This window comes from Triturus cristatus, chromosome 4_1 (assembly GCF_964204655.1).
Source record: "Triturus cristatus chromosome 4_1, aTriCri1.1, whole genome shotgun sequence".
In the NCBI taxonomy this organism is placed as follows: Eukaryota; Metazoa; Chordata; class Amphibia; order Caudata; family Salamandridae; genus Triturus; species Triturus cristatus.
This window is the reverse complement of record NC_140585.1, coordinates 573,789,988-573,862,076: the sequence shown is the minus strand read 5'-3', so window position 1 is coordinate 573,862,076 and position 72,089 is coordinate 573,789,988. Positions and strand designations below refer to the sequence as shown.

General features: G+C 44.3%; 1 pseudogene; it reads left to right on the top strand.

Moving 5' to 3' along the window:
- The first annotated feature begins 26,435 nt into the window (after window positions 1–26,435).
- On the top strand, window positions 26,436–70,150 carry LOC146855242 (uncharacterized; annotated as a pseudogene).
- The last annotated feature ends 1,939 nt before the right edge of the window (window positions 70,151–72,089 follow it).

The following is a 72,089-nucleotide window of genomic DNA, read 5'->3' as shown; positions in this document are numbered from 1 at the left end:
CCCAGTGAAATAAGAATATAAAAGATTTTCTGTGTGTGAATCGCAATCAGGCCTTTTATAAAAGAAGAACCTCAGACATCAACTCTACAGTACATTTCTGAACCTGTGAATACTCTGCCAGGAAGAAGGACTGCTGTGTTGCTGAAAAGTCTAATTCAACATACACAGAGGAACTGGGGGTCAATCGTAAAAGCACATGGGAAGATATACACAGAAATTGAAGGATAATTATGATATCACCCAGGCATTCAGAGCAGAGCAAAGATTGCCATCAAATTGCTATACATAATAGAGCTAAGGTATCAAGCTCTGATCATCAATGTTATCATTTGGTCATCCGCCAAAAACAGAAGGTCAATCCCTTGATCATAGGGATTGCTTCTATGGCAAGCTCTAATGCTCATAAGCAATGCCTTACCAGAACCGGGCAGACATCAGAAGCAAGAAAGTGTACATGTTAGTGAAGAAATCTCATGTGATGCAGTGCGACAAAAAGAAAAGAATTTAAAAACATTGTGTGGTGAGACTAGTTGCTCTAGAAAATATAACCCTCCTCACACCTATTAAAAATAAAGCAGAGTCAGGGAAGGAGGCCTCCTTCCCTGACTCTGCAATATGAAGAGGTAACGACGGACAGAGCGGGGCCTCATTTAATCTGAGAAAGGTTCCAGGGAGGTGAGGTTTGATCCTTGATCACGTAGGGTGATGATTGCATCCAGTGATTGAAGGTTTCGCATCAAAGCGAGGTTGTATTGTTCAAATTAACTCCTTGCTCCCACCTAAATTGTTCTCTATGAATAGAGTTTTTGTAAATGCAGTAGCTAGAAAACTATAGGTCCTGATGAAAGCCGTGGGTAATTCCCAGTTAGGCTGAAACATGTCGACCCATTGTTAGCAGTCACTATGATTACTGCTATGATTTAATAGCAGTTACTTGGGATTACTGCATTATTTGTTCTGCTTTATTTTTAATAGGTGTGAGGAGGGTTATATTTTCTAGAGCAACTAGTCTCTCCACACAATCTTTTTAAATTCTTTTCTTTTTGTCGCACTGCATCACATGAGATTTCTTCACTAACAAGTACACTTTCTTGCTTCTGATGTCTGCCCGGTTCTGGTAAGGCATTGCGTATGAGCATTAGAACTTGCCATAGAAGCAATCCCTATGATCAAGGGATTGACCTTCTGTTTTTGGCGGATGACCAAATGATAACATTGATCATCAGAGCTTGATACCTTAGCTCTATTATGTATAGCAATTTGATGGCAATCCTTGCTCTACTCTGAATGCCTGGGTGATATCATAACTATCCTTCAATTTCTGTGTATATCTTCCCATGTGCTTTTACGATTGACCCCCAGTTCCTTTGTGTATGTTGAATTAGTTTGTAGAAGGGGAGTAGGACTTGGGCAGGTCATTAAATATAGTTTCCCTCAGACCCTGTTTTCCTACCGGTTTGTTGATGTTGCTGAAAAGACTGCCACTCTGCTGGATTGTGACTCTGAAGGAGCTATTGCTCTGCTGTGCTGTCTTGCTGCCTGCAGCCCTCTTACCTGGGGAGTAAGAACTGCACCTGCAACCCATCTTGAACCCAGGACACCATAGTGACTCAAAGCGCTAGTGGGCTTGATAATATGCTCTATGCAATTCCAATTGAAGCCCATGTTAAATGTGAAGGACGTCTAACATGGGCTTCAATTGGAATCGCATAGAGCATATTATCAAGCCCATTATCGCCGTTTTAGTGGCAGTTTTCTGCCGCTAAAGCGGCGATAATTTTATCGCCAGGCTTGATAATATGCCCCTTGGTAATTTCCATTAAACCAAGTAAATTAACCCCAAGATTCTTCCCAAAACATTTTCTTTACATTAGGTACTAAAAATATATTGTAAAATGTTAATATCTTCAATGTTGCACAGCTAGAATCTTACCGAGGTCAGTGCTTCCAAATACCAATGTGTTTGCTTGTATTCCAAATTCGCAATCATTCTGATTCCTATTAACACTTTTGTGAACTTAAGAATGATCAAATTGGTCAGTATCGACGTTGTTTTTAGAATACAAAAACAGAAAAATAGCAGGCCCCATGAGTATGTTAAACACTTTGAACTGAGAGCATGAGTTTTATGTTGCATTGAGAAAGGAATGTTAATAACATGTAGTGGCACAATGCCACAAAACAAGACAATTACACCTTTGAGGATCACAGTATTTTTGAACAAAAGCTAAAAATAAAAAAAAGATTTCTCGTGACCGACTTTGATGTGGGATTAATTAAAAAAAATGTCAGTAGTTTTCTGTGGTTAACAGAGATCTGATCTCCTGTCAATCCTCCTTATCACATGTTTAGTCAATTACAGAAGAAAGCACTTTGGTGCCGCAGCAATAAAGGGGCTCTCCTGGGTCAGGGCCAAAGGAAAACCGTCTCAGATCTTGACACTGAGTTGTGGCCATATGAAATAGAGATTAGAAAACGCCTAGGGTGTTAGTGAAAAGTTAAGCACGAGACCTCACCTATGGACATGTTTATTTTGCACTCAGCTTCAAAGCATTCAAGGGAGCGAAAGGACGCAACTCCAGTGCTTTAAAAAACACGCAGGAAAGAGGAGAAAACACATACCTTGGCAGCAACTAGTTTTAAAATAATGCGCGTATATGATTTGTTCAATATTAAAACTATATAGCGTTAGGATTTTTTTATTAGTACATTTGTCGAGTAAAACCTGCACTTCTATCATCACCCTCTGACAAACGGAAGTTAGGGGCATATTATTAAACCCCGCTTTGGCGGCAGAAAACTGCCGCTAAAACGGCGATAATGTGCTTGATAATATGCTCTATGGAATTCCAATTGAAGCCCATGTTAGATGTGAAAGACATCTAACATGGGCTTCAATTGGAATTCCATAGAGCATATTATCAAGCACATTATCGCCGTTTTAGCGGCAGTTTTCTGCTGCTAAAGCGGAGATAATTTTATCGCCTGGCTTGATAATATGCCCCTTAATTCTCCTGTAAATAGTCACAAATTTTTTCACAATCGTTAAGTTATTAGGGCTTTATCTCTGCTTTTTTGGCTTTAAAAACCAAAAAAGTGGAGATAAAACTATCGCCCTATCAACAAGAGGGTGCTGACATGCAAAATCGCATGTTAGCACCCTTTTTCCTTACGCCTCCCTTTGCATCTCTAATGAGATGCAAAGATGGCGTTCCTTCCGAAAATAACTGGAGAAATGTCGCTAACCGACAATTCTCCAATTATCAATCGGCATGCTAACAAGCATAGCGATAAGAAAAGTAGCGCTAACCACGATTATCGCTACTTTCCTTACGCCTGCTTTTAGTTTGACTTAGCCATGATATCCAATGGAAGGTGGATATCATGGTTAAGTATGCAGTGCCCTATCAACAACGTAGCGCCAAACGTTGTGCAATTATCACTGCAAACCCAGCGATAATTGCACATTTGGCAGCTAACTCGGGTATTTTTGTCGCTCAGGAGATAAGCGCCGCTCATAGCGCGCTATCTCCACGATAAAAACAAGCGATAGCCGGCGATAATTATCCTACCGCTAAGTGCGCTTAGCGATAATTATCGCCGGTTTTTGATGATATGCCCCTCAGTTTTGTATTTTATATTAACGATTTCCCAAATGATGCAACCTATTTCAAAGAAAATACCTCAGATGTGAATGCATTTAAAATCAAATATGAGTTTCCCCTAATTTCGATTTCGTAAGCTTTTTTTGAGCTGTCTAACTCGATCACAGATGAAAGGCTGTGTGTGTTTCAAATTCGAAAGAGTAAAGGGCATCAGAATCATACTCCATCTCTCTTTGTCTCTCGAGGCCTGACGCGTGCCCTGAACTTTGCAAATTTCAAACCTTGCAGATCCGTTCAATGGCAATCTCCCTTTTCTGAAGTGCTTAATTTGAGCTGGTAGGTCCTAATGGTTAGCTATGGAGCTCAATTTAGTGCATCAGTACTTTGAATAAAAAAATTGCTCGCTATCTAGCAAATGTTTTCCTGTTACTGCAGTCCTGTGTACATATTACTGACTGCTGCGTTGTAACTATATTTGATGAGCAAGACTAAATCAATTGATTTTCCAGGCCCAGGCCTTGCTAAGCTGCCACTTCCCCCAAGCTGGAGAGCTGCATCTCTCACTGGCCTCTGTATGGCTGCCCAGCATACTCTCTTGCCCTGCTTTGAAGACAGGCAGGCTCACCACATTTTACACTGCTTGCACCTCACATATATTGGTGCAAAATCTTGAACTGACCCTACTGCACAGTTTGCAGACACCAGCTACCCTGCCCCACCTGCACCTGACCCCTTTCCTCTCAGTTCTGAGGACTAAGACCTCACCAGAGCCCTGTGCCCAAGGCCTGGCATATGTCTCCTGTCTGCACCTTTGACAGCACGTAAACGAAACTCCTCTCTGCCTCCTTCTACTCATGGATAAGATAGACTGGGACCAGGCATGTTAGAGTCTGACTGCAATGACTCTCTGGGACCAGGCCACCAGCCACATCCCTGAAGGAAGCTAAAAAGCAAACAAATGCAGATGAGCACCAGGCCTGGCTTAAGTTGTCTTCATTAACAGTGGTAGCAAGAGAGGTAAGTGTGACTCAATTAACGCAGCAGCAAGTGCCGTGCAGCTGGCCAGCAGCTAATACATTTAAATATATATCTTGGAAACTACACATTTCTTGCTTGGCACAAGTCAATGTGTGTACCTGGGGTTGATGTGTGTAGCTGTGCATTTGTGCATAAATGCCTATATGTCTGGGAATATTGGTGCCAGGCCTTGGTATATTGGTGAAAATGCTAAGCATATTGAATGTATTAATAAAGTAAGAAACCTGTGTCAAAATGTTGGGCCTCAAATATTGGTGGTAAGTCCTGATATCTTTGCCACATATGTTAAAAACAATGAGCATTAATCGTCTCCCACCAATGGTAAGCTATGTGAACCATCTGTGCATTATGACTAGTGTCAGTATTCACAGTGGTCATCCATTGCCTCCCCTTAATGTTAGGCTGTATGAATCATCCGTACATTATGACTAGAATCAGGATTTATGGCCAGTCACTGTACTAAAAATAATATATTGCCCTTTGATTTATAGGTTGGATTAATTACACCAACTAAATTTGGTACAGACTTCCTTGATGATTTTTGGACATCTTGGGCAAGGGTATATTTCTACTATAAAAGTATCTTTTCTTTCTTACCAGTACACTCAGAACCTTTAAAAGTTTTTTAAAAGATATTTTTGTACAATCACTTAAATCCGACTCTCAGACTTTAGCACATTTTTCACTTCTGTGTTGGACCCATACTTTTAAAATACTATTTCTGCAAATTTCAGGTAATAGTCTTACAAACCCTGTCCTGAAGAGATTCACAGAGTGTTTCCCAATTTGGTTCATAACGCTAACAGCAGGACTGATTAGTTCTACATACCTTGATAAGTCTCTATGACCTACTGGAGTGGACTAATTTCAACTGAACTTATATTGAGTCTTAAGTACCCTTGTGTTGCACTTTTGACCGTTATCAACTCAAGCACTGCTGTTAACATTGCACTGTGCATTCAGCACTATTATTTAAATCTGTACATGTGTATGTTTTATATGCACCTAACTATAACCAACAAAGTTTGTGAAACAGCTTCTTAGCTTGAGGCTTGATTTTACAGCCTGTGCAAACTGCATTACCTTTTGTAGGTGTTTAGACACCTAAACACCTACAAGCACGCACCCCTCTGCCACCCCATCAAACAACACCCCCTGAAGGCCGCCTGGTTCACCATCAACCTCCAACAAGCCAGGCGCTCCTGCAGACGCCTCGAGAAACTCTGGAGAAACAGGAAAACTACTGAAGACCAGAACACCTACAGGAACGCCATGACTGAATACCACCAGCGCATAAGAGCCACCAAGCGGAACTTTATTAAGAATAAAATCCACACCAACGCTAGTTATGCAAAAGAACTCTTCAATGTCATAAAGCAGTTCACAAAACACCCCAGCGAAGCCAGGGACGTCACACCATCCCAGGACCTCTGCAACAAGCTCAGCTCCTACTTCCACCTTAAAATCAAGGCCCTCTATGACAACTTCAGCAAACAGACTCCAGACACCACCCTCCTCTTCACCACCAACAACCAGCCCACCATCACCACCTGGAAACCTGCTACCACCAAAAACACCGCCATGAACATGAAGAACACCCACTCAGGAGCCCACACAGACCCCTGTCCACCGCACATCTACCACAGAGCCGCCACCATAGCACCCAAACTAGGCTGGACCTTTAACCCCTCCCTCAAATCCGGCATCTTCCCCGATGACTGGAAGTGGGCAGAGGTCAAGCCCCTCCTCAAGAAACCCTCGGCCGACCCGACGGACCTGAAAAACTACCGGAACATCTCTCTCCTTCCCTTCGCAGCCAAAGTCACAGAAAGATTTGTCAACGCCCATCTGGCCACCTTCATTGAAGAGAACTTCACCCTCGAATCCTCCCAGTCTGGATTTTGCATCAACCACAGCACTGAGACAGCCCTCCTCGCCGCCACCGATGACATCCGCATGCTACTCAACCAGGGTCACACTGCGGCCCTCATCCTATTAGACCTCTCTGCAGCCTTCAACACCGTCTCACACCGCACTCTCGCAGCCCAACTCCACAACGCTGGTATATGAGGAACCACCCTTGACTGGATCCGCTCCTTTCTCTCCAGCAGAACTCAAAGGATCAGACTCCCACCTTACCTCTCTCCGAACCCACATAGATCAACTGTGGAGCACCCCAAGGATCTTCGCTCAGCCCCACGCTGTTCAACATCTACATGGTCTCCCTCACTGCCATCGTCAGACAGCATGGGCTCAGCATAGTATCCTACGCCCACGACACTCAGCTCATCCTCTCCCTCACGAAAAGACACCAGACTCTGTTTCGAGGAAGGAATGAAGGATGTCACAGCCTGGATGAACAACAGCTGCCTGAAGCTCAACTCAGAGAAGACAGAGGTCCTCGTCCTCGGACCCTCATCCACTGCCTGGGACAACACCTGGTGGCTTTCCGCCCTTGGAAACCCATCCACTCCAACAGACCACACCCAAAACCTTGGCATCATCCTAGACTCCTCCCTCACCATGAACCACCAGATCTTAGCCTTCGCCTCCACCTGCTTAAACTCCCTCCACATCCTCCGCAAGATCTTCAAGTGGATCCCCCCAAATGCAGAAAGACCGTCACCCATGCACTCATAACCAGCAGACTGGACTACGGCTTCACTCTCTATGCTGGAATCAACAGAACCCTGCAACACAAGCTCCAAACCATCCAGAACACCACAGCCAGACTCGTCCTCGAAACCCCACAACATGAGCACATGACCCAGCACCTATGAGACCTCCACTGGCTCCCTGTCAGGAAGAGTGTAACTTTCAAGCTACTCACCCACACCTACAAATCCCTCCACAACATCAGACCCAAATACCTCAATGAGAGAGTATTCTTCCTCGTACCCAAAAGGAACCTCTGTTCCGCCGACCTCACCGTGGCAGAGACCCCACGCATCTGCAGAACCAGAGCAGGCGGAAGAGCCTTCACGTACCTCGCAGCGAATACCTGAAACAAGCTCCCAGTCAACATCAGATGCTCCCCTACTCTGCACGCCTTCAGGAAGAGCCTCAAGACCTGGCTCTGCGACTGATCCGTAGCTGCATCCTCTCCCAGCACCTTGAGACCCTCACGGGTGAGTAGTGCACTTTTTAAAACCCTGATTGATTGATCGATTGATTAATTAGATAGAACATCTGAAACAGAAATATCGAGGACAAAAATAGTATGTTTCTATAGGTAAGCAAAGTTTTACTTTATATAACTTCACATATATGTACATTGAGGATGTATATATTTTCAAGGTGAGGAGATGTGAAGTTAAAAATAGTAAATCTATACTTAACTATTTGCACTTACCTTCTCAATATTTTGCTCCTCGATATTTTTGACATGATAGTATGTCTGCACAATATTTCTGTTTCTGATACTCTATCACTGATCCCCTTTTGTGTTGATTGCTTGTAAATAAAACTACTGCAAGATTTTCCTTGCATGCCAAAATGTAAAATGCTAATATCTTCAATGCTGCACAGCTAGAATCTGACCGAGATTTTTGCTTCCAAATATCAAAGTGTTTGGTTGAATTCCAAATTCTCAATCATTCTGATTGCTATTAACACATATTAATACTTAATAATGCTCTACAACATGATTAAATTGGTCAATATCAACGCTGTTTTTAGAATACGAAAACAGAAAAACAGTAGGGTCCACGAGTATTTTAGACACTTTGAACTGATACTACATGTATGTGGATAAGATACACAATGGTTCTCTGTAAGCATGACTGCTTGACAATCATTGTTGTAAGACCTGGCATTGTTGGCTTGATTTTCCCAATCTTATTGCTTCTGGCCTACTGTTTTTTGACTGTGTGCTGCATTTATTTTTTGCTGGTTTTAGGACTCTGGGCATTTTACCACTGCTGACTAGTGTTAAAGTGCAAGTGCTGCCTGTGTTAATTGTATTGGTAACTGGTTTATCCATGATTGGCATATTTGATTTACTAGTAAATCACGAATGTATGACGTTACAACGCATGCTGTTACAACGCATGCTGTTACAACGAAAGTTTTACAACGCGAGTGCATTGACAACGCAGGACATTACAACGCAAGTCTTTACATCGACTTGCACTAGATGGCGTGCTAACATTAAAAAAGTGTAATTTACTATTCCAACTCCAGTCCACGTAACAGTAGGGAAGGTGTTGGGATAGTAAACTACACTATTTTTAATGTTAGCACCGAGACGCCCACGGGTATTTGTTCGCGCTCTATAAATGCCAAAAATAAATAAATAAATAAATAAAATAAATAAATCTAGTGCAAGTCGATGTAAAGACTTGCGTTGTAATGTCTTGCGTTGTCAATGCACTCGCGTTGTAACAGTTTCATTGTAATGGTAGTGCGTTGTAAAAGTTGCGTTGTAAAGGTTGTTCCCCGTAAATCACTAGTAAATTTCACCAAGTGTGCCCAGGGCCTGTAAATCAAATGCTACGAGTAGGCCTGCAGCACTGATTGTGCCATTCACATGTATAGCCCTGCAAACATGTCTCAGACCTGCCACTGCAGTGCCTGTGTGTCTACCCACATGCCAGGCTCAAACCTTCCCTTTTACTACATGTAAGACACCCCTAAGGTAGGCCCAAGGTAGCCCCATGGGCTGGGTGCAGTGTATTTAAAAGGTAAGACATGTACTGGTTTGTTTTACCTGTCCTAATAGGGGAATACTGCTATTTTCGTTTTTCACTATTGCAAGGCCTATCTGTCCCATAGGATAGCATGGGATTGCCTTGAAATATCTTTTAAGTGCAATTTCCCATTGGGAGCAGATATAGATTTGGAGTTTGAGGTCTCTGAACTCATAAATTAAAAATACATCTTTTGGTGAAGTTGGTTTTTGAATTGCGTGTTTGAAAATGACACTTTTAGAAAGTGGACATGTTCTTGCTTAACCATTCTGTTCCTCCGCCTGACTGGAGATTCCAAATCTGGGTTGGCTGAGAGTTGAGATCTTGAGTATTCACTATAAGACAGTCACACAAAGGGTGCTGAGGTGTGCCTTGCATATCCTGATGTGGCATTATCAGGCTGATGGGCTGGAGTGGTGGAAGGAGCTGTCATCTGAATAGGGCTGTGTCTGTCCACACGCAAAGCTGTCTCCACCCACCTGTAGTGTGTCTGATGCCAGGTCAGGGAAAGGCAGGATCTTGCGCACTACAAAAACTTTCCTTTACGTTTACCTACTTCAAAGGCAGAAAGGGGTATAAGTATTAGACCTCTGACACCCCAACATCAGTAAACCTCTGGACTAAGGACCTTGTACCAGGAAGAAGAGCTGGATGCTGAAGGAGGGACTGACATTTTGCCTCTTGCTTTGTTGAGATGGCCTGCTGCTTGCTGCTTCTATCCTGGGAGTGAAAGGACTTTACTTTGTTTTCTGAATTCTGATTCCAAGGTTCTCCAAGGGCTTGTGCATGCTTGCCTCCTGTTAAGAAGTTTCAGGGCCATTAAAGACTTCACCTACCAGTGCCTGGGCTCTTCTGCTGAGTGCCCTAATTTTCCAAGTGATGCCAAGTTAATTTACTGGGGCCTTGGAAGTAGAATCTGGTGATCTCAGAAGAAAATCCACCCATCGACTCTCAACGCCATTTTCTCAATGCAGCTTCGCAGTGCAGCTGAGTAATCGACACATTACCTGCTTGTGGCTGTGAAACCGAAGCAGCGCCTGCATTGCTGCCGTTGCATAGACACAGAGCATCTGGGTTTTTGATGCATCGCCCCTTGTTGCTGTCTCTTCATTGACGTTGCCCCCCATTAAGTAACTGAGGCCTCATGTTCGGAGATCAAAGCATCCCTCCCCTTCCAGTAAGGAACCGATGCATCACCCCCCTTCCGGCAGTAAGGAACAGGCACATCACCTTCCCTGGGTAGCAGTATGAAACTGATGCATCACCTCCCCTGGTTGTATGGAAGCAACACATCACCTCCCCTGGGTGTAAGGCACATCGCTTAGCTTTTTCGGCACCTTACCTCCCATGCGCCTGCTTTCATCTTTGAATTCTGAGTCATCAAAGGTACTTTGTGCTAAAAGAAATGCAGCCATAGATTTTTATGAACTGAACTTACCTTTGTGTATGTTGGATTTGAGTCATTTTGGTCTTGTTTTATTCAGATAAATATTGGCTATTTTTCTAAACTGCTATGCACTCCTTTAGTACTGTTTTCACTGTGCTACTGTGTGTATGTGTACAAATGCTTTACATTGCCTGACTGCTTGTGTCAACCTACCAGAGGGGTGATCGGGGGTTATTTTAGCTGTTTGACTCCCTTAACCTGACTAGAGGGAGGGTCCCGACTTGAACAGGGTGCAAACCACTACCAACTGTCAGATCCCATTTCTAACAATTGTTCGCATATGTCTTTCAAGAAGTAAGTGAAAGTGCCAAATATTTTGGGTGGTGTTCATACAGGTAGGAGTGATGCTACTGGTGAGGAAGTAAACACAGACTTGCTACTGTACGTTTATATCTCTTTATGCACTGATATTTCTCATAGGACTGGGCCATCTAGCGGTATGCTGAGAAACCCAAGATAGCCGCCACTATTTCCTGGTATGATGAGAAGGGTGCAGCTCCAGTCAGCCAGTTGCGCTCATCTGTGTGAACTCCTGGGCTTGCGCCACTGTCGCCGCTATATGTGAGGGTAACGGTGATTTGAAAGAGAACATCGAGACAGAAGGAGAGCCTGACACCAAGATGTGCAAGAGAGAGCCCAGCAGGGGATCTGAAGTCTGGCACAATACAAAGGAGATCAAGTGGCAAGAAAGAAAGAGGACCAGACTGTTGACCTCAAGAGGAGGTCTTGTTGAGAAATAGTGAGGAGAGCAAGGAAGCCTTCCCGACTGCGTGACTATTCTGACCCGGCAGTCCCAAGGGAGAGGATGCCGAGGTCAACAACACTATGGTTCAGGAGATGAGCCATAGCCCAAGGCAAATTATCTATTGTATGTTTATTAAGTGGGGATAAGGGGACCATGGTGATGGGCCAATTTATGTGATACATAGTTGGGAGGAGGTGGGGACCCAGAGATCGCAACTATGTTCATGAGGAACATTGGAAACCGATTTGTATGTCACACACGATAAAAGGCAAAACTTCGCTGGTGAATAGGGGCAGGGTATATCCTGGTATTCCAGACAGGTAAAATACCTCTTTTTGTTTCCAGAGGGTCCGCTTTCACTGAAGGAAGAGTATAAAAGAAGAGGTCAACGGCCTTAGAAAGACAAAGATCTGAGAAGGAAAAGATGTGTGACGTAACTCCAGACTAACATATCCACAAATCTTTTGTATTTCCAGTCTTTTTTTTAAACAAATCCAATAGCAAATCCTATCCTGGTGTTTTTGATAAACATCTCCAAATTCCATACTGTCAAACTTTTATACTGTTTACGTTGTCATATGTTCGGTTAGCCTGCTAGACTCTACCTAGTTTTCCGTAATTAAATATTATAATTCGTAGACTATGCTACAGTGGCCTAATTTGAAACCCACTGCTCCGGAGAACTTGTCTACAGTAATTATTCTTCCTCATCAATATTATTAGTGTTAGTTCAAACTTTATCTTGTGGTTATCGGAGAGACAGAATGAGAGAGCTGGGTGGGAGGGATCAAAAGGAATGAGAAGGTAATGGGTCTCAATGTGTCTTCAAACTAGAAACCAAATATAACTTTTGAGGCAAAACAGTAAAAGGCTTACTTATGGAGATGCTGTGAGCTAGTGACTTAGAATTAAGCAATGCTAGGAAATAACACTTAAGTCTATGTCCCTAAAAAATTAAAAGCACTCATTACACACAAAACTAACTACTATGCACAAAATTACAAATATACACAGACTGGCAGGTGGTAAAGCCTATGTGGATAGACCCCTAAATGCGACCTAGAACCCCTATGATGGAGGCACCTTTAATGGTTTATATAACAGTTGGCCATAACCTCTGAATTACTGTACCCACATATCTGCCTCACACAAACATCTGGAATACATTAATAAAATGTAGAGCCTGCGGGGGATGTCAAGTATGACACCATACAAGCACCTGGCAGAATATAAGCCTTTCAATGCTAAAACATTTCAGCAATATGAAACCTTTTAAAATGGTATCAAATGTTTGTTTTTCAGGCCTTCAGTACTCTTTTATGTTGTAATAGCAAACAGCTTAAAACAGTGAAAATGTCAGGACAGCAACACCCTACATACTCAGGCATTAAACCACACTTCTGGGAGAACTAAAAATTCATGACAATTTCAGTGGATTTATTAATATTGATAACAACAACGGCAATGTTTATAAACTCAGGTCAATCCCCTAGATAAGCCCAGCAACACCACAATGGTCCAGGGAGACTAGCCCCAATAAGTACACATTGCCGAAAGGGTGTGCGCATTCCCAAAACATCATAAAGTCAGATGTCGCAAGAAGTTAGGAACACATAGCCAATCAGGACACACACAGTACATGCAGTGATTACACTCCCCTCATGCCAGATATCTAGAAACGTTACGCACAGGCCCACATTGAGCCTACACAAGGTCAAGGCCCACCTTCATTTGTTATCAGGGGCCTTTTTTACAACTTCACAGATAAGGCCTGCATTCTTTTATCAAACAAGGTTCACGAGAAGTATTTTTATGATACCCAAAAACTGCATAAAAACTCGCTCAGATTGATTGGACTTTGTGACCGTCCTGAGTCCTGTTTCTGCAAGTGTGCTCCCGGCTGAAGTGTTTAATTAAACTAACTGTTCCTGTTTTGCCAAATGCCTCTTGTCTTTTGTTTTTCAAAGGTAAATTCATATTTAAGCAACATTTTGGCGAGCCAGCCAGGAGAGATTGGTACCTCGGACACAACTGCAGCCGAAGAAAAGGGGCCCTGCCCAAATGAATTCACATCTGCGCAGAAATGAAGGTGAGCAGACACTGCAATTGACTGGAAATTCTGCTTAGTCTGTGGAGCAGATGTCCATCCTGCAGCCACCATCAGAGGTCAGGAGACCACATCTGGTTCTTAGTCCAGAGCATTTGGTGTCTGGCCAACTAGGAAGAAGCATAAACATTTTACCTGAGCTCCCTGCCACTGCCAAGAATCTGGCACGTTACCTATTTCATGTGGCCAATTTGAGTTGTCACAAAGTGGCCTTGGGGGCATTTCCGCTGAGGTCTCCTTTTTTCAAGAGTCAGCAGGCTTGTTAGGGTGAAATTGAGTATTGCTTAGACCACTGGGCATGATACAGATGGTACACTTGTCCCTTGGGTATGATACAGGGTTGAGGCCTCTCCCCTTAAACTGCTGGGCAGGATGCAGATGGTATGCATGGGCCATGGGTGTGATATAAGGCCAGCACCTCATTCTTATTTGTTTAGTCTAAAGGATTTTCTTAGTGCCTCCTGTTTCTTAACACTGGTGGTATTTGAAAGAAGTGAGAGGTGTTGTTTTCTTGGACTGCTGGGTGTGAACCAGATGGTACACTAAGCCTTTCACTGCACTTTCTTCTAGGTTGTGACCATTGCTGCATGTGAAAGGTTTGTATTGATGCATCTGTAAATACTGTTGAACCCATAGCAAGTAGTTGTAACATGCAATCCCCTTTTATAATATTTCCCCATGACCAGAGTAGAACTTAAAAATTACCTAAAACCTGAAAAACTAAGGTCCCTTAAAGAAAGTACCCAGCTTGTCATGGAGTCACCACTAAACCACATGCAAACCAGGTTCCCCGCACAGGTTAAAACACTCAAAATGTATCACCATGAATGTCACATACAAAGTAAGGTACACTTGTTCCCCTGACCAAAGGAGGGAACCTTCGACACCAACATAATCGAACTCATGAGGGCACACATATGTACCAAATGTGCAGGACAGAAATAGGACAGGAGGGAGGCACAAGTAGAGCTGTGGGCCTCTTTGAGGAGGCCCAGACTGACAATCCTATCCCACAGATCATAAGCAAAGCATCCGCACCTGCCCAGCCATATGCAGGTATGGAGGTGCTCTCCCCAAGGCAGACTATTTCTGCATTAGAATACACCAACCCACCAGCTTAGGGAGTTGAAGTGTCCTCTACCAAACAACAAACTGTGAGGTCCAGGCATGGGAAACTAACAGGCCAAGAGACCAACAGGCCCAGGGAATGCAAGCACCATCCCAGTCTGGTGCTAGAGCTCCCAGAAGTTTGGCCTCCCCGTTCAACATAATCAAACAAGTGAGGACACACATATGGCCTAAATCCGCAGGACAGAAAAAGGACAGGAGACAGGCACTTTTCGAGCTCTGGGCCATCTTCGAGGAGGCCCAGACCGATGATCCTATCCCACAGATAATAAGCAATGCATCCACACCTCACCACCATTTGCAGGTATGGGGGTGTTCTCTTCAATGCCAGCTATTCCTGCATTAGGATACACCAACCCATCAGTTGAGGGAGCCAAAGGGTCCCCTACCAAACACCAAACTGTTAGGTCCAGGCATGGGAATCTAACAGGCCAACAGGCACGGGCAATCCCAGCACCACTCTAGAGTGCTAGATCTCCCCAAAGTTGGACCCCCTGTCTGTCGCGTTCAGTCCTCTAAACCCTAGTGACGCAAAGAGCATGCACACCCACTGGGCCAGGTGAACACACCAGAGTGACAGGGAGATTCATAGCTGTTCTGGACATTGATACAACTAGTAGGGGTGAGGAAAGGGATTCCAGTCCTGCGGGTCTAATGCCTGGGGTGGGCACTGCCTGGTCCGAGTACAAAACAATTATAGGCTTGAGGGGAAATTGAGGAGAACATGGTGGCCAGCGCTTAGCCGATCGCGGAAGCACCCTCGGAGCACTCGGAATAATCTTGCTACTATCATAATCATGTGAGCGTTGAACGCTGAAATAAAGTGGGCCTAAGCAGACCCAAGGACTGATCCCCTTTTTCCGTTTATTTAAAAATGTAAAGAATACTCACGTGAAACTGGTTGTGGCTGTGTCGAGGGCCGGCGGGTCTCCGTGAGAGCAGCTCGAGTGCACCGCCGCTCGGCATCAGAGTGGAGGTTGCGACGGAGCGGCCGTGGGGCAGGGCGGCCCTGGAGCTCCGTAGAGGGAGAGGTGCGGCAGCCAGGATCCCCTTCCGGGGGAAAGGAGGTCGCGGAGTCAGCGGGCTAGACGGACTGCCCGAGAGAAGCTGTGTTCTGGGTAGGCGTCTAGAGGAGCTGCCTGATTTCAACAAAGGAAATTCGGTGGAAGACCGGAATCGTAAGATTCCTTCACAGGAATCAAATTTAGACTCCAGTCCTACCCGGACTTCACCTCAAGCTAATGGTAAGGATCAGTCGCACCCCCCCCCCCTCGATACGCTCTTAGAAAAGTAAAAAGAGGCAAGGGAGTTAAAGGTGACAAGGGAGGGGAGCAAAAAGTGGAAATAAGTCCTGAGGGTGAAGCGGTGGTGGAGGGCAAAGCGACCAAAAGTAAGGTGAAGGGGAGAAAGTTTACAATACAGAAGAGGAAGGCTGCCCAGGATGTCAAGGTTATTCCCTCCATCAAAGCATATTTTAAAGTTCTGCCCCAAACAGTATTTCAAGCAGAGAGCAGGATGGAAGGGGAAAAGAGGCTAATAAAAAGAAGAAAAATATACAGAGAGCAATATCCCCTGAAAAATCAGTTTCATGTGATGCCATAGACTGGAGTGATAATCTATCTCCCAATAGGTATCAACTATTGGCTGGGCCCTCTGCCGAGGAGAATATAAGCACCCCAGCCAGGTTGGGAGGGTTACAGCAGGGAGTTATATCAGTAGTTCCAGGTATGGGACCGGGTACCTCAGGGAGTGAGGATCTATTCCTGAGTAGTTTGTTAAGAGCCCTGACCGTCGAGATGAGATCAAGATTTGAGACATCTGAAGGGGATCAGAGGGAAATAAGACAAGCCTGTTACACCCTGGAGAGAAAGATGGACGACCTTAACAGTCTTATTGGAGTGGGAAGTAAAGGAGCTTAGGGAGAAGGTCAATACAAACTCAGCGGAGATTAAAAATTTAAAGTCATCAGAATCTGAGTACTTAGACAAAGGTGAAAGGTTGGAAAACATCCAGAGGAGAAATAACATAAAAATCTTGAAAGTCCCTGAAAGTAGGGATGGAGAAGATATCAAAGCCTTCGTAGTTCGCCTGATAAAAAAATAGCTGCAGCTAGAGGAATCTGAAGAGGAAATAAGTAAGGATATTCAGCGTTTACACACGACCCGTACAGGCTAAACACGAACAGGACGAACCCTAGAAAGATCCTGCTTAACTTTCTAACCTTCTCATTAAAGGAGAAGATACTCTCAAAATCACTGAGCCTGAAATCCGTGATGGGTAGCAAGAAGGAAAGGATCATAAAAATCCTGTTTTGGAATTTAAATGGTTTGCGGGTTAGAGGTAGGAGGGTGAACATTCTTCAGTATCTGAAGGATTCCTCAGCCCAGATTATTATAGCTCAGGAAACTCATTTAACTGAGAAGGAGGCAGTAGAGCTTTTTAAGGCTACAAAATGGGTAGCGCATGTTGCAGTCACAGCACAATCAGCAGTGACAAAAGGGGTGGTAATTTTAATCAAACGAGGACTACAAGTGAATCTGGACTCCTATACATCTGATAAAGCTGGTAGATGGGTAGTAGCCAAAGTAAAAATCTTAGTTCTGCCCTTCACGCTAGCGGGCTATTATGGGCCGAATCATGATGAAGTGGCTCCGCTACAAGAACTGATGGTCGAACTTTTAAATTCCTCAGATCCAATCATTTTGGCTGGGGATTTTAATGTTGTATTGAATCATGTAGCTCAGACTAATCCTAACATGTCTAGTTTAATAAAGCAAATGATGGAACAACTTGGCCTGCTGGGTATACGGAGACAAAAAGCTGGGGTACAGAAAGGCTTTACTTTCTTTAATAAGAAGTATAGGCACCAGTCTAGGATTGATTATTTTTTGATGGACTGTAAGCTGAAGGATGAAATACAGCAGGTTGAACATGTGGGAGTCCACCTGTTGGACCACTCAGCGGTGATGCTTACATTGAAGGTTAGTGAGGTAGGCACTCAATCCAGATGGACCCTCGATCGTACAATTTTGTTGGAAGAGGAAGTGGTCCAGGCCCTTAGAGCGGAGACAGAAGAATTCTTCAAACTCAACTGGGGATCTGCAGCCCCTGGGATCACATGGGATGCCTATAAAGATTTTCTTAGGGGCAGACTTGGGCCACTAGCGGCAGCGAAGAGGAGGAGATATCACAAAGAAGTGGCGGCACAGGAGGATAAGATTCGCTCCTTGGAAGAAAAACGAATCGATCCAAGTGCAGGAGAGGTGGCTAGGGAGGGGTGGCTCCAAGAATTGTCACAGGTAAAGGCAAGTTTATCAATCAAATTGCAAGAGCGGGTGAGAAAAAGATGGGAGGCTAGTCAAATTGCTCATTTTGAATATAGTGAAGGATATGGCAAATTACTGGCCTGGAAGGTAAAGAAAGAACAATTAAGAAATAGAGTTGAGAAAGTTATATGTGATCAAACGGGCAGCCTAGTAGGTGACAGCAGAGGAATTAAACAAGTATTTCAAAGCCATTTCAGTAAAGTCTATCAAGAAGATCTTAATGCATCTAAAGATATTCTTAAAAGATGTTTAGGATAGGGCATGGGAAACCCATTGACAACAGAAAAAGCTGATCTTCTAAATAAAGATATAGACGTCCTTGAAGTGGAAAATATATCTCCCATTTTAGTCAATCTCTTTAACGAGCTGTATATTAAGCATTTGGACCTGCCAGCCTCCTGGAAGGAAGCCACGATATCACTAATTTTGAAGCCTGGAAAATGCCCCAAATAATGTGACTCATATCGCCCTATTTCCTTGCTCAATAGCGACTACAAGAATTACACTAAGATCTTGGCGGATAGATTAAATGTGATGATGGCCGAGCTAATAAATGAAGACCAAAAAGGTTTCATTCGGGGAAGATTTTTGAAAGATCTGACCTTTATATTGGTTGGCACAATAGATCTTGCGACCACTTACAATCTTCCTCTTGCCCTGGTGACCCTGGACGCTACCAAGGTCTTTGATCATGTGAACTGGGTCTATTTGAAGGAGGTAGCTACCTCTTTGAACCTAGGCACAAATTTTTGTAATGCTCTTGCTGGTCTCTATCAAGCTCCAGAAGCCAGGATTCTAGTTAATGGCTCTCTAACTCAACCTATTATAATATCAAGAGGAACTAGGAAGGGGTGTCCTTTGTCGCCTCTGCTTTTTAACCTTTATATAGAGCCTTTGGCAAGAAGGATCAGAGAGGACCTCGAAATGTTACCTTTCAGTTTCTCTGGTTGGGAAAAGAAACTAGGGCTGTATGCGGATGATATTGTGATTTTAACCACAAATATTTTCATAATTTGGCCCCGTTTGATGGCTCTAACAACAGACTTTGGGAAGGTCTCAGGTTACGAGGTCAACAGCGACAAGTCTGAAATCATGTCCTGGAACATCGAGGGGGTAACTGGCAAGGACGAAAACTGGGCATTTTATATCCAAAATTGAAGGCCTTGATTATGACTCTAAGCGAGAAATTCTGGTAACGCTTGATGTTGAATCGCTTTATTCTAATATTCCCCAGATGGAGGCCTGTTGGGTAGTAAGCAACATCATTGCTTCTGATCAATATTTATCCAATGGCACTTTTTTGATACAATGCCTCGAGATTGTTTTAGAAGAAAACTTTTTCGAATTCAACGGGCAACTCTATCAGCAAGTGCAAGGAGTAAGCATGGGAGCGGCCTGCGCACCTAGCATTGCCTGTCTATACATGGGCGACTATGAGAAAAACAACATCTTCAATGAAATTGCTCCTTTTTTCGAGAATGTCCGACATTGGTCGCGCTATATTGATGATGTTTTCTTCATCTGGACTGGCGACCAACCATCTCTGAACGATTATATTGAATGGTTGAATGCGGCTGATAATAACATCAGGTTCACTGCCCATTTCAGTACCGTAAAACTGGAGTTTCTTGACGTTTGGATAGAACACCATGACTGTAAGCTTATGGTGTCTCTATACACGAAACCCACCGCTAGAAACACACTGCTTCATTTTGAAAGCTTTCATCCTAGAAGTCAGAAGGATGGGATCCCCTTCAGCCAGTTTTTGCGTCTTCGCAGAAATTGTACTTCTATTAAGGATTATCTCCGCAATGCGGAAATTATGAAGCTGAAATTTATCAACAGAGGGTATCCTCCCAGGATGGTGAGAGATGCCTCTAAAAGGGCGCGTTTCTACAACCGTGACTCTATGTTCCAACCTAAATCCCAGGAACAAGCAGACAAACTTGTTTGTGTCACCAAGCATTCTCCATTCAACAATAAGATCAGACAAATCATCAATTCAGAGTGGCATCTGTTGAATTTAGGTGAACAAACATCTCCTATGCCTAAACCAGTTTTTGCGTTTCGCAGGAATAAAAATCTCAGGAATCTTTTGGTGAGAGCAAAAGATTCAGACCAGAAAACCTTTTTGCAAAAATCCATTGAGGGCTCCTCTCCTGTTAGAGGTAATCACAAATGTGTAATCACAAATGTGGCACATGCCATGCATGTGCAAATGCTATTGTTGGCACTTCCATCTGCATCAATATTTTTACTGCTGAATTGAGAGAGATGACCAATTGCAGGACGTCTAATTGTGTCTACGCTATACAATGTCCCTGTTTATTCTCCTATGTCGGTGAAACCTCTAGAGAGGTCAGGGTTCGGATTGGGGAGCATAAATCTAATATCAGACGGTCCAAACATACAGCACCCCTTGTTGGCCATTGGATCGAAAAAAATCATAAAGATGATGAACTGCGTTGGACTATTCTTGAGAAAATCCGCCCACAGAAGGGGTCCAATTCAGATAACATACGCAAAAAACGCGAGGTCTTTTGGATTTTTGTCCTTAACACCAATGGGAGAATACATTTATGTAGTTTTTCCGTTTAGTTTTTTTATTGCTCTCCATGACTTGTTCTATATGTTTGGTCTTTTTGAGACATCTTTTGTAGCGCCTCTTGTTCCTGTCTTTTGTTATTATTTTTATTTGTTTGCTTCTGTGATTCGTCTTTATACATGCGTTCTTTCAGAATCTTTCATTTAGTTGCTGTTTATTATTGAATTGCTTTTCTCATTTTTTAATATCATTTTTTCTTTTCCTTTTTCTTTTTTCTTCTTGTTATCTCCTCTTTATTCTTCATATCATGGTCTTCTTTTTGTCTTTTTTCTTTTATTTATATTTCACATTTTTATTATGGTTCTACTCGTGACCTTGTCGTATATCTTTATATATTTTTGGTTCTATTTTTATTTTCTCTTTGGTTTGATCTCTGGCCAGTCCATGTCTTGAACTCGCCCCCAAACAACCTTTTTCGTATGAGTGCAGGTTTTAATAGCGACCTGGTCCTTTTATTTTAACTACGGCTTGACCTCTGGCTAATTTGTATCTTGAACACGCCCCTAATTGACTTGTGTTTTGATTGGAGGGTTCAAATAGCCTGGTTCGGGCGGGCTCTCTCTCGCAAGCGAACGTTTTTCTTGGACGCTTCTGCTTAGACATCGTTTGATCGTTCCGGACGCTACGCTGATTCCTCAAGGTACTTTGCTCTGCAGTTCTGTCCGGCCTCTATTTTCGTTTAAGTAATTTATATTTTGGTCCGATTTCTCTGAAAGCTATTCTTTTTCCCTAAACACGCCTTTTTTTCATTCTATAGCGATTTCACTGTTTCCCGCTTGTTTTCAGCATATTCAAAGCTTACCGCTGATCCGTTCTGAATCTATACCCACAAGTTGATGCTTATGCTACTTTCTGTGTCTTGCCTCGACACTAGGTGAGCAGAGTACTCGTTTGGTCCTTTGTTTTTATTTGTTTTTATCTGTTGTTTGCTACTCGACACTTTTGTTGCAATCTTGCATGTTATTGCAGACTGTGGTGTTATGTCACTTTAGACAGCTGGCTACAGTCCGTTTATATTTCCTCCTTTTTGTTTTCTTCCCTCGCTGCATTAGAATTGAACCCGCTTGGAGGGTCTCTCTCTCTCTCAATAAAGATCGAATCCTGGCGCATGAGCCTCCTGCTGCCCATTAACCTCGAAGATTTTTGGTTCCTCATTGTATTTAGGTAACCTGCGTTTTTTTTTTTGTTTTTTTTTTTTCGTTATATATTAGTAGCATTTGGATATGTAGTTTGGCTTAATGCTTATTTATTGCTTATTTCTGTTGCAGACTTATTTAGTTTTCTTAAATAACTCTTTTTGATTAGAATGATATTCTTTCTTCGTGGTGAAACTCCGGTCTGGAAGTAATTACGCTGAACAGTCCTCCTTCTATCGATACAGGTAATCTTCTTTCTGAGACTTAGCCTAGGACAGAGAGCGACATTCTTCTCGTGTGGTGATTGTCTTATTTTCTTTGTTTGTCCATCTCTCTCTCCACCGCTATTTCTTGTTGTCTCTCCACATTATCTCCCGTGGCCCTTGGTGCGTATGAATAACAATAATATTTTAATAAAAATAACGTTTATCCTTTTCTGATTTGGCTTAGTGACACTCTGTATGAATAGTTACATATGAATGTGTTCCCTTTGCTAGATATATATATGCACATATATATATATTTTATCTCTTTCTTTTATGTTCCAGGTCCCGATTCAATTTATGCGGTTCTGTTATGCCCTGAAGAAGGTGGTACTCCGTAATTAGGAGTTGTCTTTCCGAAACGCGCGTCGGCGTTTTGCACAGGGCCCCACCCTTTCTCTTCGTTGGATTTAACACAAAAATTGTGTCCCTCAGAAACCCTTGATACCATCGTTTGTCTATATAGACTTATATATACATCTGTTTTTTTTTTAGCAATTCTTTGTTGAGATAGTTTTTTCCTTGGGTGGGACTTTTCAGTGCTGTCAGTTTGCACTAGTATGAACAGTGCACATGTGTGATTCTGTATGAATGTCTTTTTTTGGATGTGAATGAATGTATGTGTGATTAGTCTTCTTTTTCTTATTGGGAACCTGTTCTCTCTTTCCTTTTTTGCATAGGATTTATTAAATATATAAAGTATGATGTATATACAAAACAAGCGAAATAAGATTTGTACAAAATATAAAAAAAAGTAGTTATATATGTGTATATATATTCTGTGTTCGTTTCTATCAGAGTGTCTCTAGCCTGTATTTAAATCCTTGATACATTGTACTTTTTCTAATATAAAGGGTAGAGTATATTTTCTTCGTGTTGAACTCGTCTGTTCCCCTGAATCTCTACCTATATTATACCTTTAGGGGGCCCCTTTGTTTATTGGTAAGGACGAAATCAGGTACCTGGGTGTCATGATAACCCATGACATTCATAATATAGCGAAACTCAACTGCGGTAAAGCCCGAAAGGATATCTTAGAACTATTGAAATCTTGGGCCCATCTCCAGCTATCACTCTATGGAAGAAGTAATTTAGTCAAAATGGTAATTCTCCCAAAGCTTACCTTCCTTTTTAACGCTATTCCCCTGCCTTTTAAGATCGATTGGATCAAAAAGTTGCAAGGTTACCTAGGTTCTTTTATATGGGCGAGTAAAGGACCAAGAATAGCTTGGAAGAAGCTGAGGAGAAGGATTGAAAAAGGAGGCTTAGCCTTGCCGGATTTACTTTTTTACTCATGGGCGTTTCTTTTAAAAAATGGGAAGTGTCTTTTTAACTCCCCAAGTCCCTCTTTGATAGGAGGCCTGTGGTCCACAATTGTGAATCTTGAGCCAGGAGGTAAAGAGGGGATTCTCTTCAAATATGCTGCCCCAATTTTTTTTAAAAAGGTCAGGCCTAAGATCTTGAGTGGGCTTGCAGAGACATGGTATAAAGTGAGGAAAAATTCCCTATCATAGTTTTTAGCTTCTATCTGGGATAGTCCCGGCTCCCCTGAGCGGACAAAAGATATTCTCGCTAAACCACTGTTAGAGGGGGGCCTTACACAATGGGACCAGATAATAAGTGATGGTGAGCTTATTTCCTGGGAGAGCTGTAGCGAACTAACAAACTTTCTCCTATCCAGGTTTAAATACGCTCAAATGCGAAGTTGGTTCTATGACCCACTAACAAAGATAGGTGAACAAAACGATTTGGAGTTTAAGCTGAAGCAACAGCCACGTCAAAAGAAGGAGTTAGTGACTATCTACTGGCTACTGGTGGAAATCGAGGATGGAGATTTTACACTTCCTGTGGAACTATGGGGAAAATACTTGCCGGAATCCTCACTGGAAAAATACTGGCAAGTATCTATGTCTATGCTTTTTAAATTGGTCAAGCCTGCACACCTGAGGAGAAATTATCTCTTTTCCATCCATAGGGCGTATTGGTCACCATTGAAACTGTCAAAGTTTGGGAGAGGAGGTGAAGTCCCCTGCCAGAAGTGCAGTAACATGAAAGCAGACAACGTCCACATGTTTGTTGAATGTATAAGGTTGCAAGCTTTCTGGAGTGAAGTATGTAGGGCGCTGTCTCAAATGCTTAAGCTGCATGGTAAGGTAAGCATTTTACTTGTTATCTTCGGTCAGTTGGAGCCTGAATTTAAACCTTCCAAAGGTCAGGTAAGGATTATATTTTACATTGCACTGTTAGCGCGCAGGGAGATCTGTAAGCTATGGGTGTTCCCCCTCTCCCCTAGCTTGGACAATTTGTTAGCTTCAGTTAAATACACAGCCACCCTAGATAGGATGAGTACTAGAAATGTTAATATTTGACTTCCCTTCTTTGAATGGTGTGATGCTCTAAATGACAACAGTCAGGTTTCAGCAATCCTATGATCACGCCTTATCAGCCTCATCAGGTATTCGGGTTTAGATCCTTTTTGTCTTGTCTGCCGGTTGGAAAGTGAGAGGGAGGAGACGGACAAAGGGACAAGAGGGTAGATGGAGGGCCATCACAAATCTCGACCTCCCTCTCTACTCGTACCCACCTGTACTGCTGGGAAGCACAGGAGCACAGGCATTCACATGCCCATCAATATGTGCAAGTGGAAGAACGTCATTGTTTTTTCTTTCCTCTAAAGAGGCTTATGAGTACAAAAAAAATAATAATTATAGGCTGACCTCAAGGGAGATAGTAGCGAGAGATGAAGGAGAAATGTCCACAAGCCCATTCTGCAACTTGCTATCAGACTGGGCTTAGGAGGATAACCAATTTGACCGGTCCTGGTCTAGGGGAGGACCATTTGAGCTAGAGGACATGGCTATGACAAAGGTTTGCATCGGATATGAAAGGAGAAATCCAGATTGGAATTTTCCTATATGCAAAAATGCCTCATAAGGTGGGAGAAAAGGCATGTACAGGAAAGAAGGGAAAGGAAAGATAATAGGAAGAGGTTGGGGTGGAACCAGAATGCCACTGCAAATTTCCTGAGCTGGTAGCAGGCCATCCTGGATAGAACAGCTGTGGCTTCAATGGGGCAGAATGCTGCTGTAGCAATGAAGGTGCCACTGTAGAGGTTTGGGAAAGACAAAGCACGTAGTAGCAGGATTCAAGGAAATAGAACTCCCAAAACTGGAATTGAGTCATAATTCCCCCTCTGCTCCCAGAACTAGGTAAGCCGCAGGGCCAACATGAGTCGCTCCTGCACCCGATGGATGACACACATGGACCCACTCTCACGTGCCCCGTAACAGTGTTGGTAAAAAACACACCTTACAGCTTCCAAATTGACACAGACAACAAAGTCATGTCTAAAGGAAGGGATCATTCCCCCTTTCCAAAGATTCCATGGACACACAGGGGGTCTTGGGCACGGTTATGAGGGTCCACATCACAAAACCCATGGAGATAGATGTGGGAGGCTGCCACGTAAAGGGACAGCTGCTATACCACCCATCATTCCCAATCAATCTCCTAGGAAGAGACTTAATGGGCAAACTAAATATGACTATTCATTTCTCAGAAGATGGGACAATGACCAGCTAAATCCATGGAGTTACCCCATCGAGTCTCATGTCTCTAACCTGCCCACATCATATGGGCAGGCCGAAATGGGCGACACCCACTGACCTGATGGCCTTCACTAACGATGTCCTCACAATCATTGCTAACGCACCGGAACTGCTGGGTTGGAAGCTACATGTTGGAAGCTACAGCTTCCCGCAAATTCGTGTTTCACCGGGACGGTCACCATGATATGGAACCCCAAGAGGAGGCGCTGTTTTGCTTGGAGGCTGATGAAGTGCGGCCCAAATACGGGGACCTGTTGGCCACAGACCAAGCAATCGCAATGTGGGCATGTATTATCTTTGTTACACCGAGTCTCAGTATACGGGAGGTAACCGATGACCAGTTCAGTGAGTGTCTAGGGGCCTCAGAAATTGTCTTTGCCGACTCAATTAAGGTTAGGATGGAACTGCGGAATGGTGCTCCGTTGCCCATGGAGGTATTAGAAACGTGCCAGGAACAAGACTTGTCAACAATGTGACTACAATTATGAGCAAAAGAATCCTATGACGTGGGGCTTATCATTACCACTGAACTGATAAGGATAACCTTGCAAGAAGGGGTCATTCTATTCCGGATACGCCAGTACTCACTCTCCAAAAAAGTAGATGAGGGCAAGGCACCCAGAATACAAGCTCTAATTGATCAGGAAATCCTTCATTTGGGAGTCCCCCCTGCAATACACCGACCTTTCTGGTCAAAAAGAGTAAGAGAGGGAAAGACAGGCGCCCCCTTAATAACTTCATGGTCCTGGAATTCCCTGTAATGCCAGACCCCTCCATCATAGTGACAGACATACCCACAAATGTCCACTATAATTCTATGATTTACCTCAAGAACAAGTTCTTCAGCATTGTGCAGCACCCCGATAATCAGCATCTGAACGAGTTCACTTTCAGAGGGACTCAGCTGCTATACTGGAAGCTGCTACAATGGTACTGTGAGTTCCCCGGTATCTTCTATCAAATACTGAGGAAGGACTTCACTAACTTTCGATCAAAGAGCACCCTGATGCAGTATGCTGATTACATCCTGATATGCAGTCCTTCTGAAGACCTATGTCGGCAGGACATCATAACCTTCCTCACTGCACTTGCCAAGAGATGGAACAAGGTAGAGAAGGGGAAGGTTCAGTGCCTACAACTAGAGGTTAGTTAATCGGGCCAACTGATCTCAGCAGCAGGTCAGTGGATCACACCAGAAGACCCAATTTCTTTCATGGCTATGCCACCACTAAAAACGAAAAAGGGTATGTCAAAGTTTTTAGGACTATGCAACTATGTCTGGCTGTGGGTCTTTGACTACAGCTCACTCATAGCCCCCTCACTCAAGGCCATAAAAAAGGGAAAAGCTGGCCATGAGGTGCTACCATGGATGCCTGAGATGCCAGACGTATCCCCTGGGGCACCAACCCCTAGTTTACTACAGCAGGCTCTTAAACTCACTCATGCAGGGCCATTTCCTGTGTGACCAGGTGCTGGCAGCAGCAAACCTTACCGTCGACAAAAGCACCTCCGTTGTTATCGGGGCACTGCTGACACTGTATGTAGAACACTCAGTATTTGTGGTTATACAAAACAGCAAGAGCACGCTAACTACACCACAGGTTTCAGGTTATAATCCAATGCTTTCCAGGCCCTCCTTAAAAATAATACGGTGCCATCTAGTGGACCCTGCCACCTTCATAGCTCCATGAATGTGCCACATACACCCCGAGGGGAATAGGCAAGCGGAGGAGGACCCCATCCTAGATAGTAAAGCATTGTTCATTGACGGCTCCTCCATGGTAGGCCAATAGACTGGGGTAAGGCACACAGGGGCAGCAGTAGTGACGTCCCATAGCCACGCGCCCAGAGAAACTTTGCAAGTCACTGCGCAACTTCTTCTCCTCCTCACCTCTCAGCATAGGCAGCAGAGCTGACAGAATTAGTCGAAGCCCTTACCAAAAGCACAGGAAAACATTAATGACCTACTCAGATTCAGCCTATGTCACCACCCCGGTGCACTCTAGTATAAGAAGGTGGAAAAGGCAAGGGTTCCTGAATCAGACGGCATGCCCGTTGCACACAGGGATCTCCTAGAATTACTAATCAATGCATTAATCCTGCCTAAACACGTGGTTGTGTAAAGTGTGCCACCCACCGTGGGGGCAAGGATTTCATATACCGGGTGAATGCATTAGCCAACCAGTTTGTGAAGAGGCCAGCTTATAGCATGCTCAAAGAGACCCACATGCTTCCTTTACAACAGGTACTAGAGACAGAACCCTGAAAGACAAGCCCTATACAGAAAGAGCAGGGTTGTTCTTGAGGGAGTTGCAGGAAACATCATTGCCTGACGAAATGGAGTGATGGGTAGCCTGGGGCTGCAGTCAGACTGCACACCACTGCATTTATAGACACGCACCTACAGGGAAACCCATCATGCCCCACAGCCTAGTCCACATAGGGTTGCCCCAATTACACTTACCAGCTAATAGAGCAGCCTTGCCAAAACTGGGACAATGTATGCAAATGGATACACTGTCTGCCAAATATACTTGCCCAATATACTTGCCCAAACCCACACTCAAGGTCGTGTCCAGAGCAATCCCAGGACCAATTAGGGCTTTCAGGGCTTTACACATCGACTTCATCGGCATGATCAATCGATGTGCTAACTAGAGATACCTGATTGTTGTAGTCTGTCCCAACTCTGGGTAGATGGAAGCCGGTCCTTGTGTGCACAGTGATGACAAGGCAGCACAAAGTTCCTTGTCAGGAAAGTAATACCTAAATGGGGGGTACCAGACATCATCAGTTCAGAGAATGGAAATCACTTTGTCAACTCCATGTTCACTCTCAACTGCACCCTTATGAGAATAACTCATAAACTGGCCTTCCTGTTCCACCCCCAAAACAACAGCGTAATTGAGAGACTCAACGACTTGTTGAAAAATATAATAAGCAACATTTGTGCCAGCCTTACTAAGAAATGGCTATCTGTCTGCCCCTGGCCTTGTTTGTGCTGAGAAACATGCCAAACAGCGCTCACCTCACACCACACCAGATTGCGACTTGTAGATTGATGGGGATGCCTATCCTAAAAACCAGGAGCAAAATGAGCTCCAAGGCTAGCGCTCAATCATTAGGGGACTAATTTCATATGCATCTCTCTGAATTCACCAAGACCGTCAGATTCCTATCTAAGCAGGTCCAACACTGGAACTCCAAATGCACCAATGCCAAGTTACCATACCAAGCACCTCGACCTGGACAAGAAGTCTACATTCGAAACTTTGTGAGGAAGTGGAAGCAAGCCAAGTTTGAAGGGCACTACAGAGTAGCATTCACAACACCAATTGCCCTCAAGATAGAAGAAAATAATGTGTGGGTCCACCTCTCCGAAGCGCAGCTGAAACCTTCCATGACAAATCCTCCATGAAGTGTACCATGAACATTTTATTTTGAACTTTTGTTTTCAATCTTTTAATTCAATAACCTATAATCACCAGAGGACTATAGGACCCCTTCACTGGATTCAGTTCCAAGACCTGCAACATTTAATAAGTTATGCATTGTTGCACTTCTACATACCCTCTGTTTCTATGGGTTTTTTCACATCCCTTCACACCAAAGCACTGCGCAGTCTGATGGAGTCCACTCTGAAGATATCACTGCGCTTGCATTGGGACCTCTCCCACATCACTTATAATTACACCAAACCCAACAATAGCATTCTACATGCAATAAACAGCGCCCTCATACACAACATGTGGTATCAGAATTCAGCACATGACTGCCTTGGGCTCCAAGACAACAGCCTGGTCATGTTATGTCTGTTCGCTGATACCACATGCAGTATGTGTGGACTGGCGTTACTTGTCTCAAGAGGTAGCCCTTGAAAAAGCAAAAAACCTTCTCCACCTATACCTCTGTAGGACTAGGTCCTAGATATCACCCAGCAGACTAGAACCCCATAGAGTAGTAATGAATCTGACCCGATAAGAGACCAATCCCACAACATGGTACCTTTTCACCAAGCCTAGCAACATTCGGACAGAGATAGATAGGATGCGCAGGAAGGGCACCATAGGGAAAAATACTGTTTGGCCCTGAGACTTCCCAGAAAAGTGATTCTTGGAGGTAGCAAAACCACTACCTCAATGAATGAACACATAGGCTTCCATCTGTGATCCCAGACATGGAGTTCCAGTGTAGGGCCATGATACAAAGGGAAACGAGTCTCTTAGGGGAGGGTTAAACAACAGCATAGATACATAATGTCAGGAAATCTGGGATGCTGAGATGAATAGGTATACATGGTTAGAAGGGATGGGGCAACCCCTAATTGTCGGAAACGTACATGGTATTCCTTGTGTTTCAGAGGTAAAGGAACCATTACACTGGAAACAAATGAAAACTGTAGCACAGTTCTAAGCCTGGGTGGAGTTCACGGAGTCCCGCTATGCAGAACTCCTCGAAGTGCAAAACAAACTCCCCTGCACTATGCAGAGCTCCGCAAGCAGTGGAATGCGATAGATGAATACCGTTCCCGGTGATTTTCAGTGACAGGTGCTTGTCCAAACTGTGCAATCATCACAAACGGCACCATGTAATGCGCAAGCGGGCGCTGATTCCTTTCTGCTGCTCCAGCAGATTTTTACTCATGCAGTATCTTTCTCAACACGAATGGACGGTTTCTAAACACGAGTGGGAGCGAGCATACGCAACCACTCGCAATGAGAAATCTGACCACCCGCATTGAGAAATCCCGCCGGGAGGTGTGTCGAATTTGTCTACTCTCAGCTCATCCCTGGATGGCGTGGCCTCTTCTCCCTCGTCACCATACACACCCTGACCCTGGACATTCCCGGTAAAGACGTGTCAGAATTGCACCAACATCTGCTAAAGAAGAAGACAACTCTCTTACATCAGGCTTGAGAAAAAAGAACTGCTGAGTGTTTTGGCTGTGCTCAGTACAAGGACATACCGGAAGAATTCAGACTATTTTCAGACACACAAATAAATGCAGGAGAGTCCACACCCTTCTTCAAACTGCAGATGAAAGTGAACGCCTGCTGTTTACAAATAACCAGGTGGGAATTGCTCAAGATGATGAACAGCACTAAGTCTGGCCATAATGCAATCAAGGAAGAACTAAGAAACATCCGTCTAATGGTGATGCAAGATTGTTATGTGTTGGACTTAATGACTGCAATAGAGGCGGAGTGCCAAGATCGGATCATCCTGTAGCACAATTATCCCATGCAATGATCTAGGCAACTGTACTTTAACTTTTGCCATCCAAGCACTACACCGTTTATAAAGAGACATGGGTGAGGAGAAAGGTGCCCCTGAGCAGGCATTGCATTTGAACTGGTTTTCCTGGGTCCCCCAGTGGCTGACTGGACTGTCCACATCACTGTTGCCCATTTTCCTATTTTGATTTTTCTTGTGTGGTTTCCTGCAATTGAGGGTTTCCAGCTGTAAAAACGCAGTCCTCAAACTAGGTAGAATGCCAGTACTAGGAAAATAGTAATAGTCAAAACTAAAGAACAACATGTCCCCAATAATGTGACTGTTATGAAGTATGGGTTAGATATTGTAGTTGACATTTCAACTAGAGGGGGAATGTTAATATTGATAACATCTATGCCAATGTTTATAATGATACACTCAACATATAGGAGCAAAATTGCATCATAATTAACAAACTCTACCATCATGAACTCTCTGTCAACCCCGACTCAGAAAGATATGGTCAGGCAGGCTCTGCGACATAGTCCTGAGATTACTGATTGACACATCGCAGGTAGGGTGGCATGTAGCCGGCAGAGAAACGTGCAAACATTTAACTCAGGTTTACCCCCCAGATAAGCACAGCGACACCACCATGGTCCAGGGAGATCTGCCCCAATAAAGCACACTTGGCTGGAGGTGTGCGCATATTTTCAAAACATCATAAAGTCAGATGTCGCACAAAGTTAGGAACACATAGTTAATCAGGACACAGCACACACAGTACATGCAGTGATCACAAGCCCCTAATGCTGGACATCTGGACACATTTCCCACTGTCCCTCATTGTGTACAAACAAGGTCGAGGCCCACCTGCATTTGTTATCGGGGGCCATATTTATGACTCCCCAGAAAATGCCTGCATTCTTTTACCAAACAAAGTTCACCATAAGTATTTTTAGGATATCCAAAAACTGTACAAAAACTCGCTCAGATTGATTGTACTTTGAGACAGTCCTCAGACCCGTTTCTGTAACTGTGCACATGGAGAAAGTGTTCAATTAAACTAACTGTTTCTGTTTTGCCAAATGCCTCTCGTCTTTTGTTTTTTCAAGGTCAATTCATATTCGAGCAACAGGTTGATGCATTCAATGATCCAGGAGACGAAGGCCCATATGTCTCAAAAAAGAGTTTTGTGATTCTCAAATTGAGATTTTTAGCGAATCGCAATTAGAGAATTGCAAAATGCAATGTATGTAGGATTTGCTAAAAATATTGGGAATCCTACAAATTCCTTATTTGCGAATCGCAAATTGAGATTCGCAATTAAGGAATACCTTCCCATTCATTCCTATGGGCTATGAGGCCCATAGGAATGAATGGGAAGACATTCTTAATTTGCGATTATCAATTAAAGAGTCGCAAATTGAGAATGCAATTTCAAGGTTGCAAGGGTGTCAAAAGGACACCCTGTTGCACCCCTGAAATATCATGTGTGCACATTTTGCGCACAAACATGCCTTAAGGGCATTTATGTGCGACATATGGCACTTTAAAAAAATCCCAAAAGTGCTTTTTAAAAGAAAATCGTAACTTGCCACCAACTGCAGTTGGTGGTAATTTGCAATTCCTTAAGGCCAAATAGCAAATTTCTGGTGCTTCCAGAATTGCATTTAAGGAATCGCAATTTGCAATTCTTTAATTGCATTCGCAAAATAGAGAATCGCAAATTTTGCAATTCTCAATTCTGCGATGGCCTTTTGGGATGATACATCCCAAAAGTCTTTTTCCAGTTCGCAAACGGGCCGATTCTGAGAATCTTCCAGTTTGCAAGCGGGAAAAAGGCTTGATACATATGACCCTTAGTGTGGTGTCCTTGAAAATTGCTGTATGTGGATTTATGTTGCCTGACACACTGCGGACAACCCCATACGACCAGACAATCACTTCCTGCCTCATGCTTCTAACAGTCCAGAGAGGCCTCTGCTTTCAACTGAAGTTAGTGATGAATACAGGCCCCAGCTAGGCCCGCAGGACACAAGGGTTCGCTCTCCTGTAATGGAATCTATAAGGAAGTTGGCACGGAAACTGCAAAGTACAAAGACAGCATTTATTAACCCTTAAGGGTGGTCCTACAATCCACACAACACTCTTCAGTATTGCATAGAGTAGCACAAAGAACTTACGTACATGGTCCCCTTTTATACACAATAGAGGGGCTCATAAGTGGGTGGATACAACATGAGGCCGAAGAACATTACCATTTATGGTCATTTTCGATACTGAATCATTATGTGGGCGGAGCTAACGCACTCCTTGAGCCCGCGAAAACATGGTCAAGCAAGGCTAACTGATAACAGATGTGGTCAAGTCTGGGCATGTGCCAGATAGACAAAGGAGCTATTTATAGACTGTTACTAGGCAGATTGCAAGAGCAACTAACACAGAGGTTGGACTCTTCTCGTGGGGAACACGTGAAAGCATGACAATACAAAATGGAGTCCAAGCTTCGGTCAACATAACAGAGAAAACACGATCTATAAAAGGGGAATTAATGTCTTTAGTAAATGCTTAATCACATCGTTGTTTCAATTTACAACAGACGACCCTTTCAGCATTTACTGAAGACATCCGGTTTGTTAGGATAATCATCATATATGTCAATTGTCATCATTTCTTCAACTTCTTTAGCTAAACGTTTTTGGTGAGCAACATCGGCAATAGCTTTCTTATCAGGGATACAGAATGATACACATAATGAGCAGAGCAAGGGACCACATTGAATACAGATACAGCACGAAAACAGAACCGCTACAATAATGCAGAGACCAGTTAGAACCTTCCATCCCCAGGCAGTAATTAACGCCCAAAACCATCCAGAAAAGGACCAAGTGCCGTTTTCTGTATGGATCTCAGCTGCAATTTTATGCAGTTTATTGATGGCACTATAAACTGATGGCGTATGATCAGGGATAAACACACAACAGCTACTTCCAATAATTTTACATGCTCCTCCTCTGTCAGCTAGCATAACGTCTAATACCATACGATTCTGTAATGCAACAATCCTAGTAATTTGCAATTCCTCCGTAAGATTCCCAAGAGCAGCAACAGTCTGATTTGTCACAGCTTCTACCACTCTTGTTAACCTTCGGATCTTCCTACTGTTCAGGGCAGCTCCAACAAAGAAAAACAGTCCTAAGTTAAAATCAATATACTGCTGCAGACTGGTATCAGTCTGATCTACATCATCAATTGATAAAGTACGTTTATACCTATTTACAGTCACATTATTCAATAATTTCAGATCCTTATGATAAGATGCGGGTGCTAGGAATACAGGAGGTAATAGAAATGATACATAGCATACCCCAGACCACCCAGCCGGCAGACGGTAATAACCTTTATTTCCACACACAAAGTACGTATTATGGGAGGCTAAGAAGGTACTATTGTTCAACCCATCAATATTCAAAACAGTAATGCAATCACTAACACCAACAGGGATGAAACCCACACTCTGGACACACAGGTCCGCTTGAGCTTGTGCTACTTGGATCACAAATTTGTCTTTTCCCACAGTGTCTCTTGTGTTCGTGAAGATGTAGGGAATGGATTCATTGTCTGGTCGGTACTCTTCCCACTCCCAAATTGTCCCATTCGCTTGTGGATACCCATTTTTGTCTTGATGGCATTCTTTATTAAGTCTGAAAAGCAATCGTCCCACTGTCGGTTTCCGAGTGGCAAAAAGCAAAGTATACCATGCTCTACAAGAGCCATTATGAGAGAAAGGAAGTGGTATAAATGGCGTTCCTCCTTTCTTCTGATGAGCTGGCATCATCCCACATATCCAACAGTTCGTAGCATTCGTAGCAACGTGGGTATGATGCAGCATCTGGATGAAAGTGTTATTCAAGTAAGATTGTCGATGCTTCAACTCTTGATACGGTAATGTATAAAAGTAGTGCTCCTCAGGCACCGGAGTTGTCAACACAAGAATCTTCCGAGCGGGAGTTACATCCTCCACGAACCATGTGGTTATCCCAACAATGGCTACTGTCAACATGAACCCTAATGCACAAAGGATTTTCTTTTTCTCCATATCAAAGCAAAAATAAAACCCAATATCTTCCTGCAACTAAAAGTCTGTCAGAACTCTTCCCCTTGGGCAGCGGTTGATTTCTTCACCAGCGGGCCAAGACGGGTGTCGCTACACTAATGCAGGGCTGATCCCCCCCCCTTGCCTCATCGGCTCTCCGTTTCACTAACCCAAGGGCCGTTCTGACAGCATGTCCCGATACTGGAAAACTCACTTCCTTGGTCGAAGATGATATCGCCTTCCTCCAGGAGTCGCGTGGTCCGGAAAGAGCTCCTCAGTGGCACTTGGCTCCGCAGCACGGCCTGTCTCTGCAGCCAAAATTTCTCGTTGATCGGTCAGCACGGCAGGTTCCACCAATCCGGGCGGCACCTTCCTACAGTGCAGAGAGTGGATCCAATTCTTTCGGTTGGAGACTCGCACAGCCGTCCTCGTTGCGAGGAGGACCTGCTCAGGGCCCACCCATCTCGGCTCCAAACTGTTCGTTCTGTCGAAGACTTTCACCATGACATGGTCACCGGGCCGGAGACCATGTCCTTCGCCGGTAGACCGATCAGGGAGCGCCTCTCGGACCTGTTGATGGATAGAAACCAAGTTATCCGTTAACTGTGCCAGATAATCGCTCATCATTACACAAGGTACATCATACACAGCCTTAGGTCTTGGTGGACCCCAAATATTCATTGGGCGTCCGAAAACGATCTCATATGGCGTAAGGCCAGTTCGAGAGTGCGGTACTGATCTAATTGACAATAACGCCAGTGGCAGAGCGTCTGGCCAAGTCAAAGACGTCGAAGCTTGAATTTTGGCGATCTTAAGCTTCAGTGTACCATTATACTTCTCAACAAGGCCTGCAGACTGAGGGTGAAACACGGCGTGGAACTTCTGAGTGATGCCTAGGCCCTTCAAGACATACTTTATAACATCCGCTACAAAGTGAGGGCCGTTATCACTCCACAGAAGTCTACAAACGCCATATCGAGGGAAAAACTCTTTCAGCAGCATCTTCGCAGTAGTCATTGCAGTATTGTCTTTCGTAGGGTACGCTTCAACCCATTTGCTGAAAGCGCAGACCACTACTAGAACATACTTCAGATTGTTACAGCGCTCAAGCTGGATATAATCCATCTGCAAAACCTCGAAGGGTGCAGTAGGTGTCACAAACCCTCCTGCTGGGGTTCGAGTACCTTTTCCTGGGTTATACCTCAGGCAGATCATACAGGTCTGCACCACCCTCTTCGCTGTGCTAGCAATCTCTGGATGCTCCCAGACTTGGGTAAGCAATTTCACAATTGCGGAAGATCCAACATGTGCTAGCCCATGTGCCATCTGAACCATAGGTTGTACAAAGGCCGTGGGTAATTTCCATCTATCCATCTGCTTATTTCTCCAGCAACCCTCATCATCCAGTTCTCCCTCGCTAGCCCATTGTTCCCGCTCTTTGTCAGAAGCGGTCCTTTGCATTTCTCGCACTTCCTCCTTCGCATCATGCCATCTCTCCACCTGTGACTTCACTACATACATGGCAGTAGTACCGGGCTGCATCGCAGTCTCCCGTGCTACTCGATCCGCTAACGCATTCCCTTCTCCAACTTTATCAACCACTTTCCTATGGGCGCTACACTTAACGATGGCAATTTTCTTCGGGTATGTCAATGCAGTTAAAAGATTATGAACTAACTCTCCATGCATTATCTGTACTCCATGTGACGTTAAAAACCCTCTCTCCTTCCAGAGTAGGCCGAAGTCATGCGCTACTCCGAAGGCATAGCGGCTATCTGTATAAACATTCACACATAGTCCTGTACTGAGCTCACATGCTCGTGTTAATGCTATCAGTTCCGCTGCTTGAGCTGATTTCTGTGGTATTCGTGCTGTCTCCACTATCGTTTGTAGTGTGGTAATTGCATATGCTGCTGAAGTCGTACCATCTGGTAGCTTCAAACAGGATCCATCCACCCACAGTTCTCCATCTACATCTGGAAAGGGCGTATCCTGGAGATCAATACGACCCTTTGTTTGTTCCTCAGTCACGAGAATACAATCATGCGCTTTCCGCGCCTCAGGCTGGGTTTCGGGGTATGGCAGCAATGTTGCCGGGTTTAACGTTACGCACCTTTTCAACGTAATATGAGGAGCCAAAAGTGTCAACTCATATCCCGTTAAACGGGCACTGGTCAAATGCTGCGTCTTCGTTTGATTAAGCAGGGCATCAACAGCATGGGGGACTAATACCAACAGCTTATGAGATAACACAATTCCCTCGCTTTGGCGTATTGACACAGCTGTCGCCGCAACCGAGCGAAAACACCCAGTAATGCTCGGGCGACAGGATCAAGTACAGCCGAAAAATATGCACATGGGCGCTGCTTATCGCCGTGCATCTGCACTAAAACTGACAATGCACATCCATCTTTCTCATGCACATACAACGAAAAGGGTTTTGCATAATCAGGGGTCCCTAACACTGGTGCTGAACAAAGGGCCTGTCGTAGTTGCTGGAAAGCAGTATCACACTCATCTGACCAAGGGATTGGGATAGGCGTGTCCTTTGTCAAGAGGGCTAACAATGGCTTAGCTATGTGCGAAAACCCCAATATCCACTGTCTACAAAAAGAAACAAGGCCCAAAAATGCACGCACATCCTTCTGTGTGGACGGTCTCGGTGTATCCAAAATTACTTGGATACGATCCGGTGTGAGTGCACGTCCCTCCTTAGACAAAAGGTGACCCAAATAAGTCACCTTTGGTCTACAGAATTGCAATTTCTTCCTAGATACCTTATGATTGTGGGACGCTAAAAAAGAAAGTAAGGATAACGTACTTTATTCACACAACTCTTGGGTGTCAGCCGCCAGCAAGATGTCATCAACATATTGAATGAGGGCGACCCCCTCGAGCAGAACAAAGGAATCCAATTGTCGTTTCAAAGCCTGACTATAAATGCTAGGGCTTTCTGTATAGCCCTGAGGAATCCTACAGAAACAATAAGATCTATTATTTAATGTAAACCCAAAAAGATATCGGCTATCAGGGTGAATGGGAATGGAAAAGAAGGCATTTTTCAAATCAATCACTGAGAACATGGTCGCCGTAGGCGGGACCAAAGTAAGCAACGTCGTGATATCGGAAACCACTGGGTATTGAGGTATCACGATCTTGTTCACTTCTCTCAAATCAATTATAAACCGATAAACTCTGGCATCCGTATCCTTTTTCAGTATGGGAAGAATCGGACTGTTACAAATGTTGTAGGGGACTTCCTCGACTACCCCTACCGTTATCAAATCCTGCACTATCTGTATAAGAGCCTCCTCCCCCTCCTGGGAAATACGGTACTGTGGGAGGCGTGGTAACACCGCCCCCTCCTGGACGCTAATGTGGACCGGTGGAATCACCATTTGTCCCACATCAGTATCCGAAGTTGCCCACAAAGCACGAGGGAGGGTAGCTAACAGCGCATCCTCTGACATCGTACACATCCGTGCAGAGCGGGGGTAATTGTCATTCAATATTACCCGCACACCAGCAGGGGAGCAGCGGATCGTAGCCCTAAAATGCTTTAACATATCAAGACCCATAATGTTGTCCGGTGTGTACGGGGCAAGCAGAAACGGACAAGGTGCAGAAAAAGAATCAACCTTAAACATGAGGGGCTGTGAAAGAGGGCTTCGGGAGAGTGTACCATCAAACCCTACCGATGTGACCATTAAGCCGGATGGGGGAGCCCCCGGAACCAATTGCTTAGATAGCGCACTACGTGTCGCTCCAGTATCCACTAGGAACTGATCAGTAGAGCCCAAAACCTCAGCCGATACATAAGGGCCCTTCTGATCGACCGGCACCTCAACTGATTCTAACCCCCATCCAATGCTTTCCTATGCATGCTGAGAGTCATGGTACCCCGACCGGTCAATCCCTGACGCTTGATACTGATGCTGGCGATCGAAAACATTTGATCTATCTCGGTGCTGCCCAGCAGAATCAAAACGAGCCTGTTCGTTAGAAGTCCCTCGAAAGTTCGAGAAACCCCCTCTACCTCGCGGGCCACCGTGGGTATGCCCCTGACGCGATGCATGCAACACCGGGCAGTCCCTAGCCCAATGACCCGATTGCTTACAATACGCACATTGATTCCTATTCAAATCAGACCGGCCCGAGGGAGGACCATAAGATCCTCCCCTACCTCTACTACTACCCCGTCGAGGCGGGCCATAGACTTGCGCCAACATCACCTTTGTTTTCAAATCTTTCGACTTCTTTTCCTCCTGGCCCTTTGCTTCTTGCTCCTGACGCTCATAATACTGGGCGATAGTCAAGAGAGCCGTCGGTGTAGCGGAGGACCAAGAACTTTCACTCGCTTTTAAACGGGCCGCAACTGCCGGCAGCAGATTAGCCACATATTTATCCGCAAAAAGGTGGCGTCCCGTATCGTCGGTAAGCGACTGTCCACTAAAATCATGAAACGTCTCCTCAAAGCGCGTAAAGAAGTCCGCAACTGACTCGTCAACTTTCTGTTTACATGCTGCTAACATATTCCAGTCAATCTTTTTAGGGGGGATAATTGTCTTCAACTTAGCCACAATAGCAGCAGGGAGATCTAAAATATTCTGGGGCGGTTTCTGCGCAGGCTTCCGCTCCCTATCCTCATCCTCCAGTTCAGACCATCGAGCCTTAAAAGTGGCAACATCATCTACCTTTCGCACAGATCGCCACATATCTGGTGGTAGAATAAGCCCAAAGAACAAATCTATATCTGCTAAAGTCATAACGCAAGAATTCAAGGCCCCCTCAACTTCTTCATAGAAGGCCGCTGGATTCTTGCGGGGGTCGGGCAGCGCATTCTTCAATGCCATAACATCAGCCCTATGCCATGGAGTGTAAACCCAATTATACACAAAATATCCCTTAGCATCGGCGGAGGTAATGTCCGAGCTAGTCCCCGCTCCTTTAGGAGGAACATACAAAGGCGCCGCCTCTCGCATTGGTTTAACATGCACTATGTCATCCTTATCTGACTGGGAGGTGGATGAGTGGCCCTCTGTTGTGCACGAATCCGACTGCTTCTCCTCCCCTGCTCGCTGGCGCGCTTTCTCTTTAAAGACCAGCACCTCGTCCCGCAAGGCGAACAGCCGCCGAGCCGTATCTGGAGCCTTAGAAAAAGAGAAAACACCATTACGCAATGCTTTAGCATCCGATGACACTTCGTCGGGCTCAAAAACACCAGAACGTTTCCGGAAAGCATCAATCACTTCCTCCGCGAAATGACCCAGAAAATACAATTTATCTCTCTCCTGCCACGGCCCCCAAGTATGGAATAATTCCTCTATGGATATCTTGCCGTTAAGTGCACGGAAGGAAATTTGCCGAAGCTCAGCCATTTGTTCGGCTGATAACATGGACCGCGTATCTACCTTACCCGTACCCGGGACAGAATCTTGCGGCCTCGGAGCAGATGCGCCGACATAAGGGGGCGGAGAGCGATCTAGTAAATAAAAATCATCATCAAGATTATTAAGGACAGGATAAAGTGGCTGCCGAACAGCGTATTGACCCGAAACTTGTAGCCTACGCTCCTTCTCTTGCCTGTCCGTCTGCTCTCTGTCCTCCCGACGCTTCGCTTCCTGTACTCGCACATGATCATTCTTCCGTTGTTCTTTATCAAACAGCGCTTTCTCACGCTTCTCTCGCTCACGCACCTCCTTCACCCACAACCGCACACACTCAAACATATCCTGACGAGCACGCCGCTTACACATACACTGTTCCACATACTCAATCTTACGTATATCAAACGATCCATACAAAGGCCATCGCAACTCAGGATCTTTTTTTGTATATTTCCTCCATACTGTGCTGTACATTATGGAAGAAAGACCATGCTTCACATACATATCCCTATTAGGAGTCCCCTCTGGGGGAGCTGGAGCAGATTCCTCGAGGTTCAACCGGTTCCCAAAACAGCAACACCACTTACGGAGTGCGCTGAAAGCAGGCATGCTCAGAAATAATGCAAAATATGCAATATTATAGAAAAATGGCACTTAATCGTTGCGCCGTTCAAAGTTACACAGCTCCGGAGAAATCTCTCCACATTACCTGCCTATATGTGTTGCAACGCATATATATTCACAAAGACAAATTCAAAATATGACTAGTCATCACAAATCAAACTCAAATAGCCAGATCAGGCTTCAAAAACTCGGAGCAAGTACCGTACACCGGTTCTTACCAATCAAGAGTCCAGATTCCAACTGCCAAGCTCCACAATCGCCCAAACGGCTTTCACGGCAAGACCGACAGAAGAGGTCTCAGTCGAGGACCGGCGCCACCCAGACGGTCAGCTCGGAAGGGAAGGAAGAAAAACCTCGGGATGCCAGGGCTAAGACGCCGCTGGCAGTGATCACGTCCCCGGCCAAATTCCTCACCTTCGTCGCGACCAGTCCTTCGAGCATCCGAGTCGCCGATGAGCCCCACGTGGGGCGCCAATTGATGAATACAGGCCCCAGCTAGGCCCGCAGGACACAAGGGTTCGCTCTCCTGTAATGGAATCTATAAGGAAGTTGGCACGGAAACTGCAAAGTACAAAGACAGCATTTATTAACCCTTAAGGGTGGTCCTACAATCCACACAACACTCTTCAGTATTGCATAGAGTAGCACAAAGAACTTACGTACATGGTCCCCTTTTATACACAATAGAGGGGCTCATAAGTGGGTGGATACAACATGAGGCCGAAGAACATTACCATTTATGGTCATTTTCGATACTGAATCATTATGTGGGCGGAGCTAACGCACTCCTTGAGCCCGCGAAAACATGGTCAAGCAAGGCTAACTGATAACAGATGTGGTCAAGTCTGGGCATGTGCCAGATAGACAAAGGAGCTATTTATAGACTGTTACTAGGCAGATTGCAAGAGCAACTAACACAGAGGTTGGACTCTTCTCGTGGGGAACACGTGAAAGCATGACAATACAAAATGGAGTCCAAGCTTCGGTCAACATAACAGAGAAAACACGATCTATAAAAGGGGAATTAATGTCTTTAGTAAATGCTTAATCACATCGTTGTTTCAATTTACAACATTAGTGGGATCTATTTTTACAGCTTCCAGCACTGGACTAGTCCACAGATGTCTATGGGGCAGCCCTTGATAGTGCCATTGGTTCTGGAGACAAAGTCCACTACAACTATTATTACATTCAACAGGGCATACTCGTAATCAGGTCCTTAGTGTCAACTTACCAGTTGTGTGTGGTTTTCAATTCAGCTCCTTGTGGTGTGTTCTGGAATTTTTGTCATCATTCCACTGTACGACTTGGTTTTATTATCAGTTGTGTGTGGTTTTCAACTCAGCCACTTGTGGTGTGTTCTGGAATTTTTGTCATCAGTCCACTGTGTGACTTGGTTTTATTTGACCTTTTTACCTACTGCCCTGCTAATATGTGATATTTGCAAACATAACTTTTATGTTGCCTCTATGCAGTGCTGCCTATATAGTTTAAATTGTTCAATACCATTGCTTGTGCAGAGTGCAATCATATTTACATTCAGGAGATGGTGTAGCCAATCATAAGACTATTACTGTGTTATGGAAAGGAACTGTGGTACAGATATGCGCAGATATATACTAACATATGCGTGCCGTTCAACTTTATATGGGTTTTATTCTAAGCATGACATATTGCCACATAATTGATGAAATTCTATTGCATGGAGTGGTTCGTTTTTTCCTTTCCCACTCACCACCTATTCAGCTTTACTTTTGCTAAGTAAAATTAGGTGACTACAATATCAGCTTTATGGATTGCTCAATCAGGCCCTTTCTTGGGTGTAGTCAGGGGTATGGATTTGGCTAGGCTTTATTGTTTGAAATTCTGATGTAATCATGCATGGTGGTGCTGAGGCAGCTGGCAGAGGGGAACACGGGTGAAGCCAGACAGCCTTGTCCTTAATAACCCCAGTGCAATTATCTGTATCACCGCTGCGGCACTTTCTCTCTCACAAGCAGACACCAACAGTAATCACTGGCCTTGGGCGAGAAGCCTTGCAGCAGTGCGTCTTCCCCCACCCTCCACCATCAGCAAGAGTAGCCTGCTATGGATGGGGTGCATGGACTGCACATGTCAAGGCAGGCAAGAGGGGAGTGCAACCAAGCTGGTGGACCACCTCCTTACTTCAGGAAAATTACCTCATGGCAGCAGGCCTGCCAGTGCTGCTTACCAGTTCTGTACTCCTCTCCCTGGGTCCTTACATGGGAACAGGCACAGTGTTTCCATCCCAGTCTTCCTTCTTTCCGGAGTGCCTCACTGAAGCCTCTGGGAATGTCTAAACCTTCCCAGTCCAAAATGGCTGTCTCACATAGGAATATTAAGGGAGCTTCCCAATCCAAGATGATGCTCTGATGTAACTTCCTGTCCTTCCCCCTATTTAAGGAGCAGTTTCTGGTTACTCATTGCTTCACAACACTTTGAAGCAGTGGCATTGTTTCTTTCTCCTGTTCAATATCCATATTTTGGAGGTTTTTCAGTCTATTTGCGTTCCAGTCCTCATCTACTTCCTGGGTCTCCTGTTTCCTCCTCTACGCTTCTGTCAGCTACCTTCTTTAGCAGTCCTGACCTTTCTCTTCATCCTGCGTGGAGTTATTTTCATCAAGGAGGTTTTTTTGTCCGAGGGCTGTTTCCTCCTATTTCAGGACTTTTCTGGAAGGCACTTTGGGGCATATCAACAACAACCGGCGATAATTATCGCTGAGCGCACTTAGCGCTCGGATAATTATCGCCGGCTAGCGCCGATTTTTATCGCAGAGATAGCGTGCTATTAGCAACGCTTATCTCATCGGCTATAAAAATCCTAGCGCTAACTGGCTAACGTGAGATTATCGCTGCAAACCCAGCGATAATCTCACGTTAGCTAGTTGATAGGGACTCACAAACTTAGCCATGATATCCACCTTTCATAGGATATCATGGCTAAGTCAGTCCTGAAGCAGGTGTAAGGAAAGTAGCTATAACAGGGGTTATCGCTACTTTTCCTGATGCTATGCTTCATAGCGTTAGGCTTGCTGATAGGAGAAATGTCGCTTAGCGACATTTCTCATGTCATGCCAGGTCAGGAACGCCCACTTTGCATCTCATTAGAGATGCAAAGCTGGGCGTTAGGAATCCTGACGCTAAAGCAAGGTTTCACGCGTTAGCGTGACCTTGCTGATTAGGCGATAAAATTATCCCCGCTTTTCGGCCGAAAACGGACGCAAATACGGCGATAATTTTTTATCGCCTGCTTGTTGATATGCCCCTTTATGCTTAGGTGTTACCTTGTATTGGTGGCGACATGGTATCTGGAAGGGGTTGTGTAGAGTTCCCCGGTACAGATGACAGGATTCAGTGAAACATTTCAGGTAAGTTTAGGGTTGGGAGCAAAGGGAAGTAGCTCCGTCATCAAGCCTGGGCCAACCGTCCTCTGTGGAATCTGGACCATGCACTCCGAGTTCCAGATTCCACCCAAGGACAGCAGGACAGCACACATCCCCCTTTGTTAACAAAATATATACAAACATTCAAAGGAGAACAACAAGAAAAGAAACAGCATAGTATAAATGCCATGGTCACACAAAAAATGGGTATGAGCATCCATACATTTACACACCCAAGAAATAATCTTTACACGATGACGGACATTGTCTCTGTCTCTGAACCTGATGCCTTTGGAAAATTCCGGATTGATGACGAAACTGTTTCTGCCAATTTACCTTATCATCCAAGAACTTAGGATCCTGCACAGACTTAGGTCCTTGGCTATCATCGACAGGCCATAACCATTGAGGAACTTTTACAACTATGGATAAACTCCACACATTCCCATCAGAAAGTTCCACAACCTGCCGACCAACTCTGACAACTTTTAAGGGAGACGAAAACCTAGACTCACCAGACTTCACCAATCTCCCCTTTTTCACATGCACCCAATCATTGACTTTTAGAAGGAAAAATTAAGGCTTACTCGGATAATCATCACCAGCTTGGCATTTGTCTTCCTCTCTAAACACTAAATCTCTCATCCATCTCTGACTCAGATTATACACGCACTTCCTAACCCTTATTTTCTAAAAAGGAGACAAATCACCATCACTCCTGGGAGTGTTTCAGTAACTCCAAAGTAACTCCTTAATGACTTGATGACAATTCTTTCCATTACTTATCGCCAGCTGTAAACCTTCTTTTAACACTCTAATCCACCTTTCCACAATACCATTGCTCTGTGGGTAATAGACAGAAGAGCGCTTGTGTGCAATACCATGACACTCGAGAAATTCCTTGATTTCAACGGATGTCAACTGCACACCATTATCAGTAAGCAACAACTCGGGAAAACCTTCCCTTTCAAAAACCTCATTTAAAAACTGAATAACAACCCTCAAAGTGATTTGGGAAACCAGCTTAACATCAGGCCACTGGGATAACTTGTGAACAAGGACAATGGCATACAAAGGATTACGACCAAAACACATAGGACCAGCAATATTGAGAGACACACACTTCAAGACACAAGATGGCATTGAAACAGGAAGACGGTCATACGTAACAGTCCTTTGTGATTTGCCACTGACACAGCATTCGACACAACATCTGACCTACCGTTCGATACACCTATCCATTGCAGGCCATCAGAATTCACTCCTGATTCTTTTCTTCATACTGGTCATACAAGGGTGGCCTTCATGAGCCATGTCCAAAACAATATGCTTAAGATCATCAGACACAACAAGTTGCTGACCCCTCATTAAAACATCATCTTGAAGAGACAATTCCTGAGCCACTTAAAAGAAAGGACTCAGATTTTGTAGAACGTCAGCTTTCCTGGGCCATGAAGATTTGACAAAACTCGCAACCTCTTTGAGGTTCACATCCTTATCACACGCTAATCTCCATTGATCTTCCTTGATGCAACCCTAGGATACTTCACAGATCGAAACAACTCTCTTCGGGTCTACATCATCCTTAACAACGTTATCATCCTTCACAGGTAATCTTGATAAATAGTCACCCAGAATGTTCTTTACACCAGGAATATATTCGACCTTGAAATGAAAACCTTGTAACTTGTATTGCCATCTGGCAATCCTGGGAGTTGTGACTCACCACAACATTTTGTTGTAAATAAATCTACAAGAGTATAAATCTAAAGGTGGAAGGTGCACTCATTGAGATTAAACACATTAAATCAAGTAGTCCAAAGAATGTAATATTTTTTTCTTTTTATTCTGATGGTTTCAACACGAACAGTGCACAGCCAACAAACAATAACACGTAAGTATAGGATCGTAATATTCTTCCTTTGGCCCTCTCTTCTTTGAGACGAAACAAGCTCTAAAGGACTACAATTACCATTTTTGGGATATTATATTTGCCTTCCAAATAGCCCTGATGAAGTTCCTGCATGGAACGAAACGCGTTGGCTGTGCACTGTTCGTGATGAAACCATCAGAATAAAAAGAAAGAAATATTTCATTCTTTGGACTACTTGATTTAATGTGTTCAATCTCAATGAGTGCACCTTCCACCTTTAGATTTATGCTTTGACTCGCTTTGCACCTCTGGACGACGGATGCAGGAAGTGTTTTTGCACCAATCTTTTGATTGTTAACAATACATGTGTTTTGGTTGAGCTGGACCTTGGTCGGTCGTTCTGTTCTTCTTTGCTTCTTAAATCTACAAGAGGACAATGATCAGTCCTTACCCTTAAAACAGTGCCATAAACATATATGCGAAAGTACTCAATGCCCCACCAACATGCAAGAGTTTCATTTTCCAATGTGGAATATTTGTATTCAGCATCTCTTAATAGCCTGGATGCAAAGCAATTGTGACCAAGTATCCCTTCTGGTTTTGCATAAGGACCGCACCTATGCCAACATTGCTGGCGGTGGAAACAATAACAGAATCACAAGCAGTGTTAAAAGTGGCCAATGCGGTAGCAGACGATATATATTTCTTTAAATGTTTGAACTCACAGGCACAATTGTCATCCCATAAAAATGATTGGCTCTTTTTCATCAAATTTCTCATATGGACTGTTTTGTCAGAAAATACATGAATAAATTAGGCGTAGACCTTGAAAAGATATAAGTTGGTCTTTGTTTTGAGGCTCAGGAACCTCCTCAATGGCTTTCATAAAATTTTGTTTTGGAGAAATACCACTTTTGCTAATGGAATGGCCCAAATAATCCTCAGAGCTTACACCAAATCTGCATTTTTCCTTCGTTAAGGTCAAACCATTATCTTGTAGAATACACAGAACTTTGTGTAAAATTTCAGTATGGTCTTGTGAATTGCACCCAAAGACCAGAATATCATCCTGAAAGTAAAACACATTCTTCACGTCTTTAAATAATTTGAAAGACAGAAGATGCAGATAATAAACCAAACTGCATCCTTTTTTACCTGAAAGCACCTTCAGAAGTAATGAAAGAGGTATATTGTTTGCTATCTTCATGTAAGGCAATTTTATGACAGATCTAAAGTCAAAAATACCGAAGCCCCTTTAACTTTGACAAACATCTCCCGGATATTAGGCAGAGGATGTCTATCCACACACACATTGTCATTGAGATCTCTCAAGTCGACACACAATGTCATTGTCGCACACAAACCTTTCCGTTGGGTTTGTGTGCGACAATGACAGGTGATAACCATTCAGAGGATTCAATTTCCTCGATATTATCCAGCTGACAATCTCTCTAACTATTTTTTAATGGCACCCCTTAGAAGTAAAGGAACGTTCCTGACTTTATGTACTCGGGCTATGGCATTATTTTTCAGAATAATCTTGTGAACACATTTTTTAAGGAAAACCAAATGTGGAGAAAACACACTTGGCAACATCTTCTCCGACTCAGTTGCTCGATCATTATCCACATGAAGAATCAGATCTGAGTAACCTAGAAACTGATCAGGATGGTTGGGATCAAGAGTGATCATCCAGTCCCTTTGCCGAGGCCAACCCAAAAGACAGGAACCATCTTTGGTGACATACACTTTTTCAAAAAGAGACTTGCCTTTAAAACTAATATTAGTGGTGAAAAATCCTAAAACTTCAATGGGCTTCTGGAGATAAGTGTACATCTGGAAACTCTTTTAACCACTCATCACCAATAAGGGTATGCCTGGCACCCAAATCTACCATAACTCTTACTTTTCTATCACCAATTAAGATTGTGCAAAAAGGGGCATCCTTCCCATTTACATTGACCTCACAAACGGTTAAAAGAAATTCTTCCTCTTTGAGGTCACAATTAACCTCCTTAATCTGATCTGTGTTTTGGTTTCTGGTATCTATACTTTTGCTCCTAAACCTGTTTTTGTTCTTACACATCCTAGCATAATGGCCCTTTATTTTACAATATCTACACACTTAACCAATAGCAGGACACTTTTTGTCATTGGCCTGATGACCTGGAATACCACACTTGAAACATACATATTCTTTTCTTTCCTGATTGGGATAAGAAGAAGGTACCTTACTCTTCAATTTGCTATTATTAGATTCATCAGGGTTAGTCTTTTTAACTAAATGAACATCAGCAGCATTCTTCTCTGACAATTCTTTCATACCTAATTTCCTGTCTTAAAAATGATGAGCAATATCAATGGCTTTGTTAAGAGTCAATTCCTCAGCAGATAATAATTTCTCTTGTAACGTGACATCAGCCACCTTATGCACCATTTGATCACGTACCATTTGATCATGTAATGAGGAATAATTACATTCGGCAGCCGATATTCTTAAATCGTTAACAAAAACGTCAATAGATTCATTTACCAATTGACCTCTGCTTAGGAACTTGTGGTGTGCAACCACTTCATTAACTTTTTTTACATATAGTTTGTCAAGTTGTTTAATAGCATTGTCAAATACATCGATGTCATCCTCATCACCTGAAGATTAGTAGAAACTGAGGGTAAATGGCTTAAAATACGTCTGCCTTCAGCACCTAAGCAGTGCTTTAAAATAGCCAATTTCCTCTTGTCTGTGTAGTCATTGCCACAATTAGCTTCAATGTAAGCTTCTAAGCCTTCCTTCCATTGTTTCCACTCTAAAGCAGGTTCTTCTGGAGTAGCTAAAAATGGAGGTGGAGCACCAAAACCCTGCATATTAAAACGTGAAAAAAAAGGTTTAGAGAGAAATATCTTAATGCAACATAAAATGTCAACAATGCCTTAATAAAAGGTAAACACCCAAAGAGGATTAAAACTCAAGTAGAAATTGGTTTGTGGATCACCGATATAAAGTTGTCCACAAGACATTAAAGTATTTGGCTGTAATAAAAGAAGTGCGCCAATCACTGATGTAAGGCTTTTGAAGAATTGGCCCGCACTAAACGTAGTGTGCGAATCAATGAAATAAATTATGTAAACTTTACTGATGGTGTGCGGATCACCGAAGAAAGAATGACCGCAATGTTAACCATACACATAGCATATGAACAGCTGATCACTTGTTTTCCATGTAGGATAGATAGCGCTGAAACTGCAGACATCAGTCACACTTGCACGATTGGCACACAAACGAAGAGCAACTTGAGCGCGCTATCCCTTGTCGAGTTGCACGCGCGTGAGCAGGCACACAAATGATGAATGCTTTAGGGCGGAAGCGGCGTTCTGGTCTTTATTGGCACACACGTGCATGAGCAAGATGCACCTCAGCGTATGCACGTCATGACGACAAGCAGACGAGCAGGAGACATTCTATACTTTGTCGGTACAGGAGCGCATTTAACTGAAGTTCTGTGGCGCACGGGGACAGCGCGTTTAAAACCAACAGCGTGCACGTGACAGCAAAAAATCAGAAAGCTGCAGAAAAATGCATAAAGTCTCACCACAACCTTTGAATGAGACAGGGTTTTCAGAATAGCAGGCAGTTTATGGAATAGTGCACCTCACACAGCTTCCGGTGCAATTAGGAGACACTGTTTGGGAAAGGACTCATGATCTGCTCACCACAGGGCTACAGTCTTGATAGGTCGATTCCCAGTCATAGCCATTGTAGATTTCTACGGTACAGATGACAGATTCAGTGAAAAGTTTCAGGTAATTTTATGTAGTTGGGAGTAAAGGGAAGTAGCTCCTTCATCAAGCCTGGGCCAACCGTCCTCTGTGGAATCTGGACCACGCAGTTCGTGTTCCAGATTCCACCCAAGAACAGCAGGACACCATAAGTTGTCCTTATCTCTGGAATAAAAGGACAGTGAAGACCTAGAATCTGGATCCAAAAACATCCAGAGAGATTCATCCAGGCATCAGATCCGTGACATTATCCCTATATCGTCAGTCTTGACCAAGAAGTAGCAGCAATGTCTTAAGGCTCAGTAGAGTGATGGATTCAATGCAGAGATCTATGTTTAAACCCACGGCCAAAGGTCTGAATCCCAAGAGTACCACTGAGCCTTTCATCCTCCCGAGGTTGATAAAATGAGTATCATTAAGTTGGATAACAAACATTCCTTATTCGCCATCACAAATCTCATTGGTGAGCGTGTACTTTACAAATGCAATTTATGTTGAATTAAACCTCAGTTCTACCTCTATGTTGTTGTTAAATTCTCTCTCACCCAATCCCTCTTTAAACAAACCAAACACGCAGCACTGTAAACAGAATAGATTTACCAACGACGTGCAACTGCTTGTAGCAATAACGAAATAAACTCTGGAAAGTCACAAAGAATGAAGATTCCGCCCTCTGAGTTAAACAAACACAAACATGCAGCATTCATGGCGCACATGATAACATACCAGATAGCTGAAGAGTTTAATATTTACTTTAGACAGCAAGCTCCAGCAGTGATTTTCCCCAAACAGCTGTTTTTTATTATTTTGAAATAGTCACTACTGAGCAAAAATGACAGGAATTGTGGACGGAAATTAAAATGGAAAGAGTTGCAGGGTATTTAATGGTACATATTTATCAGTATTGCTTGGTTACTGGCATTAAGCATGTTCTCTTTCTGACGTTTGCGTAATTATAATATTCCCAGTCCCTGAATACCCAATGCAAAGAAAATAATTACAATATGTAACCTAACAACGAGTCCCTTGTAGCTTGCAGAACAACTAAATATTCATCTGGAAGCTCTTAGACAACCTTGCAGAACGTATTATCAACAACGGTTGCATTGGTACACTTCTAGTTTGACATTTTCAATGCAAACGCCAACCAGCAATGTTTCCACTGTAAAGTCACGGTTTGTTTAGCTTTTAATTCGCAATTTCGATGAAAAAAATAAGAACATATTTGCAAAAAAATGACTGTTTTATTCAATTAATTCTATATTCTTTACAGTAGCAAATGCCTACTGTAGAGGTGACAAGGTTGCATAACTCAAAATTAGCATTTTGTTCTATTAAACAAAAAGCAAATACATGATATTAAAGGCATATTCAAAATAAAGTGCACGTGCTTTGAAAAAAAGAGGAACTAGTGACAAAAGGCTACATATATTGTAAGAGTAAACAGTGAAAAGGGTTTGAGTGTTTAGAGGCTGTATTTACATTATGCAGTTCTGAAAAAATGGTTGGGAAAGGCAGTCTCGAGAACACCTAGTTTTTCAATAGCCCTAACCACCAGTACTTGGAAGCTGGAGGAGACTGTTGTGTGTTTTTGAGCGAGAGAGAGAGAGAGAGAGAGAGAGAGAGAGAGAGAGAGAGAGAGAGAGAGAGTGGAAAAAAAAGGAAGTGTTCTCAGTCGATCATATTTCAGTGCTAAAGAATCATAATGGTTTCAATTCGTTGGCCTGATCAGGCCCTTAAAATTCAAAAGAAAACACAAATCAAGTACACTTATACACCCTACCAAATAACTATATATTATTTAACAGGAAAATGACACACTTCATGCAGCTACATTTCCAAAGAAATTATCTTCTGAATGATCAAGTAAGTAATTTTTTTGGGATCATAATCTCGTGGCCCCTCGCAGTTTATTACAGAGAAGGCGATCCCAAAGAACGTGTGCTTCCTATGCTTAGATAGTCACAATATACATTCAAAACTGCGTCCTACTTTGCATTTAATATTTTATGCTACCATAACTACTCTTGTTGAAATGTGGTTCCAGAAAAAGGGGACACTGCCACACACTAGACAGACTCAATAGATACTCTGAACAAAAATATTTAAATCTCGTAGCATTGCCAAAAGACGACAAGGCTCTACCATCTGATTTCACCTGAAGTCAGTTTTTACTTCCGGGTAGAGCAAGTGAGGTACGTGGAGGCAATGCGTTCCAGGAGCTCAATCAGCTGCTGATCCTTTTCTAGCCAAGGATGTGTCTGTTTGTATAAAAGCATCTGGTCCTCTGCACTCCTGCGGTAGTTGTGGGGAAGGTCAACAAGCGGCCTACTCTCAGATTTTCCCGAAGTCTCTCCTTTTGCTGCTTTGAAGGCAAGATGCTCCAAGGTGCAACAGGACAATTAGGAGGATATGAGAATGCTGGGTATAATGTACAAAGGATGACAAGGAATGTTTCTTCAAACTACACCCATATACTTGTAATGGAACAAGTTCAAATATAAAGAATGAAAGATAAGGTTCTCAAGAACAAGACGCATATTTAGTTCTGACAATAGATAATATACTGAATCAATTAATAATATAGTAGAAAAAGGTGTAATTGTGCAGGTGAATAGTGCTCAGTGTAAAAGAATTGCTATATATATGAAGAAATTAGAAATATTTTTTAAACAAGAATGCATTTCGGTCCTATGGATCAAGAGTGTAACAATGGCAAATGTTAACTCCACGTGGCCTAATCCATATTTTAAAGCCACTTGTACGATGTGGCTGTTTTGACTCCTGCAATACACTCTTATTGACACTATCGGAAGAGGGTAAAAACTCAGAAGCATCTACAGCAAAGAAGAAAAGCACAGATTCCCTTTATAATGAATGGAATGAAAGAAACTATACTGAGCGTTGCCATTGGTAATTGGAATCCTTTAGAATATGGTACAACAAGAAAATGTCAAAGTGCCTGCTTTTCTGGGAGAGGGCCCACCAAAGAGGTCAAGTGAAAGGCTGTAAATTGACCATTATTGATGGATGCGAGTTGACATTGATGGTCGCTCTGCTGCCAAAGATACTATTATTGTGCCAATACATACAAACAGAACCTGTGCATTTTTGTGTTTGCATGCATTACCAAATAAAAGCCATCTATTGGCATTGACTATCCTTTTACAAATTACTCTTGTATGCCTCTAACTTGAATATGTAAAGTGATTGAAATATCTGTGCGTAAAGTGTTCAAAACATAGATTATTTCATCACCTTGTACAGGTGTGGACTTGGATGTAGGTTGGTGGTCTGGCCTTTGTAGACCCCCATGTATTATTGAGGTGAGGCAATATCGTCGGGAGCTTACCAAATAGCTCCTCCATAAAGGAGTGTGTGAGGGGAGCTTCATCTGAACCCTATGAGATCGGGTGAGGGAAGGGATCTCTGCTGCTACCATCCTCAGGGGTAGAATTTTACCCTGCCTCTGACTTGCATGCTGTAGCCTTAGCTAGGAGGGGTCTGACAGACGATTTATCTTTAGGTTTCGCCTATGCAGCGCTTGCGCTGTCTCTTCGAGACATGCTGTATTCAGGTATTGGACTTGAAGCTCTGTCCATTTTCCACTCATCTTTTAATTGGCTACTGTTACTGTCCATTCTAAATGTTTTTTTTATATTTGTGAATAGGCTTATTACATCCTCCTTAGTGCTGCCTTTTCTGCATTTGTAACTTCCCATGAGGACTGGCCCTTTTACTTGTGTTACTACTCAGTATGAGGGATATTCTCAAGAACGTGTGACAATTATCGCAAAATTAGCTTAATGTAACTTTGCACATCGCAGTCTATCGCTACAAAATAACACAGTGTTAACGCTGTATTCTCAACCCGGCGGCACCATGCGATAGCCTCACGATAACGCACCAAATGAACGCGTTAAAATTAACGCAATACCGAAAAAATGTGAAACACGAACGCGAAAAAAGTTGTGATGCCGCAAATCGCGATACAAAAATCAGCGATAACCAGCAACAGGTCTTCAATTCCCATGCGTCATGTGGGAAAATGCACTATAAAAGCAACAAAGAAAACACACCAAAACCAAAATAAACTGCGTAGCACCATGGATGCATCGGGACCAAGTGCAGAGGACAACTCGAACACCACAAGCCCAACGGAGGACCAGCCAGGAACCCTGTGTTCGGGAAAGGGCAAGGAGAAGAGGAAGAGGAAGAGGAAGACGGGGTTCAGTAAGCAGGAAAACCGGATCATCGTCACGGAGGTGATAGAACACTACCAACAAGTTTTCGTCACCTCCACTGTGTCATTGGCAACACAAACAGAAATATGGCAGTACATCGTGAACAACGTGAATGCAGTCGTAGTGTCGAGGAGGTCAATGGAGGAGGTCAAGTGGCGCTGGCATGATGTGAAAAGCCAAACCAAGCAGAAACTCGCTGCCAACATGAAGGCAGCAACGGTGACTGGAGGTGGGAGTCCTGCGCCACAGGAGGAGCTGGATGAGCTGGAGGAAATGGTAGCCACAGTCATCAGTGTGGAGACGGTGCAAGGAGTTGTGAGTCCGGACACAGCTCGATATGACCTGACCCAACAGCAACAAGGTGAGTAACAACCAGAGACTGGGGGGACGGGGGGAGATGGGCACAATGGCACACATGCACAATTATGTGTAGCACACTGCACACCCACAATGATTGTGGAACATGTCCCTGATACCCTTGGCACACTGCAGCACACATAGAAACACCAAGTAGGCCCCCGTCTACTATGTGCACAAAGGGGCCCCCCTCCCTATCACCAATCTCACAACCTACCCATGCACATGTGCTGAATCCAGCAAAGCAGCGGCTCTGTGAGCCACACTGACAATGCAAGTGACACTGCATGACCAATAGCATGGCTGCAGTCAAACAATGCACAAGAGTACAAAAACTGTCCAAGAGCACAAATGACCCAAGTCGCCAACATCTCAGCACCGTAAAAACACACAAGTCAAAGGCACTCCGCCTCAAAGGGATATGGGGCCGCTAAATCAGAGCTGCAGTGGTGGTTCTCCCACAATGCAGCACACACACATAGCAATCACAGTACATCAACATTGACGACAATGTGGTACTAAGTGCAACACTTTCACTACAGGACAGCGGACACAACTGGTGCCGTTAGTGCGTAGAAACTGGCCAATCACATCTGGCATAGCAGGAAACTGTGAGATGATCATGTACGAGTACAACCTCACATCCATCATGTAGTCGAAATGTCCACTGTCTCCCATCAAATAGCCAGCTCCTCCAAAACGGTCACAATGTACATTGTCATGCTGTCTGTCTGTAAACATGTACAATACGTCAACATACATGGAACACTCTGTTAACCTGCATCTCCCCTTTACATTGCAGAGGGACAATCAACACCTCGTACAGAGCAGGCCAGACATCTCTTCAGTGATGATGAAGAGGACCCCCTGGCCATCTGCTCTGACACCCTCCAAAGGCTCGTGGACTGCCTCCGCACCCCACCTCCAGGAGCAGGGAAGCCCAGCTGCATCGAGGTGACCCCAATCCTTGCACAGACCACACAGCAGGAAGCACCCACCACCACGGCTGGCTCCCACCACCTCATGGAAAGACACATGGCATTCCAACGCCATGTGTTAGACTGCCAGAAGGAGCTGGCTGAACAGATGAGGGTGGGTTTTGATCTCATGGCAGCCAAACTAGATGCCATACGTGGGTGTATAAGTCCCATCAGGGACCACTTACAGTCCCTAACGGACATCCACAGTCCGTTTCATGCTCTACAAAAACCCTTGGCTGACCTCGCTGGAGCCATTACTTGGATACAAGAACTGTCTAGTCAGACAGGCTCCAGCGATGACAGCTCAGAGTTGGCACAGCTGCGCAGGACAATGGAGAACATGGGTTGGATGCAGGCTGGAAGGATGGCTGCCACGGCTGAACACCAGTGAGATGTAGCTGGGATCTTCCATGCCCTGCAGATCCTCATCTTGCCATTGCTGCCACAGAGCCAGTCCCAGATGACAGCTGTAGGAACTTTGACACACACATCTCCGCCCCCTGATGTGTCAGTGGCACACAGTGATTCAGCCAAAACTCCTCTGCCCCCTGATGTGTCAGTGGCACACAGTGATGCAGCCATAACACCTCTGCCCCCTGATGTGTCAGTGGCACACAGTGATGTGTCAGTGGCAAACAGTGATGCAGCCATAACACCACCACACACACCTGACACACCTGACACAGTAGACATCTCAGAGGACTAAGTTGTGGATGGTAATGACTCTGTGCGCGAAAGGAGGTTGTAACATTGATCCCCGCCATATGGCCTATTCCTGCTTGATTCAACCTTCTGCATCATGACCTGGAACAACAGCTTCCACTGTCCACCGAAACACTCTGCGACATTCACCTGGACCCCGACTTGGACTGCCATATCAGCTCTGGTTACAATGACACAGCATTCAGGCTGCGGACTGAACTCTTCCTCTTCCGATTAACTTATCATTCCCCAAAGGACTCTGCTTGGCCCTCCACTGGGCAACCATGTAATGTGGGTTTGCATGGCCATGTACTGCTCCAGCTCTGACACTCCACAGAATGTGAATAAAACATTCCAAATCACACAGATGTGTCATGTCTATGTTCAATCAAGTATAAAAGTATGGATGAATGTAGGGATATTGATTGCGCAAAAAGGTACACCCTGGGAAATGACATCAATGCGCAAGTTTGACCCTGACCCACATGGCCAATTAGATGACTGTGAATGTGTGAACTAGCTGTGGCCTCATTGCTCATGAACAACAATCTTGTAACCCCTCAACACAGCCCCACATCCATGTATTATATAGAGCTGTGTGTAAAAATTTCAAATTCGGTAGCAGGCCCAAAGTAGTGTCCCCATCACATGTGACAACAGAACATCTCTACGCATACCTACTCACACTCAACTGTGTGGTCATATCCTGTTTTGATGGATCACATTGATCCACATGGCAAGAAGTTGAACACCATACTCACTGTGCTGAAGACACGTGAGAGCACAGGTCTACCAGAAACGATCCCAACCACAATGTCTAGCTCACAGAGGTGGAGCTGTCAATAGGGACTCACCCCCAAGTGAAATGCGTCAGTCAGTCCCTCCCTGTGTACGGACAATGCTCATTGAGGCACACAATTTGTCATTCTAATCAACACTCATCACAGTTGAACACGAGTGAAATTGCGTAAACTTTATTAGCATATGCGTGTCAGTATGGGCAAGACAGGGGCCACAACATGCAGACCAATGCTTCAGACACTATCAGGCAGCATAGGAACATGTAGAGGTGCAAGAAATGGGGAGGTAAAAATTAACACCAATCATTACGGATGGCAATGGTCTCAGCCCACCTTGCCTTGCTGGACGAGTCATGTGATGTTTGGCATATGCTCATTGCCCCGTGTCAGAGGACACGACTCACAGCCCATGGGATCTGCATAGTGCTTTACCACCGGACTGCGCTGACTCTCTGCTCTGCTGACAGTGAGCAGGTGAAAGGGTCCAACAAGGTCACATGTAGTACTACATTGCCATGTGTGTACTTTCCCTCCAGCAGTATGTCAGATTTGGGAATGTTGCCAAACGATGCTGTGCAGCTCTGCCCATGGGACTGCCTCACCTTGCACAGATGTGTGTCAACACGCATAGGTGCACGCACATGCATTCTGAGTCCAGGCAAATGCAGACATGTCCACTGTTGTGGTGGGATATGTGACTATTCCTCCAAGATGCAACAAGGTGTTGGGACCTGTGCTCTGGGTTACAATCAGTTGTGGCTACAGGAACGTAGTTACTCGTCCATGAATGTGAGCGCAGCTTCCTGGGCAATCAGTTCCAAGAGGACGTCGTTGTCGAGTTCAACAAACACGAGGGCGAGCCAATCCATTAACTGGTCCGGACAGATGTGCTCTGTCCACGCCGTTTCACCAATCTGCAACACAGCTCAATTGGGGAGCGCATCGATGTGGTCACTGCACACGAGGACTTGTGCAATCTCCCATGCCCAACTGCCAGCACAGACGCCAAATATCAAGGCATCCCATGCACGGGTATCACAGTTACCCTCTTGGTCGTGGGCCAACCAGAGACGCACACACAAGTCATAATCCAGTTTAGCTACCGTTGTGTTGGATAGGCAGACATCCATGGGCCACTCAAATGTGTTAGGCATTGATCAAAAGCACCTGCAAAGTATGTGCATTGAGTAAGATAGGCTGCAAACTACATTTCCCAGAAGGCCTTTCTTCTGGGAGGGGCCAATCTTGGTCATATGCTGCTACGCACACAGAGCGTTGTGCATAATTCAAACCTTGTACTCAGACCTGGCTACACAGAGCGACGGCTCTGTTCTTTCTGTTCCTGGTGTGCCTTGCGAGGGGCACACACTTGTTTCCTGTGCCTGTTGAGGTGTGCTGGAGCGGTCATTTTGGGAGGATTCAGGTGACTGGTTACGTTCGAGGCTCAGCAGACGGCTGTCTGGCAAAAAACGCTTGATGAGAGAGCCTTTCAACGTGTGCCACGTTCTTTTTCCCCGAAGGCTGTTGGGAAAAACACTTCCAAGGACTCCTTGTAAGCTTACGAGGAAATTGTGCTGATCACAGAAAGGAAGACGCATTGAATGCACTTAGCTTCCTGAAGATCAAGTTTGTTTCGTCTGGCTGCAATGTGAACAGTAAGACAATAGTTTCTACGAACAGGGCTATTCGTGCTATTTCCCTCACTTATTAAAACCTGCTATTTTTGTTGTCCTTTTGTTTTACCCTCTACCCATCGTTAAATCCTCTCCAGCATAACAGAAATTGTTTGAGGAGAGAGAAACTTAGTCAAGAAGCCCTCATTGACTCTTATTGGTTTTCAGCCTTTTTGCTCGTGTACAAGACTATTCATTTAGTTCTATGCCTTTCTCCATTTCTTTTGGAACTAAGATTCGACATATTGAAGCCAAATCCAGGGGGAACCCCATTTCCTTTCTTTTCTAATATCCTGTTTCTGTTTGGAATTGATGAAAGGGTACTATTCCTCCAGGTTGAGAGACATATCTTGTCTGGGTTGGAAAAGAACTCACAGCGCCTACTTGATTTCCTTTTGTGTGGTATCCCTTTCCCCGCTGTTCCTACCCTAATTCCTATCCCTCGCTTGATCGCCTCAATAATCTGTGTATCCTAATCAGAGTTGGGGATGTCAAGAGATGGACCCCTATTTGCATCGCCAGATCCTGAGGAGTTCCTGTGGTTGTTACAGAATGTGCATGGTCAACAGTGGAACCAGGTCTGGACGCAGGTCACGTGGGCAAGGCAGAAGCTCAGACGGTAACTGATGGCCAACACTGCCAGTGGCAGTCCCCCAACAAATGCAGCATACGTGCACGGTACAGTTCCACGTGACAGGGGATGTCCTGCTATTGCGTTGGTGGCTCTCGTAGAACCGGCACTCTTCTGACCTGCGGCAGTTATGTGGATGATATGCCACAGCTCGGAGCAATGAGTTGTAGGTGTGTGCAACGTTTGGACGTATGGGTTGTTGTGAACGTAAGTGTCAAGGGCATCCCATGCAGGAGTACCTCAAGCAAGGACTTCTGTGTGTGGGGTGTGGATACGTTGGTCTTTCATTAACGCTGTGCGTGGTGTGGAAGTCGTCATCATCTGCTATGGTATCTCTCTCAGGGGGTGCCAGTCGCATGCCAGACCAAGCTCGGAGGTGTAGATGTCCTTCCGCCTTATGAGACAAAGAAGCTTTCATCCCTTATGTTAGTCTGACTACTGCTTGCATTCTGGAAATGTGATGTGGCTTTCGGGCTGCAATTGAGGCTAGGCCTTAGGCTTATGGTGCACCAACAGCGATACACACACAGTTGGCATGTATGAGCCAAGAGCCTGAGTGGCCTTGCGCTCCTTATACAATCTCTCTTCCTCTCTCTCTTTCTCTCTCTTTCTCTCTCTTTCTCTCTCTCCCTCTCTCTCTTTCTCTCTATTTCTCTCTCTCCCTCTCTCCCTCTCTCTCTCTCTCTTTCCCTCTCTCTCTTTCTCTCTCCCTCTCTCTCCTCCTCCTACTCTCTCGCTCTCTCTCTCTCTCTCTCTCTCCCTCTCTCTCCTTCTCTCTCTCTCTCATTCTCTCTCTTTCTCTCTCTCTGTCTCTCTCTCTCTCTCTCTCTCTCACTTTCTCTGTCCTTTGATGAGCGCATGATACACCTTCTTATTTTGAATTTTGTCTTGCAGGCTGTTACTTACACATTGTCCAGGGAAGACCCGCCATGACTCTTCCAAATAGTTGTTTTGAGTTCAATTTGAATGAAACATTTTGTTTGGAAATTCAAAGATGAATGAATGATTCTCCATTTTCTGACCACACATGAATGTTAATTGTTGTAATTGTGCGGCATCAGGCAAATTGTTTTGTTTATGATTTCGTAAAGTTGATGTAAAATTTCTTTGTTCGGGGGTGCCCGGGGTAGGGCTCAGTGGGGGGGGCCTGGGGGTGGTGGCAGTGAGTGTTGTGGCCCTCTTTGGTGTCGGAGCTGCATGATCAGTAGCTCCATGGCATTGTTTGTTCTTTAGGTGTGGCTGTGGGCAGGGCTCCCCTTTCTGATGCAGGTTATCGTACGACTTAGTACCAGGGAAGAGCAGGTGTTAATTCCATGCTGCTAACGTGCCTTATTGCATGTTTTGTTATCGCAAATCTAGCTGGTCATTGAGAATGTTGCGAGGTGGTGTTGTTACAGCTTTTTGCACGAGAACGCCTACTCTGCATCTCATTAGCGTTAGTTGCCGTGATATCCGTGGCGATGTTTTTTGCAGCTTCTATCGCAGGAAAACTGGCGATATCGGCTGTTAGCACCAGCTTGTGAATAGGGCAATAAATCTATCGCCACTTTGGCTGAGATAAAGTGCCGCTAACTCGCAAAAAGTCCTTGAGAATATGCCCCAGTGTGTTTTCCTACAATGTGTCCGCTTTTATACTCTCTGCTGACTGTCTGCTCCTCATTGCCTGTCTGCTGCTAATAGCTTCTCATCACGTCCTGCTTCGGGCGCCATGCTGTCCATTTCAACACGGCGTCCGCTTTTATATTTTTATCAGTAATTTTCAATATGTTGGGCTGCTCAACTTGCACTATTGCTTTCTCCACACAAACACACACACAAGGATTGCACAGCCTCCGTGTCTTCCCCTCGCAGAGACGCTCTGCTTCCCACTCTGGTGGTGCGATTTACATCTGGGCCATTGCGGCCGCCACCTGCCTCCATTACTGACCAGTCCAAAGTGAGAGGAGTCCGTGCCACAGACAGCGGTGTGCCTCCTGACTGGGCTGGGATGCCCTCTGCCACATCCCTGCACAAGCAATGCGAGACTGGACATCTCTAACAAGGGAGTCAGGAGGAACGGGCCCGTAAAGCTGTGACCAGGGCCGGCCTTAGGCATGTGCAAGCTGTGCACCTGCACAGGGCCGCCAAACCCCAGGGGCCGCCACGAGAAATCGGATACAATACATTTGTGGCGGCCCCTGGCAGGGATTTGGCGGCCTCCGGGTCTCTGCAGACGGTACCCGAAGTTTCTGCTGAGGCTCGCGACGTCACTTGTGCGAGGGCGGGCCTGGCGAGCACCGTTTGTGCGCGGGCGGGGGAGGAGGCGCGCAGCAGCCTGATGGAGTTTGAAGACCACCGCAGTCCCTCCTGCAGCTCCCGCGCCTCTGCAGTTCGGCGGCGGCAGCACGTTGCGGACTCCCCTCTGAGCGCGGCACGGTGAGGTGAGTAGGCCCGGGACCTCGGAGGGGCTTTGCTGGGGGAAGGGCTTGGGGCTTGGGGCCGTCCGAGTGGCAGTGGGGCTTTGCCGCAGAGCGGGGGGGGGGGTCCCCTGAGTCCCCCGGGGGAATTTTTTTGCATCCACGATCTACTCTCCTGGGGTTTGTTTAATCGATGTATTGATGTGGGGAAAACGTGTATGTGTGTTTGGAGTAGACGGGCTGGGGGGTATTGTTTGAAAGTTCTGGCGCTGTATTGAAATGTTTATTCTAACTTATCAAGCGCTACTGAAGCTTATCTACTGATACCACCTGAAACTGTTGTTCATCCGTAGATTTTAGTGCTATAGTGCTTAATACTGAAGTTTAAACTGCGTAGAAGCTCTTCAGGTGTTAATTGTGCCACTGAAGCTTATCTACTGATACCACCTGACACTGTTGTTCATCCGTAGATTATAGTGCTTAATACTGAAGTTTAAACTGCGTCGAAGCGCTCCAGGTGTTAATTGTGGCATACTTCAATGTACAACGGGTTGGAGCGGGGACAGGGAGCCACAACCTCACCACCAAAACACCTTGATTGGTGTTGTGTAGCACATGGATCAGTGGCCGCACACCGCCTACCCCTCCCCTAGTGGCTCACATTCCAGACTTGTTTCTTTAGACATTGCAGCGAACAGAACGTTGCATACACAAGACCATGCCTGAAGACCAGTCTTACGGCACGTTATACCAAAACGCAGTGTTCCAGTCACAGTTGTACCAGGAATGTGTCCAACAGCTCACTACGCCAGCCCCACCCGAAAATATAAAATAATACTCCTAGTCCTTCAAGTCTAACATTATTCCGAGCTCCTACCTATAACTACAAAGCAGGCATGTTTTCTTTGCTCACACTTTATTTGCCTATCAGTATGCCTGCTGTTGACTTGGGCCTGGAATGGCAACCTCTGATTATTGTCTGCATGCTGTGTGGGTATGTGTGAAAGATTTATATTAGAGTTTATTTTCAATGACAGCACTACTTGTGATTCAGCTGAACGCATCTTCTTAAGCACAGATGCAGCAGTGGGAGCAGTGTCAATATAAAACATGTCAGATATTCCAGTGTGGAGCAGCAAGAAGACAGCTGTTCAGAATAATTTGTGGGAGGGGCGTTTGAATTTGCAAGCAGCTTATATTGATGCCTTGCACTTCTGTGCTGTGAAGTGGGCATTATGATTATTCCCCTCTGCTACATTATTTTGAATAAATGGGCACCCTTTTTAGTTTCAGCGACAAACTTTCATGTAAAAAGCTGCTCCTCCTCTGATATATGTCTCCTCTTCAGTGGATTGTGAACTCATACCACAACATAAGCAGTCTGGATTTGACCACGCTTTTTTGGCACAACATAGCGTAATGGTTGGTGAATGTGGGCCCTCGCCCTCCCCCACACTGATATGGGAGACGTCACTGCCCCTGTGAACATTGCAGTGAGAGGCGCAAACCCTTATGTAAATGTAAATGTGTTGTACTTGTGTAGCGCACTGTTACCCTAGGGTGTCCTGGCGCTGTACTCATACCGCTGGGAACCCTTCCTGGCTTTTCCCTGTGAAATGTCCACTCCTGGGCACCCCTCAAGGCGAAGCCAGGCATCCCAGCAATGTTGGGGCCGTTGTGGAGATTAAGTAAGCTATTGCCCAGAGTTGCAGAATGGGACCCATGATTAGAGTAGGCAGCGAGGCGAGAATTAACAGGTCCCGAGGAAATTGAGCCCAAGACCCGCCGAGGCGGGAATTGAACCCTGGTCCCGGGCCAGACCTCTGCATCAGGGTCTGCCGCTCTAACCATTGAGCCACACTTCTCCACTTATCTAGAATATATTGATCAAGCTCATATAGTTATTGCAATTATTGTGTGCTATGCAGGCCTAGGGAACTGCCCTTCTCCCTAACATGTAATCAACACCACAAATGGATCAATTTAGCCTAAAGTCACCTGTATGCACAGCGGTTGTGTTTAATATACACAATTAAAATTATTTAACACACCAATACAGGTGACTGCTAAATTGATCCTGAAATTGTGGAGACATCACTTCCCTGTCATCATCAGTGGAGTAGTAAGGGGGTGGGTGGTCTACCTCAAGCGGCACGATTTATGATGGCGGCGGCCTGTGCCCACTTTCTTACCCGTGACCGTCGCAGGGCGCCAGCCGCAGGAATAGCCAGTAACCCCCCCACACAGATTCGGACGCCGCTGGCAATAAACGCTGGGGCCGCCCCCGGCGGCCTAGCTATGCTACTGGTCACAGTAGCAATTAATGTTCCTCACTAAACCAAGGCTCACTTTTACCGTGCTTTGAGGCTGGTGAACTGAACCTGTATTATGTGATAATCAAGCGCTATGAAAACACTCTCCTGCCAGCAATACATAAAAGAAAAAAACATGCACTCATAAAACTCTCAGGTGTTGTATGTGCTAAAAACAGGTAATGCTGTTTGTACGAGCTGCTGCTGTCAAATGGCCCTTGGGGGTGAGGGCCATCTCTGATGATGGTAGGACTGCATTTGGTTCGCCAAATGGAGGTTATCTACTTCCAGCCCTGCGTGGAATGTGAAACATGTTCCTGCATTCCTGAGGACTGGGGCCCCTCCCGGGCCGAACTGAAGGACCGTGCTTGCAGTCTGCAGGTATGACCGTTATTACTGGGTGTAGTAATTTCAGCACCACATCTCACTAAAGAAGGCCACCCCCAAGGCCGTTCCGTAGTAGGACAGAAAATGTCAGTTTATAGGAGATACTTGTCCCGTTTCATCCCACGGATAACTCTCAGCTCCCTCCTCGTGAAATGGAGTTCCAGCTGGGTAGCTCTACTGTCCACAAGAGCTGGGGGTCCATTTATATTCTATGAGTATGTGTACGTCCATAATCTTGTATGCTCCCGGCCTGCAATAGATGTTCGTTTAAATTGCATGTGCTCTATCTACGGACTCCCTTCCCCCGAGTTGTAAAAGAGAACCATTTGTCATCGTCACCTGCCATCATCCCATATCGACAATAGTTGATTATTAGCATCCTCTAACCATTTGGGAAATCTGAGGTTTATACCGCCCTTGTTTTTCTAGAATAGCTAATTTCCCTGTAGTTACCATCATTTAAGCGTACTGTAAAAGGGACCCCCTCCACTAGTCAAAGCAGTAAAATAAAATTGCATTCAGTACTACCTTTATAAACGTGCAGAAGTTGTTTTTCACCTGGAATAAGTAAAAAATAATTAAATGCAATCATTTGTTTGCCTTTCAAAAAGCATTACTGAAGTTGGACATGTATATAGTTTTTCTCCTCTGGTGAACGTAGAATGTAGTTTAGCACTTAATTTTCCATTTCCCCACAGACGGACACGGACAGACTGCAGAGTCGAGAGTCGAGTCCCGAGACAGTTTCTCAGGAGCAGTCTGCACAGTGCACTGCACAGTTCACCAGGCAGCCCAGGTTAGGCCCATGCGGGCATTAATTCATCAAAGACATTTTCGAATCGATCCCTCCCTGGACCCCTGAAACAAAATGCAGTTTCTGGGCCGATATAGATGTAGGAACAGAGTGATAAAGAGACGGACATGGTCGCGAGAGAGATTCAGTCAATTATGGTTTATTGAGAGATGTAGAGAGGTACAGAGAAAAAGTGGTGCTGTTTATCAGAGGTAGCGCCTTGATAGTTCAAGAGATGGTGAAATAGATCAATAAAGAAAGATTGTGAGAGAGTTCAGGTGGAGGCGGGAGCTGAAATAGAGGAGGTCCAGAGAGAGAGAGAGAGATGTGTTTGTGGAAGAAATAGAGGAAAAGAGAGAAGGGTTGATAGAGTAAAAAAGAGCAGAGGTAGTGAAAAGGGAGTAAGATAGAGAGTTGAAGAAAAGGGAACAGATGTATAACAAGGGAAAGGTGAAGTGAAGAGGGTAGGTAGTGAACGAGTGGAGAGGCAAGTTGAGAGGTTAGGTAGTGAAAGAGTGCAGGTGAGAAAGCCGTCAAGTAGAGGGAGAAAACAAATACAGTTGCGAGGAGTGGTGAGGTAGGGAAAGCTGAGAGACATCGGTAGGGTAGTAGAGACAGAGATGCAATAAAGATAAATAAAAGGTTGTGTGAGAAGAGAAGTAGATTGAGGAAAAATACAGGTAGGTCTTATGGAAAAAATAATGAGGTGTATAGAGGAATGAGGTAGAAAGAGTAGAGGTAGAGCAGAGGTCGAGAGTGCTAATTATGGATGCAGGCACAGAAGCAAATAGAGACAGGCTAGGCCATGAAAAGGATAGAAAAAGATGAAGTCGAGATATTGAGAGGTCAGGTAGACACATGTGAGATACATAGAGAGGGAGGTTCAAGGTACATGGAGAAGTAGAACTAGAGTCATGTTAAGAGAGAGGGTGAAGGTAGAAGTGAAGTAAGGAAATCCCATAGAAAGAGTATTTTTTTTTAATTAATTGCCACCAACTGCCTGAGAATGCTAGGGTTAAGGCTAGATTGGGCAGGCCAGGCATGCAGACCAAGGGTCAGATTTTCTTTATCGCAATGCAGCACAGCAACAAAAGTTACTGCACAAGGGTGAGAAAGCAGCACAGAGCCGTATATATTAGATATGGCCTGCTGCTGCTCACTACTTGCTCATCACATTACTTATCCTGAACTGCGTCCTCAGGGCAGCAGTGGGTGTGGCAAACACAGGGAGGTCAAAATTACTATTCTAACTCCACGTTTTTCATTTGCCTGCATATCCTACAGTCAGTTTTCGCATACGTGACCTATCAGAGTCCTAATTTCTTTAGGAAATATCCTTGGATTTGGTAATTTGTGGTTTTATGTTGGGAGGTTGAGTATTTTTTTGTGTCTTGAAAATTGTGTTTAAGTCAACCTTTAAATCTTTGTTTTATTGAAGTTGTTGTGTTGGGGGAAAATTTACAGCTTGGGTATGTGGTCCATCACAAGACATCTGCCACAGGAGAATCCTGTCAAGAAAATAAAAATCGATACAAAAGGGGATGATGGACGGAGCGTTTGAGCAAATCAAACAATCGCCCCCAGTTAACTGATCTGGGTTTAATCCATCACCATTCTTTAGCTCACTCCGCCACCCCAGTTCAGACATGGCCATATGCAAATCAGCCTTGACCCTGTGCCTCATGGGAACAGTCCAGCCCGAACTGCCAAGCCATGTCTTCCCTGGACCGGAATCAAGCGTCCTAGGACCGGTTTCTAAACCGGTCCTAGGACGCTTGATTCCGGTCCAGGGAAGACATGGCTTGGCAGTTCGGGCTGGACTGTTCCCATGAGGCACAGGGTCAAGGCTGGTTTGCATATGGCCATGTCTGAACTGGGGTGGTGTGGTGAGCAAAGAAACAATGGATTTAGGCCCAGATCTCTGTACTGGGGTGAATGTATGACATTGTTCTGCATTCTGTCCATCAACTGTTGTTTTTGCAAGAAAATAAAAATTACACATCAAAATCTTTCAGCAGCCGCCACTGCTGATTATCTTCTTTTTTCCCTACCCACTGCTAGCCTCGCTCGCTGCATTGCAAGCAAAATGAAGTGAATTAGAGTACATGAATCTGGTTATTCGAAACGAAAAGAGAAAGGTGGCTCAGCAGGCTTTCGTAGCATCACAGGAAGGAGCAATCCTGAACTTTATCACCCAAGGGAAACCTAAAGATGGAGAATCCTCTGGCCAGAGTACTGCTGATGCACTAGGTAAAACAGGCGCTGACGACCATAAAGAAGAACAAAAAAATGATGATATCCATGAGCAGAATGATACTCATGAGCAGACCAATGAAAATGAACAAGGTGACTCTGAAATTGATACAAACATGCAGCAATTACCAACTCAGGATGAGGATTATTACAAAAGACCCTCAGTCAGAGAAACTCAAACATCATTCATCGGTCCATCAACATCTGGCATTCTGAAGGAGGTTCAGAGTTTAGAGACGGATGATGCTGGTATTGAAAAGGAAGCCAAAGAGCAAGACCATGTTACAGACCCGTGTTCTGAATATGATTTATGTGATTGGAGGGATACTGCTTTGTGGCCAAACTCTCTTACGGACGCGCAACGTGTTTTTCTTGTTGAAAGGGGTCCCTCCAGAGACCCAGAATCTAAAACAAAGTATCCAAGTGATGAGCACTCAAAAAGTAAACGTCGTTTTTCTGTTACCATGTTCTCACGGAAATTAAGGAATGGTGAAATTATAGATAGGCGCTGGCTTGTCTATTCAAAAAACAATAATGCAGTATTCTGTTTTTGCTGTAAATTGTTTTCTGATGCAGCGATCAAATTTACTAATGATGGAAATGACGACTGGGCACACAGGCACAGTTGTCTGTCTGATAACGAATCCTCTTCAAAACACATGCGCGCCGTCAGTGCCAGGGTTGAATTAGAAAGAAGGTTAAAACAAGGACAGACAATAGATAAAGAACAGCAGAAGTTACTGCAAGTGGAAAGTGATCGTTGGGGCAAGGTCTTGGAAAGGATCATGTCCATTGTTCATTTTCTAGTAGAACGAAGTTTGGCTTTTCGTGGTAAAACTGATACTTTGTTCAAACACAACAATGGCAATTTTCTAGGTCTGGTTGAGCTGCTAGCCAAGTATGACCCATATATGCATGAGCATGTGCGTAGAATTAAATGCGCTGAAATCCATGACCATTACTTGGGCAAGAATATTCAAAATGAAATAATTAATCTTATGGGAGCTTCAGTTTTGGACAACATTATTGCAAAAATACAAAAGAGTAAATATTTTTCTGTCATTTTGGATTGCACACCTGATGCAAGTCATCAGGAGCAAATGACGATGGTCCTTCGAATTGTGAACGTGGAAACTATGCCAGTCGAAATAAGTGAATTTTTCATTGGATACTTGCCTGTTGAAAGCAGCACAGGTGCTGGTCTCACAGAAGCATGTTTGCAAAAACTGCAGGCATTGCAATTGCCATTTTAAAATTGCCGTGGCCAAGGGTATGATAATGGGGCAAATATGAGAGGCTGCAAGAGTGGTGTTAAGAAACGTTTACTTGGCATGAATCCAAGAGCGTTCTATGTTCCATGCAGTTGCCATAGCTTGAATTTAGTGATATGGCGAAATCATCCACTCACACTGTAACTCTTTTTGCAATCTTGCATCAAATTTACATACTGTTTTCTGCCTCAACACAGAGATGGCAAATACTCATTGAGCACGTTAAAGATCTGACAGTAAAGCCCATATCCGAAACTCGATGGGAATGCCGTATTGATAGCGTCAAGGCTGTCCGTTTCCAAGTGGCCGCCGTTTATGACGCCGTGGTTGAAGTATCAGAGGAAGCGAATGACCCAAAGGCCAGAACTGAGGCAGCCGGGTTGGCTAAGCAATTAAGGAGTTATGCATTTCTAGTATCGCTGGTGATTTGGTATGACCTTTTGCAGCAAATAAATCTTGTTAGCAAAATCATGCAAAGTAAGGATATGCAACTTGACATTGCATTGAAATGCCTTGAAAAGACTGTCCAGTTTCTGGAAACGTATAAGGAGAGTGGTTTCAAATCTGCACAAGTTTCAGCTAAGGAGTTGGCGGAAGAACTGGAGATGAGCTAAGATGAGATAAGTTTTCCTGCATCTACAAGTTTGCGAAGAAGAACGATTAGGAGACAATTTCAATACGAGAGTCGTGATGAGGGAATCTTAGAACCAAAAGAGAAATATCGCATTGAGTTCTTCAACGTCTTGATGGATCAAGCAATTATGTCCATGACTGAAAGGTTCACTCAGATGAAACATCACTATGATTTCTTTGGATTCCTTCACGACTGGGGGAAAATTGCTAGCATGAACGATAATGAATTGATGAAAAGCTGTGCAGATTTAAGCATCGTGTTAACCGACAGTTCTGACTCAGATGTTGATCCCGGAGATTTACATACAGAGCTGCGAATGTTCTCCTCCTTGGTGCCAAATAATGCAACAGCTTTGGAAACATTAAAATTCATTTATGAAAACAAACTGAACACTGCAGTTCCAAATCTTGCAGTGGCTTTACGCATTGCGTTGACAATCCCAGTTACAGTGGCTTCAGGGGAAAGAACTTTTTCAAAACTGAAATTGATTAAAAATTGTTTGAGGACATCAATGACTCAAGAGAGACTGAATCATTTGGCCCTGTTATCAATTGAACATGACATTGCTAGATCTCTGGATTACGGACAGCTTATCAGGGAATTTGCAGCACAGAAGGCTCGCAAAGTTGACTTCCTCTTATAAAGATGTACGCAAGATGTTTTCCATGGTTTTAATCAGACTCGCTATGTTGCTACTCACTAAGTATGCAGATATGAAAAAAACAGGTGGTAAGATAACGAAAGAAGGAAAATGGAATTGGAAAAGTGGAAACAATATAGAAGAGATAGCAAACAGTAAAACACAAAAAGGTAAAGTAAAAGAAAAAGTTAAAAAACATAACATAAAAAACAAACAAAAAAAAAAGCTGGGTATTGCTGTTACCTCCACGTGGTGCCTGGTGGAAACAGCGAAAGCTGGCAAAACGCAGCGGCAAATTTTGGCAAAAGTTAAACGCTTGTGTCACGAGGCGGCTATGCAGCGTCTGCAACGGACATGGCGATGCGTAAGACACATATTCGATATGGTATCGATATTATTGTTTCCGGGCAAAGAACCACAGATTCTTTCCCTGTGGGGGGGCTGTGGGTCCGGGGCCCCCCTGTCATGGCCCTGCAGCCGTCTGTGCCAGTCCCTCACGTCGTGTGTCACAATGCCCTCCTCCTCCTAAATGTTATCGTTCTGAGACGAATTTGGAAGGGTTGGAGCAGCCGCAGGTGTCCGTATATAGGTTTTCCTAAATCATGTCCTTATATAGGCACAATTCGCATTGCCCTTATTTAGGCATAGAATCCCAGTCCTTATTTAGGCATTAGCCATGCTATCCAAGTACAGAAATGGTCACCTACATCCGTCCATCCCAACGAGTTCTTAGAACCAGACCCTTAAGCCTTTGGGACTTTCCCTAGCTAGGATTATTCATTTCTCCAAGAACTGGTCTATTATGCATGAACTACTATTCCGTAGGGGTTCATTCATGACGTCTTCCTCTGCCCAACTTCATGGTCAATGCTAACATTCCTAAGCACTTTCCAGGTATAAATATACTTTCCCTTACCATGGCAAACTACGGCTCAGCTGCACAGCTCGATACGGCTTGCCACAGCAAGTTCGGAACAATTCGAGTCCCCGCCTGACGCACTAACCAGACGCTGTAATCCCTGCTCACAGAGAATCCAGCTTCCAGTGGTCTGACTCCCTTCGCGGGGTGTTAGAGTTTGAGACCCGGAAAGAAATTCCCACCTCTCTCATTCTGAGGTATGGAGCTGACTAGAACCTAGAGGGACTCTTGGCATATGCAAAACTATAGCTTATCATACTTTAGAATACGGCATCTACTTCTTACCTTGTACTACACCTAGGTTAGGTACACTGGGGTAGAACTATTTAGAAGCATCAAACGAGTATCCACCTTTTAGCCTATGTTATTTATGTATGTGTATATGAATATATGTCATAGGTAGAAGACAATGCTGTTGCAGTATTATTTCTTCTTACTGCTTACATTGTACGTATTATATCTCACATACTGTCTTGCGTTGTAACAGCTCATATCTCTTACACGAGAAACAAGACTGTTCAATAAATCCTTTTATTGAAATGCCCGTCTATCTAATTCTGTGTAACTCTAAAGAAACTAAGCATGCATGATTGACTGAGTGAAACTGTTATCTGTTGTTTCCACAATTCTGAGTCATGTTCCAATTCTAAGGGAAACAAAGTTGTCATGTTTATGCGGTTGCCAGAAACTACTCCCTTCTTGTTTATTCAAGGAGTTTCTAGTGCCCTCTGCGTTAGCTGGCACACAAAGTAATTACGTTTAATGTACTCGATAGAGGCATACTGACCTCAGCCCTATGCCACAACTATAGTGTATATTATTCCACTGCACAGAGCATATAAGGGAAATAGGAACTAAACTAAATGCCGCCCAACGTGTTTGGTAAGGCACTAATTTAACGCTAGATACTGAAGTAACTCAGTCGTTCTTTTCTCAGAGACCCCTACTCATAATACTCCATAAGACGTCTGGAGAGGGGAGGGTTAATATCCGCCATAGCTGAGTAGGATGAATATCCTATGT